The sequence below is a fragment of the Lontra canadensis genome, unplaced genomic scaffold (genome assembly GCF_010015895.1).
Source record: "Lontra canadensis isolate GAN:19392208 unplaced genomic scaffold, GSC_riverotter_1.0 scaffold2, whole genome shotgun sequence".
In the NCBI taxonomy this organism is placed as follows: Eukaryota; Metazoa; Chordata; class Mammalia; order Carnivora; family Mustelidae; genus Lontra; species Lontra canadensis.
Genome location: NW_022630996.1, coordinates 61,755,731 through 61,827,819, shown reverse-complemented (window position 1 = coordinate 61,827,819; position 72,089 = coordinate 61,755,731). Strand labels below are relative to the sequence as shown.

At 38.0% G+C, this 72,089-nt stretch overlaps 1 protein-coding gene across 1 annotated transcript; it reads right to left on the bottom strand.

Moving 5' to 3' along the window:
* Positions 1–43,824: 43,824 nt before the first annotated feature.
* Positions 43,825–53,475, bottom strand: BET1 (Bet1 golgi vesicular membrane trafficking protein). The gene is made up of 4 exons (XM_032874991.1): positions 53,303–53,475; positions 49,227–49,351; positions 46,507–46,563; positions 43,825–44,994 (listed from the first exon to the last, which is right to left on the bottom strand). Exons 1-4 carry the CDS (start codon positions 53,319–53,321, stop codon positions 44,839–44,841), a joined length of 357 nt encoding a protein of 118 aa, XP_032730882.1. The 5' UTR covers positions 53,322–53,475; the 3' UTR covers positions 43,825–44,838.
* Positions 53,476–72,089: the final 18,614 nt, after the last annotated feature.

Below are 72,089 nucleotides of genomic sequence, written 5' to 3'. Positions count from 1 at the left end.
CAGCCGGCCGTTTTCACACCATTCCTGTATCGCTCCAGCGTCAGATAATTTCACACCATCCTTTAAGAGTTTGACAGAGCTCACTCAGCTCTCACGTGGCAAGTCCTGCGGGAACCCATGGCCCATGGATGTGAATTCCTGAGGCTTACTTTCTCAGTGTCTCCTGTGGTCCGGAATCCCACCCCACTCACGCCCCCCGGGTCCCTCACATTTCACCTCCTGCCACTGTGCTCTGCTCTGAGTCTTTTCTTCATCTCCCCCAAGTGCTGTCCCAAGGCAGTTTCATGTGTAGCAAATACCATTGACGATTTCAATGAAGAGGAAGTTCCAAGATAAAATTCAACCTTAAGTTGAATTATCTTCCTGCCATCCTTCTTGGCAAGCCTCACTATCCAGTCGTCTTTCTACGTATCCCCTACCTTCTGCTCTCTCTCACCTCCAAATTCCAGTTAATTTCTAGTGAAAATCCATCTCTCCACCATCATCATCTGAAGTTTCTTCTGCGTTCAGGCTATTGACTAGGTATGGAAAAAACCTGGTGAACCGCGGCTAGCCCCTTGCTGACTGGGATTCTGTTACTTGTCATTTGAATTCTCCACCGTATCCGTCACCAACTCTCTCTCTTCTCTTCAAGAGTCCCGCCTTGCTTTAGCCCGCCATCTTGGGGGTACTTGTCCTACCCTCTTACTCAGGAGAAAAATTTGAGAACATCACATGACACTCTCCTACTTTTCCTCCTTCCTGTACGAAAATGTCTCAAATGTTCCTCTTTCTTTCTTGGTCCATTTCTTTTCTGATGGACAAGCAAGCATTTTCCTTTTCTGTTGCTAGGCCTATCCTTCTGAGCTCTTATATCCCTGGGTCTCCTGGAACTTATATAAGTTATGCTGTCTCCCTTAGATTTTTTTAATTCTTAACCTCAATGGGCTTCCTCTTTTCCACCTAAAAATGTAACTTGCTCCCTCCACCCCAATCAATGATAACCACAACAATTATAACAATAAAAGAAACAGTAAACTTTCCCTTGTTCTGCTTCCTGTGTGAGCAATACCTTCCATGCTTTCATTCAGTTTCGACTGTTGAGAGCATTTTCTGTACCATTTGCCTGACTCTGTCCCTTACTAATTACTCATTCTTCTGAAATCTTGCAGTCCCACTTCCATTCTTACTACTGACATTCTGCACGTGACTCTCTGTCAAATCCAGTGCCTTTAAATTCTCATTCACTGGTGACCTTCTTGATGCTGGAAGCTTCTCTCTTTTCAAAGCCCTTTCCTCCTTCCACTTCGGAATTTTCTACCATGCTTCTCTGCCTGCTTCTGCCTCTTGGAGCTTTTCCAGCCTGTTGATAGCCATTCTTTCCAGGCTCTTATACAAAGACATGCCATGACCTCTGCCCTTCACACTTTTCTCTTTACCCCTCTTCATGAAGAATCTCAATAGCAATCGTAATATATTTCCTTCAGAAACTTTTCATGGCCTTATTTTGCCTGCTTGAGGATGTAGGTATAAATGACTCAGCTTGACTTCAAAGTTCCACTCCAAACATTTTGAATCTGCCATTGTCTTCCCATTGTTTGTCTGAATATACCTGTCCAGGGGGCTGCTGGCTGATAGCTAAGTAAGCCTAAGAAAGCTTTTCTGCAACCCAATTTTTGCAGATGCCATTTACTCAGTGTGAAAACCTGTCTTCCTTTCCCACCTCACCCCCTGCCCACGTGGCATCAACACCAGCATGCCTGCTCAGCAAGGGAACTACAACTAGTTCTAGGTTATTCAAATAAGAATCTTGCTTAGATACTAGCCTTTCTTAATATATTATTCTTAAACAACAGGTTAACTTTTTCTCTGCCTAATCTCTTAAATAATGTCCTACTCTCAGAAGAGAAAAAAATAAATTCTATTCTATTTATGGAAGTGTTACATGATATTAGAAAGCAAGTTTATTCCTTTTTTGGATTAAGAATTCGAAGATGACTACAGCATTTTCTTCTGGTAAGAAAGGTAAAGTAATATTAGAATGATGATCCTCATTTTTTTTTTAAACTTTTAAAGCTGTACGTTTTTCTGGGAGCTAAAGCACTGGACTCTGTATTATAGGGTGGCTGTGGGTGATGTGATAGTTCACGACTGTGTCAGAGAAAGCGTGATCATACTGTTGACTGGTTTGGCTTAGACAGTAGGAAACATCTGGTAGTTTCCTGATATTTATCAAGACAGAGCTGTGTTTCCTTTAAAAACAGCTTCACATGAACAATGCACTACATAATAGCAGAGGAATTTTATAACACAAGTATAGCAACAAGAATGTAACCATTAAACATAGAAATTAGTTTTCAACAATGTTAATCAAAAAGTTAATTATACTCAAGAAACATTGCAATATATATATTCTTAGTAAAATGTCTTTAATGAAATGATGGACCTTCTCATTTGCTTTTCTATAGCCACTTTCTATATCCAGTTTAAATTGGGGTATTGAAGCAGATGAAGAGGACTGCTACCCGCCCCCCACCAACCACACTCGTCTTCCCAAGTCCCTAACCAACATTTACATCTTTGATAGATGACACTACAGAACGTGTTTTGCCACAGGGATCCCACCTACCCCATCATTTCTGTAGATACTTCTCTATGTATAGAGAGATACTGTCCCTCTCCTCCCTCCCTACCATCCTCTCTCTCTCTTCATCTCACTAAAAAGAGTACATATTGAAAGCAATTTGATTCAGAATAGTGTTTCCTTCCACTGGGGAAAAAAATTAGACAACCGATCTTGAATAGTGGTGCAAATTTCAGTCATACCTTCTTTAATGTAAAGTTCAAATGTGTTTCCACACCAGTCCCAGATGAACTTGGAAGGAAAGAGTGAACAAGAAATCAGAAAACAGTTTAGAGAAATGAGACGGGCCTGGTATTTCTGCTTCAACTCTGTAGTTTCAAAACTTGGGTTCCAAAATCCAAATCTTTCAGTTAAGGGATCTTAAAGTTGGGTGGCTTTGCCTGACATTTCTACTTTTACATAAACTTGTGATGAATATCTAAATGCTGTCTTGCTCCTGATCTGTATATCAGAAATTGGACTAAATAACTTACAGTTATGATTCCAGAGTTAGCAAATACATCAACCCTCTATGCTTGGCCCAAAGTAGACACGGCTGATCAATCACAAGGGGCTCTCCTGCCGAGCTAGAAAAGGTCTCATAGTCCTTTTCAATAGCACTGCAGGCTCACTAATCAATTGGAGTTGACATGACAGATTAAACCCATTTGCTTTCTCAGGTTTAGACTTTTCTAAATATAACAGATACAACAATTATTTGGGCAAAACTTACCATTAATCACTTTTCAAAAAAAAAAAAATGCTGGAAGACTATCTTGGCAGTCCCTCTTTTCTATTTTGTACATGGCCATTTTAGGAGATGAATGACTGTGGGTGATCCGATTCCTCCCTTATCTTTCTTTTCCAACAGTGCCTTAAAACTTGATCTCATCCATTTTGAATAGACTTCTGAACACATCATTCTCAGGTCCTCACAACTGATCTATTTTCAGCAATGGTTGGAAGGACAAGGCGTCCTTCCTTTTTTCTGGAACTTATCTTTCCCTGTTCCTTAAATTCCATTAGTTTCTCCCATCCTCTAAACCGTTTTTCACTTCATCATTTCCTTACCATGTTATGTCTCTTCTCTCCAGTAATTGTCCTTCCACACTGTATAAATATGCTGTCAGCTTTTCCTTTGCCTAAAATAAGCAAAAATACAAACTTTTCAGCAATCCCACTCCCTCCTTAAACTAACATAACTTTTTTCCCCTTTAACCACAACATTTCTTCAAAGGCTGGGCTGTTTTCATCAAACCCTTCCTAATCCTCTACAAGGATTAAAAACACTCAGAACTTGCCAAGTGCTTTTTCTCTCCCGCTCGGTGTCTCAGAACATTCCTGACATGCTTCTTTTCCTTGGCTTCTCTGGCCCTGCACAAATTAAATTTCTTCTTCCTTTGTCCTTTCTTCATTTCCTTCCTTAACATTTTCTGTACCTTCTAAAGTCCTATCCTCAACCTTCTTCTCTTCCCTTTTTTCTACATCCTCCTCTTTGGAAAACTCAACTTTGAATATTCTGCTATCATCTCTTTGAGTGTGACTTTTAAATAAATATGAATACCCCAGGTTTCTTTCCCAGAGGCTAGTTTCACATTTTGAAATCCCCTTCTGAATATTGAAGAGTGACTCTTTCTCCAATTACTTTCAACCTTCACAAGACTTTTAGCCTGAATTTTCATTTGCTATATATCCTGCACGTCAAAGTTAGTGTCTGTCTTTCACTATGTTTTTTAGCCCATTCTTTCTTCTAGTTCTCATTGCCGTCCTGATTAAGGTCTTTATTACCCCCAAAAGGAAGCCTAAAATAGTTATATTCTAACTTCGTGTTCTAGATTCTATTGTCTCTTTCCATAGAGCCACTTCTCATAAGGACCCGAGTTGAGTTTTGTCATCTTAAAGCACTGTTTTGATACCCTTTATCCCTTGTTGAAAACCATCATGGGATTACTATTATTGGTTGGGTGGGGCCTGAGCGCCTTATCTGCTTTATGACCCAGGCTCAACCTATTTGTAAAGCTTATATTCATATAAGCAGGTAACTTCCTGATTCCAAAATTCAACTGCATCTTTTCTTCTTATGAATTTTGCCTTTGTTTTGCCATTTTTGATATCTGGGATAATTTTCTCTACTTCTATACATCATCTCAGAAAAGTCTCCCCAATCTTTAATACCCAAATTAAACAATCCCAGTATTCACCATGCAAGAGAGGTATGCCCAGGTCTAGGTGGGGTGCTGAGCAAGAACATAAGAAGGAGGCAATTGAGGGACCTCTTAGGAGGTACACAAGATTTATGTCCAATAGGGACATTGATGCTGATTAAAACCATGAACTTGCTTTGGGAGAGAATTGAAAGCCGAAGGAAGCCTGGGCCTGGCCTAGAGGGCAGCTATCCATTACCTCCTGGGTAGAAGAGAATGAGCATGAGAAGGCCACCAAGAAGCTATGGCCAAATATAGGAGAAAAGCTAGGAGAGTATGATATGACACATCAATAGAAAAAAGTGTCTCAAGAAGGGGACAGTGTTCCACATTATAAAATGCTACTGAGAAATCAAATAAGATTAAAACTTAAATCATAAAAAAGATAATTTCACGTAGTGACATGGAGGCTGCTAGGGACCTTGCAAAAGCTGTTTTGGTGGAATGGTGGGGGTAAGCCACATAGAAGGTTGATGAGGAAATAAGCAACTAGAAACAATAAAATAGATACAATGTTTTTGACAAGTTTGTTGTTGCTAAAGGGCAATGAAGGATCAGGCAAACATTTTAATTTTTTTTTTTAGGACAGGCTTCAGAAAGCTTAAAAGCAATTGAAAATACTCAAGTTTAAAGAGAAAATTAGAAATATTGCAGAGAGAAAGAAATATTTGATTTTCTAAAGTTTCTGAGAAGTTGGGAGATGTTGGGCTACAGGTCACAGCTGGGAGATTTTGAATTTTAGAGGGAGGAGGACCACTTCCTCTCTTGCAAAGAGAGGGTGCAGATGGAGGAAGAGAAAGGGCATGTGTTTGGTGATTTTGGGGTTGAGGAAGTGCCCAGCTGATGGTTGTGTATTTTCTCTCTGAGATGGTAAGTAATGTCACATGCTGACACCAAGGAAGAAGTGGAAAGTAGCAGAGATGAAAATTTCAGGAGAATAGAAAAGGTTTAAAATTGTCACCGCTGATTAATGTGACAACAGAGTAATGAAAAAAAAAAAAAGTTATCAGAGTGCTAACAAGGAATACAAGGAAGAGACGGTCAGTCAGTGGGTTTGTCCAGGAATGGTATTTTACAAAACCAATGAGATCAAAATGTAGGGACATATGTATATTTAGAGTGAGACCAAGAGTGTTATGGAAATGTTGAATAATAGAATACATGTATTCTGGTTCAGAGGAAGGTAAAGAAAAACAGAAGACTAGTCTGTTTTGTTTTGTTTTTTAAAGATGTTGTAACTGGATTGGCGGTCCTGATGTAAGTTGAAAAGGGTCTCAGACGCCTTATCTCATTACCCCAGCTGGAAGTTCTGGATAAAGATCCAGCCTCTCTTACTACAGTTGTTTGAACTGCTTATCACTCCTTTTTTTTTTTTTTAAGATTTTTATCTATTTATTTGACAGAGAGAGAGAGCACAAGCAGGGGGAGTGCAGACAGAGGGAGAGAAAGAAGCAGACTCCCCACTAAGGAGCCCCCATAGCCCACATAGGTGGGGCTTGATCCCAGGACCCTGGAATCATGACCTGAGCCAAAGGCAGATACTTAACAACTGAGCCACCCAGGCACTCTGCTTATCCCTCCTTCTAATGTAATCCACCATATGCTGCATAATTTCCATATTATCCTGCTTTCTCAAGTGTGCTGGCTACACAGCATTCATGGCCACGCTCAGTGTTGCTCATATAGGTGCTCCAATCGTATTTGTTGAATGGATGAGTGAATAAGGGAAGTGAGGAAGGAAAGAAGGCATAAAAGTATGGACAGTATACTTCAGTTTGTTTTTTATTCACAGGTTGTTGTCAACCCATGTCTTACTGATGCCTTTGCCTTTTCTGGCTACTTTCAGAGTTAGTGGAAGGTATTTTAGTCGTTATTGATCAAAAGATTGAAGCATTAGATTAGGTCACTCAAACCAACAAAACAAATGTTTTATTTGTTCATTAAACATACACTTGTGCTTTCTTATTATTCACATCATGAGGCAGAAAATTGTGAAATTTTCCAGTAATTGCGATTCTATTCAGAGGGCAAGTCTGGGGATGACTCACTAGCTTGTCTGGACAGCAACAGACCATTATTTACGTGGAGAGACCCCGTAGCAATGCCTGCAGCTGACCCTGAATGGTAGCAAACTGCTTTTCCAATTCCTTTTTAGCTTCCTTCTTTAAGAAAACAATTGGATATAACAAGATAGAACCACACTGAACATCAGTGTTAGGATAATGGCTTTCTGACTTTGTTACTGTGGACAAGAAGTCTGCTCCTATTAAAACTAATAATTAGTTATCTGCTAAAAGTGAATTTTTCCATTTTTACCTCTGAATCTGTAGAGAATACAAGCAAATCTGATTTACTTCCTTTATATGTTTTATTATGATTGTATTGCTGTCTTTCAGTCCAGTCTGTCTAACTTTGCTTACATTCATTTTGCCATTTTCCTGTTTGAACACATTTTATATAGCGTCAAAGATACAGTTAAAAACTGAAAAGCTTAAAACAATTTTTTAAATAAATAACTGTGAACTGGATTGTGCAGTGTTATCTTAATGACAGTATTGAATCAATATCTGATGTTTATTACTGAATTGTGTGAATTTTTCACTTGCCCAGATAATGTCTGACCATTAAATAACAGATCTATCTGACAGAACACATCACAATTTTATGTTCTAGGAATAGAGTATTGACCTCCCCCCCCCCTTTTTTTCCTAATTATTCATCATTGTCATCATCATCAAGTACCTCAAGGCCATTGCCATCACCAGAAGGTGATGTTGAGTACCTCCTTTTATAAAGGCCTCATGCCCAAAGTGATTTCATATATAATCCCTAAAAGGGCCAAATTCTTTCCAGTGACTTTTTGCTGTCTATTAATTTGCCGGAGATGTCCAGATATCTAAAGAGGAGTTAGAATGGCACACGTTAAGAGGAATGAGAAAGATTCAGAGTCAGTGGTCAGGATTCAGTTTTGGATATACTATCTACTTGTTTGACTCTGTGTAGACTGCTTTGGCTTCTTTAATCTATGTTTCTCTATCGGTAGATTAGGGATAAGAATACCTACCCAATAAGGTTCATTCATTTAACATCTATCTATTTCTTAGATATTTACCATGTGCGAAGCCCTGTGAGCAAGGTAAGTAGTTGGTGGCTTTACGAATTCTACGGTTTAATGATGGCTTGAAGGAAATGGCTAATGTGAGTGGCAGTATATGCATTAAGAGCTGGAAGTCCAGAGCCAGTCTTCGTGGGTTCAAACTTAGCTCTGCCCCTTGCTAGTCACAGCGCTGTAAATTGTAAATTGTCTCCCTTTGGTTCAGTGTCCTTATCCATAGAATGAGGATAATATGAATACCATATCATGGGACTGCAGTGAGGATATGAATTATTATGGTTAAAGTTGGGGCTTTTTTTTCCTGAGGAGACAATGGAAATTCATAGAGCTTGAAATAAGGAGTTAGGAGTAGTTCATATCTCTAAAGGCAGCTTTTTAAGGAAGAAAACCTCTTATCCTTCAGAAACCTAAAGAGAAGTAGAGAAATAGTGTACTTCTATAAATGGGTTTCTGATTCTTAAGGTTTGTATTGGGAAACATTCCTGGGACACAGAGGTCCAGCTGGAACCACTGAACCACACCTAAATGTATGTGCTTTGGTGATGTGTGATGCTAAAAGCAGAGTCCAGGCCTCATGCAGATGGACATATAATGGAGATAAAAAGGGACCCTGATGGGGGTGCCTGGGTGGCTCAGATGGTTAAGCATCTGCCTTGGCTCAGGTCATGATCCTGGGGTCCTAGGATCCAGCTCCATGTCAGGTTCCTGGGTCATCAGGGAGTCTGCTTCCCCCTCTACTCCTGCTCATGCTCTCTTTCTCTGTATCTCTCTATATCAAATGAATAAATAAAATCTTAAAAATAAACTAACCAACCAACCAATAAATAAATAAAACCTCTATTAAATAAAAAAAAGGGGGGGCCCAATGAACAGACAGGTCAGATACTTACACTCAAGCTCTCTCAGAAACTCTCTCTCTTTCTCTCTCTCTCTCTCTCTCACACACACACACACACACACACACTATGAGAAACTTGTATTTTTGCTACAAAGCTTTTAGTCTATGAAAATAGGAAGGCATTACTCGTTCTTTGGAGAAGGAGAAAATAGTAAAAGTATTTAAAATTAATTTTATGAGTCAACATCTCTCTTTTCCTGTACTGAAGTATTCATAAGATCATTAAATTTCAAAACTAAGTATAAACACAATTTCTAAAAAAATGTAGAGATCCAAGGGAAAACATAAAAGAACATCTGTTGAACATCTACTTTCTGCCAGGATGAAAGTTAATATTGTATCATAAATTTTCACAACATGTAGTTACTTGTAGCATTTCTGAAAAGATAGATTAAAAATGTGTGAATTTTCTTGTTTTGCAAATACTTCTTAGTGTTTACTTTTGTACCAGGCACTATTCTGAAAGTTTTAATGCATAGTGTTTCACATGTAAGTAGGAAGTTAGCTGTCCTTTGATCAGATTGAGGATTTTTTCTTCTACTCCTACTTTGATGGGAAATTAATGGCTGTTGAGTTTTGTCAAATTGTTTGTCTGCATCTATTAAATGGGCCATAGGATATTTCTCTTTCATTTTGTTAGTATGAATTGCATGGTTGATTTTTTTCATTGTCAACCCAACTTGGCATTTCTGGAATAAATCTCATTGGTCATGATGTATTATCATTTTATATATTATTAGGTTAATTTATCTAAAAGTTTTAAGAAATATTTCATATATGAGTTCTTCAGGGATATTCATCTCTAGTGTTCTTCCCCTGTAATGTCTTCATCAGGTTGGTATCAGGGTTATGCTGGTTTCCTGCCATGAATTCAAAACTGTTCCACTTTCTGAGAACCTTTGTGTTGCACTGCTATTTTGAGTCTTGTGTTTATTGATGGTAGTGAATTCAATTTCTTTAGTAGAGTGGTTCATAAGTTTTAGAAGGGGTAACAGTCACCTGGCTGACTTCTTAAAACACAAATGGCTGGGCCCCCTCCCAGGATTCAGTAGTTATGGTGTAAGGTCCCAAATCTGCATTCCCAATAAGCTCCCAGGACATGCTCTTGGCGGTGGTCTTCCAGACACACACTTGAAGAAGCACTTTTGGCACAGCTTGAGAGCTATTGATGTTCTGTTGCTGCTGGTCTACAGTGAGAGTTATTTTAAAGTCTTGGTCTGATTGTTTTTACATCTGTGCTGTGCCTGGATTCTCGATTATTGACTCTTCATTCCTGATGATGTAACTTTTTTGTTTTTTTTCAGGTATATTGAATTTTTTAATTGAATGCAGGTCATTGTGTATAATAGGCGTACTTAGCAGAAGGTGGGGAGTGCTGAAGAGTCCTTGTAGGTTCTCCTCCAGCCCCAGACACAAAAGGGTCTCCATTTTGTGCACCTCATTTCAGTCCCTCCCTGCAGGGCTGGTCCTACCTCTGAGGTAGACCACCACTGCCCCGTACTTAGAGCAAGACCAGGCCAACAGAAAGTTGTTTCTTGGTTCTCCTGCTCTGCGTCGGTTGTAGGCAAACCCCCGACCTCCCATGGTGAGGGTGAGGGTGTCTCTGTCAGCAGTTCTTTATGTCCTGAATGTTGCCTTGGGTTGATCATGGCAGTGATTTGTGTGAGGACTAATGAGCAAAGCTTTTTTCACAGGAAGGAGCTAAGACAATACAAAGGAGTGCATATATGCCTGGGATTCATTTTAAATGCCCAAGTTATTGCAATATTGGGAAACAGCCCCCAATTAAGAGCACCCCCTTACAGGAAGCATGGGAGAGGGAAGAGGAAGAGATTTTCAGCTGTGTATAGAATTGAAAAAGTTAATTAGAGGAGGGAGTGTCTTCGGTGGGTTATGTAGGAGCCCAGCCTTGGGGCTATCCAAATGAGGTAAACTCTGGAGTCTCCCCCTGGGAGACAAATTGGAAATTGGATAGAGAGGGGAGGGCAAGTTCTTGGGGTGGAGTGTGTCTTTAGAAGGTACAGGGTTGCTGGACCAGGTAAAGTTTTTTGTTTAATTTAATACCGTGGGTCATGGCCCTGTTCACGAGAGGTCCCAGAGAGTACTATGATCCAATCTACTTGAGAGTTTTAAAAGAACAATAAGGAAGCTCTACGTCCCTGAAGGGCAGTGCCCACCATAACAGTGTATGACATGGTTTCCTGTTCAAAGGTGCTTCGAGAAGGTAACAAATACCTTACATTTGATCACTCTCGGGAGTTTCTAGAAAAGTTAGCATCCAGAACTTTAATTCTGTAACTGGTTGTAAAGTAGGAGTTACTGAGCACATTTTACACATTGAAACAAATACACTGAAGCAGAGATGGAGGGTGTGCAGATTACACGCTAGAGCCGAGCACACACATCCCGTAGGAGGCAAGGCAAACCGAAGACTTTCAATCAAAGCAAGTTGAACTTGCATCTCATGGCGTTGCTCCTTTGCCACCACAGTTTCTCTGTAGTCTTTAGATAGCCTAGATTAGACACTGCCGCTTTATAATGCATTTTATTTTTATGTTTTTCATTTCCTTTGTTTACTTTCGTGTTGCTTCTTAGAATAGTTTCTTTTGGAAATTACATCCTGGCTCAACTGCATTGAAGAGAAAAAGGAAAAGGAGCAGACTTGTCCATGTTGTGCCCACAGGGACCCCTAGTTTCCAAGGCTGCAGCCAAGCAGAGGTGGGAAGACCCCCAGGGCTAGGGCATTTATTATTAAATTCTCCCTGGAGAAAGGATGGGACAAAAAAAAGACTGTTCTTTTCTCACCTACCCAGGGCAATTTTCCTGCAAAAACACAGGTGAAAATGGTCGAAAAGGACAAAATACTATTTAAGTGTGCCAGATATGACATTTTTAGTGCAGTTGACTGTGGGTAGATTGAGTCTAAAAGAACATAATGGTGGTTTATACACAACAAAGAATCCCCTAAAAACAACACGATATTGGGACTATAGAAGAAAAAAACCTAAATGTTGTGCATTTAATGCAGTTTAGACTCTGGATGATGTACTTTTAGGCTCTCGGTGATGGAAATAATTTTATTTTTTTAAATTCTTTTATTTGAGCATAGTTGACACACAAGAAAAAAAATTTATTTTCATAGTTATAATATTTAAGTATATTGTTCTCTAAAAGAGAAAAAAAAAGTAGAAAGCTTTTTTCTGTTTCAAGTACATCCCTACTAAGCCATTCTTACTCCTAAACTTACAGTACATTTTTAACCCTTTGTGTAATTACAAACTTCAGTTCCCCCCTAAATTAAATATACCTCTTGAAAGACTGTTAGCGTTCATCTCAATTTTGCTGATTGCTTGACACCTTATAATTTCCTTGAGACTTACCTTTTTGGTTCTTAATTCAAATGAGTTTTGCCATCGCTCTTAGCTTACTGATAAGGTGATTATGTATTCTGCATCTAAGTGTGCTTTCTGGTGATAAATTATATTATAATTGTCCCTGCCAGATCTGCTTTAGTTAAGTGCCTGGTAGCATTTTCATGATACAAGTCATTTTCCCGCCAAAGGCTTTATAACTTTACGCTTCTAAACTATGTTTTTGTTATTCAGTTACTAATAGAATATGTATTTTGGAACAGGGCAAAAACAGATATCCCTAATATTTAAACTGACTCTCAAAGGAGAACTTCGATGATTAGAACTTTTACAATGGAAAAGAAGACATTCTCCTTCTCCTTGTTGAAAATAGAGTGATGGACTTTTAGTGCGCCATACCTGTAGCTGGCTGGAAAACCATGGAGCAGGGCAGAGTTTACGCTGAGCCTGAATGTTCTCTCCCTCTTACACATGTACAAATGTGTAACCAGGAGCCTGCTTTCAGCTGTTTTCACGATGGTTCCACAGAGTTACACAGAGCACAAAGAGAGCCCCCGAGATGTTAAAACGTGGCCTACTCATCAACACAACTTATTTTATGGACTGTCAGCATGGCATGATGAGGACATGGCACTTCTGTTGAAAACAAAATTGAGTGCACCCAAGGGGACTCAGAGGAGAGGAAGCAGTTCCTGGCAGGCTAGGTGGGAAATCACAAATATATACTGGCAGGAATGTTTACATACTTTATATAAAACATTGTAGCAAATACTTAAAAAGAGTTGCAGGTGGAGAATTTACAGAGACATACAGATGCTAATATCTAAATATAATACACATTTCCTTGCTCAAACTGTTTGGTCTAGAAAAATGGCATCATAAGTTGATATGTACATATTTACATATGTGTGTCTATGCATATAGACACACATATATATGTTTGCATATATATTATATATCCATTATTAATGGCCTGCAAATCCTACCTTCCTCCCTTCCCTCCTCCCTTTCTTCTCTCCCTCTACCTATCCATCTACTTAATCTATCTCTTTTTTTTTAGTCAAGGATTTCACAATCACAGCACTTGTGGAAGAAGATACTTCTAGTCTCAGAATAAGTAAATCATTCCTCTTTAAAGCATTAGCCTTTAGAGGCCTATTTAAAAAACAGCATGAGATCTTTAAGTGACAAACAAACAAATAACAAGCAGGTTGTACAAAACTCTATTTCCTTCAAATTCTTATTGCTATTTACTGGCATTATGTGATTATTCTTTGGTGACGCAAATACCATGGCGCATCAGAACAATTGTAGAATCTGAAATTAGGCAAACTTGTGTTTGAATCCTTATTTCCTGTGTGACACTGAACAATACTTCTCTCCTTGGAGTTTTAATTTTCTCATCCTTAAAATGAGAGTAATAATTTCTACCACGCAGGGTTGCTATAACAATTAAATGTCATGTAAAGTACCTAGCCCATTTTTACCACGTTGTAGGTGTATAATAAATACCAGATCCCCTCCCTGTGTCACCTAGGAAGGATTTTAAATGGGGTGGAGGTATTAGATTGAACCAATTATTTACAATGTCAAGATAGATGAAAAATATTATTTAAAAAGAGAAGAGCAACTGTGTTTTAGGTAATATTTGTAACATTTCTTGATATGAATGCCTAAGTTTTCTTGGGATCAAGATTAAAATGGCTTGATTTTATCTTTGTGCTATTGCAAGTTATCAGATTATCAGACTTATTTTTATTAAAATATTAAGTACAAGGATATATTTCAAGGTCATATGTAACAATTGGGACATCACTAACGCTACAATCAAGGAGTTCACAAGCTAGTAAGAAGACAAACATGTTAGCAAACAATACATTCTGAAAAGTGTGGTATTAGATATTTGGTTGAAACCCTGCTATCTGATGCAGATGGGACCCATAGTTGGTTAGGTAATCAAAAAAGTTGATTAAGGCTATGAGTCATAAAACTGCTACATATATCTTGTAAATATTTTATTTAAATTTAAAGCTTACAAAGGTATATTCATTTGATCTTTGGATGAATTTCTGCTGACTGGAGCGCCTACTTTTTTTTTTCTCTCATAAACAATAACCATATACAATGCCTAGTGCCCCATTCTAGCTTTTAAGAGAAATACAACAAGAGTTCAGAGACTTGAAAAGCAATTTAAATGCTGAATGAAATTTTAGAAATTTTATTAATGTCTTACCCATCCCTAATTTAATAGCAGTATAAGACAATTCATCTTCTTTGAAAGTATTTGTAAATATTTTCAATTTTGTTTTCCTTAAACAACAACCTCCTTTCTTTAACCCTCCTTTACCCTTGATTTACACCATGTTTATTTAAGTCATATCATTAAAATGGCATATACAAATGGCATAAACCACCTGGGGAAGACCCACAAACTGACTCTTGGTGACCCTATAGCTTTAGCTTGTGGGAGCAGAAGCGCAGGGACATCCTGGCCACGTGGTGCGGTGCACCTTGAGTATCAGTTAGCTTGCGCTGTTGAGGAGACAGAGAGCATCGGTCCACTTGTTAAGTGGAAGTTGGTTAAGAGAGCCCTTAGTAAGTGTCCAGTTCTGACGGTAGTCCAAAAGAGGGGATGTTCCTGTGGTCGTGGTGGTGGAGCCCTTGCGTTACATTGACCTGGGATGATGATCATTGCATTTAATAATTAATTACGTGACCTTGGGCAATTTATTCTAAACTTCTGTTTCTGCTTTTTAAGATGATCATAATTGAGTTGTTGTAAGGAGAAAAGGCACTTAGCACACATGATGTTCCAAAATATTGGGGAAGAGGAGGATGAATGGAAAACTTTAAAACATGAATGAAATGTTTAAATTAAAACATGAATGAAAACTTTAAAACAAAAAAGATGCAGTCATACTTGTTCAGATGGGTTATTTTATTCCCCATGTAGTGTCCTCTTCCATGTTTTCCTGCAGCATTTGCTGCGGTTGTTAGCTTGGAAAAATTCTCTAGCAAATACAGAACCACATTCTAACAGGTACTTTAGGGCTTGCTCGCCATCTGTAGGAACAATGACTGTTCTAAAAGACAGGACCACATACTTTGGGAATGCTGGCTTCTGTTGGAAGACAGAGAACTTCAAGTGTCATAGGCAGAGCCACCAGCAAAGATTTGGTGGCAGCAGAAGGGTAGGAGGGGGTGATTAAAAACTAGAGTGAGTTCATGAAGACACAGCTTCTGCTAGATTGATCTAATTTCCTTTTATGGTACAGCACTTTGTTTTGGGTACAAGATGAATATGGAGAAAGTTGCAGTATGTCTACATATTATTAAACATTTCACAGTATTTTATTTTATCCATTCTATGCATTTTATCTAAATAGGAAGCTTGAATCTCTTCCTTTGTTTGATTCTCAAATATTCATATCTTCAGGCTTCCGTCCTTCACCTCTTCTCACTTAAATGCGTTTAACAAAGAAACAGATTTACTTCCATGGGCCCAACTCCAACAAAAATACATGTCTTTGTCTTGCTTATGAGTCTGTACCAAAGGCCCATAGGCATCTTGCATACAACACACTCTAAAATGCAATAATTTTTGTCTCTCACTCCTTTTTTTAAGATTTTATTTATTATTTGACAGAGAGAGACACAGCAAGAGAGGGAACACAAGCAGGGGGAGTGGGAGAGGGAGAAGCAGTTCCCCCAATGAGCAGGGAGCCCAACACAGAGGCATGGTCCCAGGACCCTGGTATCCTGACCCGAGCCAAAGATAGACACTTAACGACTGAGCCACCCAAGTGCCCCCATATCTCTCACTCTTTTAACATGTTCCTTGTCAAAGGCCATTTGCTTAACCCAAATACTGGAAACCAACTTTGACCCTTATACTTTCTTTACTCCTCACATCCAAATAGTTCCCCCTAGACCTCTTGGTATTTCTTTATAAAATTTTTTAAAGTTTTATTGCAAAAAAATAGATATGTTTTGCTAAGATAGCATTTAAAAAAGCCTAAGATTATGAATTATAAAACGGGGGGAATTACTGTTAACAGTGGTAGAGGATAATTCTATGTTGTAAGAATTCAATGACATAAAAGTTTTATGGTTGGGGGAAAGATTGAAATGAGGGTTAAAGATGAGTGAGAATGTGGGGGAATGATCTGGGGAGGCAGACAGAACATGTTAACCGAAGGCCAGAGAGATAGATAGAGCAGAGCATCCTGAGGACTAAAAGAACCAGCACTTTCAAATGGTGAGGAAGCTGGGGTGGAATGAGGATGGAGGGAGGGCCTGGGATCTGGCCACCAAGGAGTCGCCAGTGGCCTTTGAACAATGCCACTGGAGCTGAACATGAAACCTAACTGAAACATCTGGAAAGATGGTAAAGAGAATGAACTGAGGTAATAAGGGAAAGAGAAGATTCCTTAATGAGAAGCTGTTGCAGGCAGTTTCTTTTTAGGTTCAGAAAAAATAGAAGTTAAAATGAGGAAGCGAAGTAACAATAAAGGAAATTAGTGTAATAGAGAGTAGATGGTGGGGTCAGGACACAGAGAGGCATGATCTTGGACAGGGCATGGGTAAGCTTCTCTAAGGTCTCAGAGAAGAAAGGATGTATGAGTGACGCTAGCTGAAGAAATTTGAGGCAAGACAACAACGACAATGACAATAAGAGTTCTTATCATGTGCTTTTTAAAAAAGATTTTATTTATTTATTTGACAGACGGAGATCACAAGTAGGCAGAGAGGCAGGCAGAGAGAGAGGAAGGGAAGCGGGTTCCCCGCTGAGCAGAGAGCCCGACGTATCATATGCTTCCGATCACAGGAAGTAGGAAGTGAGCAGTCTGGGCAGCTCTTCCTTAGTATCAATGCTGGATTACATTTCCAGAGATTCTGATATATGTGGTCTGATGTGGAGCCCAGGTATCAGTGTTTTTAAATATTTCCCAGGTGATTCTAATGTTCAGCCAGGGTCGAGAACCATGGACTAGAGAGAAGGTCTAGGGTGGCCATATATACAGAAGGTCGAGAAGGTAGAGAAGGTTTGAACACCTGCTAAGATTAGAGACTCATTAAAGAATAACATCTTTTCACTGAAAATCAGGAAAGTGAGAAAAAAAGGACAATGAATATGCAAATTACTGTCTATCTGATAGATGCGGTCATTTGCATTACTCTCTCCCCTTATTTATTTTACTCCCCTTTCTTATTATGTCCACCTGTTTTCCGTTATATCTAACCAAGCCCACTGTCTCTGGTTTTGACATTCCTTCCCTTTTGTTGTTTGTTTTCCTTTCGTCTCTATGCTCCACACTTTTCAACTTTTCCTAATTTTCTGCCCATTAGTTCCTTTCCACCTTCCTCTTGCCAAAGTTGAAAAAAAAAAAAAAAAAAAAAAAAAAACAACTTTGGCCAGGCAGGGAACAGAAAACCAGACAGTTTTGATAAATGAGCCAAGCCTGAGGTGACTGCAGAACAGAGCAGGCCCAGAGGATCTAGTATTGCCACAGCGACTCCTAAGAAAGTTGAAGCAGAAAGCAAATGACAGAACCCCCCTGTTGTTCATTTACTCACAGAGATATAATCTGGGGCTCTCTAGGGAAAACTACAGTTATGTATACCAGTCTCTGAGTAGGAGCGAAATACTGGCAACCAATCCATGTTATCTTGTGCCAGTGGGTATGACTGGGAGATTATACTAGTAGGGACTGTTTTAATTACAAGTGAGAGAAAGAAACTTGAAAAAGCTTGAGCTAAAAAGAAAATCATTAAACAGAAATGTCCTAAGAATGCCAAAGACACATAAGGACTAAAACTGAGAACTAAAATGGGCTCCAGGTAGTCTTGCCCACATTTTCCCCCTATTCTGCTGTTTTGTTGTTTGTCCCCCAGCCCACCCCCCACTTGCAGGCCAGTGTTCCCTGCTGCTTTTCCATCTAAGTGATGGAAATGGTTCCATGGATCACATTCCAGTTAGAGAAAAAGTGTGTGTGTGTGTGTGTGTGTGTGTGTGTGTGTGTGTGTGTAGGGGGGAGGTGAGGAGTGAGGAGGGAGGGATGAAGAGCGAGGGAGGGAGGGAGGGAGAAGGAGAGCCTGCCTTAATTTTGGCAAAATCCAATTGGTTTATTTGGGGTTACTTGTTAACTTTAGTCCTGGTCTTCAAGATAGCCTCAGACCAACATGGCCGCCAGGTGGCATGCTGCTAAATGACAGGTGAGGAACATGAATCTGAGCCACCATAGGCGGTCGATCAGGAACCCGGCTCTGTATCCTGTTTGTCAATGTTAGTTCTCTCAAAGTTTTTCTAAGATAATTAAGAATAAATATATCTTCACATTCCTTAGGTAGTTCAGTACATATAATTTCTCTATTTCAAAAAATAATAATAATAATAATATTTCATAAACCAAGTCAGGACTCACCCTAGAAAAAAGCTGTAAGTTTGCTTAAATGTAAAGAAAACCTTACCTGGGGGCGCCTGGGTGGCTCAGTGGGTTAAGCCTCTGTCTTCCGCTCAGGTCCTAGGGATGCCGGATCCCCAGGAGTCCTGGGATTGAGCTCCGCATCGGGCTCTCTGCTCAGTGGGGAGCCTGCTTCCCCCCCACTCTCCCTCTGCCTGCCTCTCTGCCTACTTGTGATCTCTCTCTGTGTCAAATAAATAAATAAAATTTAAAAAAAAAGAAAAAAGAAAACCTTACCTGAAAATGACAGATGTAGTAAATATAGACAAGTACCTAATTTCATTTATGCTAAGTGTGAAATGGAAGGCAGAGTAGTTCCTCCAGAAGTATGCTGCTCCTTGCACCTGACACTGAAGTGAAAAGGAGAGCGAGTTAGGAGGCAATCACAGGTGTGCAAGTTTACCCTTAATGTCACTCTTCCCATTCCATCTGCTGCTGACTTTCAACTTCTCCTGTCTTCACTTACATTTAAAACATGTACGTGTAAAAGTATTAGTAACGCTGGTAATAGTAGTAGCGATGGCAAGAGAAGTTTTGTTTGTTTGAAAATCATATACTTAGGAGAAACTGAAACTAGATTTTATATCTATTTTTAAAACCGGAATTGAATTTTGCATGAGAGAGTCTATTCATAACTCTGGGCGTCTGGGTGGCTCAGTCAGTTGAGCATCTTGGTTTCTGCTCAGCTCATGATCTCAGGGTTCTGACATCCAGCCCTGAGTTGGGCTGTATGCTGGGCATAGAGTCTTGAGATTCTCTCTCTCCCTCTCACGTGGCCTCACAGCCCTCCCCCGCCCCCCCATACTCTCTCTCTTTCACACATAAATAAATACATCTTTTTTAAAAGTCTATTCATAACTCAAAATTTCTGTTTCTTTACAAATCTTTAATAGTCTCTGCTGTATCCTCTCACATTAGAGAACCAAAAATGCTGTTATTCATAGATGATTAAGAGCTGCATTTTTTTAGTTTAAAATATTTCATTCCACAGAATTTATCACATATTTAGATCTACTTGTGAAACCTCTGCAAAATTATCACTGTATTCCATGAGTATTTGAAAAACCAGACTGCTGAGGAGCATTTCCACTGAGAATTCCTTTACCCATGAAGGACAACAAAATTTACTCCCGGGAGAAACTCATTTGACACATACTGACCAGAACATATTACTTGAGAGTAGTCTGCTTTACATGACACAGTAAAATGCCATTTTCTTTGATCTTTCTATTTTCTTAACTTAATAACGGACACATTCAATTTGTATCCATTTCAGTTTAGTCATAATCTATTTCCTCCATACTACTCCCACCACCTCCACTTCCCCTCTTGGTGGCTCATCAAATCTATAGATATTGGCTAACATAATTAAACAACTATAATTTTTTTAGCTTTACTGAGCTATAACTGACAAAATTTCATATATTGAATGTGTACAGTTTGATGTTTTGATAAGTATACACATTGTGAAATGACCACCAGAAAGAAGCTAATGTAGCCATAGCTACCAGGAGAGCACTTAAGATCTATCTGCTTAGCAAATTTCAAGGGTACAGTACAATATTCTTAACTATAGTCACCAGGTTGTACCTTAGATCTCTTGAATGTAGTCATCTTGTGTAACTGAAAATTTGTACCCTTGTAATAAGCCTTCAATTGTTCTTAGAAACAATTAACTGCAAATGTACTGGCATAGTTTCACAAAATATATCTGATTTGAAAAGCAGATTATTTCTAATTGACCAGACAAGAATACTCAAACACTAAAGATATACAAGTATTCCAAAGCCATACACAGGAAAATGGTATCTGTTCAGCACTGGCTCCCAGGCAGGGACAAGGGAGCTCACTATTCATTAAATCATTTGACACTTCTGACAGTGCACAGAATTCTAAAGAGATAGCTAACGCCTTCCGTGGGGGGAAAATACGAGTGTCAGTATGACTAATGCATATTCAGTAGATGTTTTATATGCATTACTGTTTGTATGCCCCATAACAGTCCTAGGAGCTAACCCATTTAATAGATGAGGAGATTTTGCCTCTGCAGAGTTACAGAACTCATCCAAGTTCACACACCTGGCAAATGGCAGAACTGGAATGTGCACCCAGTTCTCTGGGAACCTGAAGCCCAGATGCTTTTGCTGCACTATACTGTCTTCCTTTTGGAAATTATATATTTACAACCTATAATATATAAATTATGTATTTATAATATATAATCAGGGAAGGAAGACACACATGTGAAACATTTAATAATGAGAAACCAAATGTTTTGTACCAGAATTCAGTGTGTGTGTGTGTGTGTGTGTGTGTGTAGTCAGAATTTATATACATAGAGAAAGTACGACCTATTGAAGAGATTTTTTGTTTCTTACTGCATTTGGTTTAGAGGCTCTGCATTTTTTCCCTTAACCTCTATGTAAAGTTCACCATCCTTCCTTCTCATATTCTCCCCCACCCACTGACCAGGGACTTCAGCCCTCTGTAAAGTTTGAGGTAGGAACAGCTCCTTTTCTCTAAGCAGGTGATTTATCTAACCAGCAGGTCTTGTTAGGCAAAATTAAGGTGCAAAATGCCCAGCTCATGTGTCACTTATCTTTCTGTCTCTTGGCTCACTTTAGGAGCCTCACATGTCCCTCTTTCCTGATGAGAAGAAAGCCGGCCCTCCTGCCCAGTTTCTTTGCCCCCAACTGGGTGAGTAGCTGGGAGTGCAGAGGAGAAAGAATTAGAGGCATATTTTTGTTCTTGGGTCCAAGGGAATGCTCTAATCCAGCTTTAATGAAATTTCAGTAGATGGTTTGATCACTATCTGACTCTCGAGCCCACTTCTCAATTTGTTCAAAACTCAGACAGGAGAAGTGCGTGATTATTTGGTAACAAGGGACTCCCAACATCGAACAGCTTTAGGAAGGCTCTGTCTTCCCTGGAGAAAGTCCTAGCTCTGCTGAAGAATGCCCTCTCTCTTGTAAATTACCATCACTTGGTAGTCACTCTCCGACTGTCAATATAACAAGTCAGCTCATAGATTTGTCTCGTATAATGTTGATGGATATGAATGACCAGCAAGGAGACATGGATGCTGGGCCACTTTGCCCCTTGGATAAAGATCTATTTATGACCTGCTTTTGTCTGGGAAGCAGAAAAGTCCCAAGCCATAATATTCGAGACAATCTCCTAAGGGTATGCTATCTTCATGGAGATACTTTCTTGTTTCTGTCTGTTTATATCGGTTACTGAAATCTCATACAACCTATCTCTCTGTATTTTAGTTTTGGGGTTATTTAAATTATTTATGTGCTTATTTTTCATATTGTTTCTTTCTGACCTTGCCTCTTGATAATTTTGGAAATGTCAGTTTGTTCTTAAATTTCTGGCCAGCTTCTCAGAGTTGAGCTTTGAATTTCAACTTTGAACTACAGGAAATTTAATATACGATATTTTAAATCAACCTTGGGTAAGTCATATTTACCCAAATGTTTATTAATTTGATGAATTTTGGCCAGTCAGTCATTTTGTCTTCACAGGGAGAGTATAAATTACCAATTATGCTCAGTCAGTGGTTCTTTGTTAATAAAATATCTAAATTCACAACCCATCTCTTATACAAAATTGGAGTTATACAAGAACATTTGGATTAAAGATATTTTACTCTGAAATGAAATTTTGTATAATCTAACATTCATGAAGGAGGTAAATAGGTGGGTTTTGCAAAGACCATTTATCAAGACCTTTAACAGAGGAAAAAAAAAATAAAAGAAATAATTAAATATCAGTGAAAAATGGGATTTCTCCTTTAGGAAATGCATTCATTCAGCCTGACTGCCCCCAGAACATTCAGTACGTAGCTGCTCTTGTCTAAGGAGAGTGGCAGGATATGGAGAAGCTGATGAATACATGGTCGAATTGAAGCTCTTTGCTTGGCAGATATCCCTCCATCTCTATTAGCTCTGGAGGGGAAAACACTTTTTTTGACCTTTTAAATAGCTAGACTTCAAAAGTAGCTCAGAATTTGCATATTTTGCAGGTTTTTTTTTTTTTCTGAATCCTGAGCACATATGAAACACAGTCATATTCCTTACCCTGTTACCTTATTCTAAAGACCAGAAATGAGGTAGTGAGCCCCTTGACACTGGACCCATGTCTTATTTCCTTTGTCATCTCCCCCCGATAATCATGTTCAGGACATAGAAGGTAGTTCAGAAATATTACTTGGATTATAAAATGAGTGAATCATATAAAAAAGAAGGGAAACTTGAATTTAGAAATGCAACTGGGGATAAACAAGTATCCCCAGTTTTTTTTATATATATATCCCCAATATATATATATCCCCTATATATATATTCAATATATAGTATGTGGCTTTTGACCAAAAACTTATAAATCAAGGGTTTTAAAATGTGATCGTTTCTTTTTTTGTCTTTTTTTTTTTTTTAATATTTCAGTGTCTCCAATAATACAACTAATTAGAAGGTATAGCTAAGTGGTTAATTTTCAAAGTGAACATAGGAAGCTTGAATAGGCCTTTTCTGAATCCTGGAAAAGGGGACAGGCCATTAGAAGAATATTTTAAATAACTGTGAGTTACATATAATAAGAATTACTGAGGATATTTATGTTATGTTATTAAGCAAATTATTTGACAAAAGGAATACTGTACAATATCAAGACAAGTCCCACCGTATCTAACTGATAAATCTAACAGACTCAAATATATGCTGTATACACTGTAATATTTAAACAGAAATATCTATATAATATAATATATATAGGCACTCTGTTTCCCCTTACACATGATCTGAAAGCTCACATTTGTCTTTTAAACATGTACTCTCAGATCTTTTGAAAATAATGTGTCCCTTCCCAGGGGATGAGGGTGCCGTTATGATGAGGTTCAAATCTAATCATCACAAAATTGGCAGGCTGTCTCCAGTGCGTTAGCAAACAGTAAATCAAAGTGTAGGCCATCAGTATGAGAAATCTGCTCCTGCTTTGAAATCTAGGGACATCTTCGGTCTGAAGAGTTTTTCTTAGAATAACAGTTAGAAATTCCATGCAAATCTTCCAGTTCAAGGAGAAAAAGAATCACAGTGTGTTTCTGAACAGCCGCACTGCCTCTCACGGCACACTTGTGCAATCCTTTTAGACATTAGGGATCAGGCGAGTTGACCTTTCTGGAAAGTTAGAGTAGCCCTCTGTCCACGTTTTCCCAAAACCATCTCTAAATATGTTTTATGGTCCCAGCATAATTATTAATGAAACCCACTTTTCCTCCCCAAAGCACTTCAGTCTGGATAATAAATTATATAGTTATCCTATTTTAGTTAAGGCAACAAATAGGAAATTTTATTCATGATACAGGTTTGTTGCTAATGAGATTTAACTAAGAACATTTTAATTAAACAGTTGCCATGAAGTGAGCTAACTTTTAAAGGGGCAAGAAAATGTTCTCTTAAACAAAATTCCTTTTTATATTTTGCAGCTCTTTTCAACAGCTGCAATTTTTTTTAAAAAGTCCAATTGTAATTAAAAAAAAGTCTTGAGAAAGTTCCCTAAAGAGACTTTGGTTTTTTATTTATTTTATTTTTTAATTTTTTGGTCACATGTTTTAAATTTAACTTCAATTAACTAACATATAGGGTATTACTAGTTTCGGAAGTAAAGTCCAGGGATTGATTATATATATAAAACACCCAGGGCTCAGGCTTTGTTGTGGGTTTGTTTGTTTGTTTAATAGAGCTTAATCTGAGGCATCAGGCTATGGTTGTATTCTTTCCCACCCAGAGAATGACATTCTCTACATCCACTCTTTGGCCATAATTCTGCTGTAGAAATTAGTGTATCTTCCTATTCATATGCGATTGGCTGTAAAGTGTCAGCTCTAGGGCATGAGTTGACGTTCATGGGAGACAAATTTCCTTTCTCCTGAGTTATGATGTCCACCTTAGTGTCAAGTAGCCAGGAAACAAAAACCAACATGCATGAAGGGCAATCACGGGCATTGCCTTAAAGGCAAAGGATGTTGAATCACATATAACCGTTTATTTTCTGGTTCACTTAACATTTCTAGAAAACCTAGAACCAGGCACAAATGTTTTATTTGAACTTTATAACAACCCGTGAGGTCTGTGTTACTTTACAGGTAGGAAAATAGAGAGCTGGTGAGATTAGGTGACTTCCTTCAATTCACTTAGCTGGTCATGGAGGGAAGGCTGATTCAAATCCTGGCTGCCTGATTCAGCCTGTGTGCTCTCTCTGCCCCACCCCTGCTCACATCTCTAGCTCCAGTCTTTGATCTCTGGCTGAGAAGAGCGTTTTCACATGGGTAGAAAACCATTTCCTACTGGACTGAAATAAGATTCCCTGCATGGGGGGCACCTGGGTGGCTCAGTGGGTTAAGCCTCTGCCTTTGGCTCAGGTCATGATCTCAGGGTCCTGGGACTGAGCCCCGGGTTGGGCTCTCCACTCAGTGGGGAGCCTGTTCCACGCCCCCTCTCTCTGCCTGCCTCTCTGCCTATCTGTGATCTCTTTCTGTCAAATAAATAAATAAAATCTTAAAAAAAAAAAAGAATCCCTGTGTGGAGGTAAAATTGAATATTCTTATTTTACTTGGGAAATCTTCAGCACTTGCTTTAGGAAAAAAAAAAAGTGAGCAGATGGCATCATCCTTATCTTTTTTTTTTTATTCTTCCATCTGCCCTTAAGAATTTTTTAAAGGCAATTGTACATTTCAGTGCGAAGACACTCTATGACTGTACTGCCTCGAGATAGCCTTATCTTCTCCATTTCATTTATTTTTTTGAAGCTGCAAACTGGCTACGTTCTTCAGTCTTTTCAACTTCAAAACTGGAAAGTTGGCTCTAAAATTAAAGAGGATCAGGAAACCAAAGAAGAGCAGGAAAATTTGAGATTCTTTTCATTTAACTCTCGAGGATCAACGAACCATTTGGTTGTACAGAGATTTGAAGGAGCATTCACAGACATCCAAAAAGTCTTGGGTTCCTTGCAGTCACGGTTGCCACAGATGTCCAAACTTCTTCACATGTGGGATGAAACATGGTCCATCCTATGGGACAAGAGAATACAAGGTCCTTAAAGATGCCCCAATCTTACTACTGTCCCGAAGCCTGCCATTTCAGAAGGCCTCCTGGAGGATTCCGGAACAGGAGGACATTAATAGAAAAACTGGAAAAATTTGAGTACAGTCTGTAGTTTAGCTGATAGTATTGTACCAATGTCGACTTCTTAGTTTTGGTAATTGCACTGTGGTTATTAACCATATTCATAGCAAGGTATGGACATTAAGGGAAGCTACCTTAACATATAAGGTAGCCCTCCGTGCTATTTTTGCAACTTTTCCATAAGTCTAAAACTTTTTCAAAACAAAAACTTGAAACAAAATGTACCAGAATATGAAGAGCAGTTGTCTTTAGAAGGTGAAGGTATAGATTTTCATTTTCTCCTTCATACTTCTCTGTCTTCTAAACTCTCTATATAATAAGCATGTATATTCAGAAAAGATATGTTACCATTTTAATGTTCGGTCAGGAAATTCTCTATGTGTGGCTTTGGTTGTGAAAAAATTAACACATTTTTATTTTAAAAACAGAGAATGCAAAATTTTTATATCACGTGTTAGAAAGCATCTGAAAGCTTTAATAGCAAAGGGGATTCAGCTTTTGACAGGAGAAATTCCATGCCAGTTAATGCTGTTTCTGTATAGATACTTAAATTGTCATTCAGTCATCCTTTTGTTCTGATTACAAGCAGGCTCTTATCATTTTCCAAAGCTGAAATGATCCCAGATAGAATGAGCAAGTGTGGAAAATGCCACTTTCTTTTGAATAGTTGAAGAACGTCCTGATACTATCTTTTAATATTATGTTCAACCATAACACCATATATTGATTTTCAATTTTTAAAGTATTACTGGTCTACAAAATATACTTGTTTAAAAAAACAAACAAACAAACAAAAAAACCTGACATCTTTCTTGGAAGCTTTGGAAGGTATTGCAGCATTGCCTCCAAGTCATTATTTTGACATGTTATGTAATTCTGCGGCTGTGATAGATGGAACTGAAAGGAAGCCTGTTTCCTTTTAGGCTTCTGGACAAATGCCAGGGAACTGTTGAAATGAGCAGAAACAGATGTCTACTGGTATCAGTCCTTGGAACCTGAAGGATCTACTGTGAGAAAAGCCACATCGTAGTTTCTAAGCTATTCAAAAAATTTGTTTAAAGATGAAGGAAGACCTAGTTTGAGGATAGCTGCAGAAAGACTGAGCAGGTAATTAATGAATTAATGGAAAGCTTATGTGAGAGAAAACCTAAATCATTCTTTTATCCTTGCTGCTCTCCATCCTCCTCACATCCAGAATCATTTTCTACGTTGCAAAAAAAGGATGTTTAGCTTTCACTTTCAAAAGTGGAGCGAAGAAGGTCTGACAAGATGATTTTGAGAACTTTATGAAACAGGGTACATTGAAAGGTATCTACTCAATGCCATATGGACATACATAAGTATATATAAAGATATATAATATTCACATTGCGTGGTGGAATAACAATCCAAATGTAAGAATATTTTGATGCCTATGAGCTTTATTTATTCACTGGTCAAGCCAAATACAGGCAAGATCTCTGAACAATGGTTTTCTGGGGAACTGTAAAAGAAAACTTTCAATTTTTATCGTATTTGAAACAATAGGAATTAGCTTAGCATTGCAGTGCTTTTTGTTCCATATTTTATCTCATCTCAATCATTTGAGGTTAATGAAAGTGTCATGATTTAATGACAAACACTTGGATACTTCAGTCTGGTGTCCTATAGATCTTTGTCAAAGGGTCATAACATGGGGTACAGATCTGTCTGTACCCCAGATCTGTCTGTTTTCAGCCTCGAAAGTGATGGAGCATTGTTCCCTGACAATGGTTTAGAATCTGCTCTAACCTGTAAACCGGGATGGTGGTTGGGATATTTCTGGTCTTGAATACATGTTTGTCTTCGTACATTTGCACTTTATGGATGTTGAATCAGAAGGCGATTGCATAGCTCCTGACAGGAGTATTTGATCAAAATGGTGCATGGGGTATAGTGACGGGGCTTTGTTACTGCACCTCCTAAAGATGATTTTACTTGGATGGTCTATGAGTGTCTGTTTTCCGCAAAGCAATTTCTCTGTGAAGTTAACAACACATGTAAAATATGCAAACACCTGAAGGGGTATCAAGCTGCAAACTTTTGTAAGCAAGGTATCTGTTCAGCTCATACTGGACAATTTAGCAGCCTTGGCTATTCCTCTCTGAGATTCAGTAACTGAACCTGAATGTTATTTTGACTAAAAGGAATATTATTGTTAGAACATTTCTTTATAAAGTGGAAAGTTAATCCAGACAATTAACCTACTAATTAAATCGTAGAGAGGCAAGAGCCAGACTCCTTTTTATTTGAATGTTTTAGAATTGATGACCTGTTCCAAGATTATGTATTCCTAGGTAACTGTATTCAAGATGACTTTTTTCCTCCTTTTTGAAAATGTCTCGGGCACTTAGGCTTAAATGATTATATTAACATTAACGATGAATTTCCCCAAAGGCTCTTATTGGTTGCTATTTTGCTCACTGGATTTGCTGCCATTGAAACTCATTACAGCTGTTAGCACATGTCCAGTGAGGTGTTTCTGTGCAAAGCAGAATGACTACAGGAGTCTGAGTAGGCTGGGGCAGGGGTAGGATGAGGTCGGGGCAGGGTGGGGTGGGGCAAAAAGGGGAGGGGTCCTGTGCCATTCCCTGAGTCATCTTCTAGCACTGTGCACTTGGTATTTCCTCTGCTCCCCTGGCCTTTCCTCCAAGCTCTTGGCTAGGCTTGGCTCATCCGCATCCTCCTAATCTCAGCTTCTTAGAGAGACCTCTGATCATCCCATCCGAAGTGGACTCCTCAGTAACTCTCACAGTGATTACCCTACTTCTTTATCAAAATAGACTTCTTTGGGGAGTCTGTGGATTTAGCTTCTCTCTTCTCTGCCCTGTGCTTCATCCTGTCCCTCATATCTAGCAAAGCGCATGGCACTTGGAGAGGCTTATTAAATATCTCATTTGGTGAGTGAATGAATGATCCCCTCAACAGTCCTGTGATATGGATAAAAGTATCCCTAGTTCGTAGAAAAGGAAATGTGGCCAGAGAGATTACATGACTTGCCACCCAGCTAATAATAGAAAAGCTCAAATGTAAACCTAAGTATTTCTGACTCAAACTTTTCTTGCTCCAGGAAAACTTTAGTTGGGGGACGCCTGGGTGGCTCAGTTGGTTAAGCGGCTGCCTTCAGCTCAGGTCATGATCCTGGAGTCCCCAGATGGAGTCCTGCATCTGGCTCCCAGCTCCTTGGGGAGTCAGGTTCTCCCTCTGACCTTCTCCCCTCTCATGCTCAGTCTCACGTTCTCGTGCTTTCTCAAATAAATAAATAAAATCTTAAAAAAAAACACACTCAGTTCAGTTGGTTGGCTTTTTTTCCCATACATTTATTGACCATTTTTTATTAATTATTGTTATTAACTATAATGTATTATTTGCCCCAGGGGTACAGGTCTGTGAATCATCAGATTTACACATTTAACAGCCCTCATCATAGCACATACCTTCCCTAATGTCCATAACCCAACCACCCTCTCCATACCCCCAGTTGGTTGGATTTTTAAGACTTTGGGTAAATTACATTCTTAAAATTGTCAAAATATCCATAATATCATTAGTCTTTGTGTAAGCAGTTGTTTTCAGATATTAACATTGTATAAGCTGCACAGCCCCTGAAAAACAACAAACGTTTAAACAAGCTGACATAGCACATACGTTCTAAGCGATGAAGGTGCAATTTATTTCGCTTCTGGCATTTTTTCCCCTAAAAGCATTTGGTGTTTTTAGTGACAATCTTGATATTCCCCATTCAGATGGCTAGAGCTTCTCTACAGGTAGGGCATTTCATTGTTTCTCCAGTTACTTCCCTCAAACCATGATGGGTTTTCAATAAAACAGGGAAAAAAAAATACCTATAGCCTAGTGTTTCTGCACTGACTTCATTACTCAGTTGGGTAAAGCTGAATTGAGGGGAAAAGCAAGCATTACTTAGTAAACAAGTATATTTTTGAAGAAATTACGTCTTCCAATCAATATGGGATTTCAAAATCTGGTTTTAAATCCTAGGGTATTTTGTTTTGTTTTCCATGTTATCCATTTAAAAATCTGCTTAGTAATATATTTCATGAGGCAGATAGGTATACTCAGATACCAAATTTCATTAGCCTTCTGTCTTCTGGTAATAGTTTCACGGGTACATGAATATTCATTATTCAGTGAATGTATAATGAAGTGACTATTTCCCTGCGAAGCTCAAGGGAATAGCTGTTATATATATAATATAGTCATTAATGCTGCTCACCAAATCTCTCTCTCCTTCTAGGCACACAGGAAGATATCCCTTCCTGCCTTCTAAAGTTTGGGTGGCCATGAGATGGGCTTTGGCAGTGAAATAGGAATCAAATGCCACATGTTCCTTTCAATACTTTAAAACAAACAAACTTGCTATTAACTCTTACTTCCTTTCAGTAACATTCTCATGATATAAGTGATTTAGGAGCAAACATGGCTAAGGTGAAGTCTAGGTAGTGATGTGAACAAATGCCCTTGATTTATAGGTAACCAGACCTAGTTTGACTTTGCCCCAGCTACTTCTGTGATCCTAGGCAGTTCAATTCGTATGATGATTTCTTAGTTTCATCATTTTTTTAAATGATCACACTTAAATTTTCTTTTATAAATGGATCACATTGCCCCCAAATCTCTTTCACATCCATTAGTTTTTTTAATTATTATTTTGCTATTTCTTGTGATAATAGAAGCAAGTACATATCAGAAATAATAATTCTTTTAAGATTTATTTATCTGTGAAAGAGAGAGAGAGAACCCGAGAGGGGTGGGGGGAGAGGGAGAAGCAGGGTCCCCACTGAGCAGAGAGAGCCCCATGTGGGACTTGATGTGGGACTTGATCCTAGGACCCTGGGATCATGATCTGAGCCGACCAAATGTCTCAGAAATAATAATTTAAAATTAACTATGTTAATTCTTGTAGAAATTTATTGTGGCTTTAATTTTTCTTAATGTCATATCTTTTTATGCAAGTTTTATAGTAATAAAGTTACAAATTTTTAATGTTGATATTCAACTCATTAAATATTACTAATTATTAATATTTATCCTATGTGTTAAGTTATATCAATCTTCTCGATATTTTATAGTTCTCAACTTTTAAGCCACTTAACCAGATAATGAGCTTCACCAGATATAGTTGAACTTGAAAACATTCATCTGTACATTCAGAACATTTTGATAAAAGCTATCTTCCCCTTCTCTCCTAGATAGATCTTTACTAGTTATTTCTGTGTGCAAATTATTATTTATTTAAATTGTGATGGTAAAATAGTTACACATAAGTAACTTAAAATAGTTCCAAATAAGTAGATAAGGGCAGTTGGGTGACTAGGAATTGTGCAGAAGTTTAATAACCACTGAATGGTAATCAGGGAGAAGTCAAAGGAGAGAGCGCATCTGTTCTTTAGAGAGAGTATTAGGGCCAATGAACAGTTAATTCTTTCTTAATTAAGGAGGTGACATATCCCCTTCTTTTTTAGTACCCAGAATCACAAATTCATAAAGATGGACTAAGAATCCACAAGTAATAAAGCACTTTTTTCTTTAAAAAAAAAAAAAACAGCAGAAATCATCATTTAACATGATCCAGGTTTGTAGAAGACAACTGAAGGATGGCACCTTCTCTTGCTCCCTCCCCTCAAAAATAATCTATTAGACTTAATAGTGTGTGGTACAAAAAACCTTCTAAATGACAAGAATCCCCTTGTATTGCCAGTAGGAATCACGGTCAATATTTTTACATTTGGACCCTTTGGAGAATAAACATTTCTTTTGTTGTCTCTTCCTGCCACTTAAGATCAGGAATGTTTTATTCCTTTTTTTAATTATTAAAGTTTAAATTTCTCTTGAGATGACAAAGTCCCTGAATTAACGAGGGAAAGACAATTTAAGTACAATTATGGGTATACGTAGAATTAGAAAATTTTCTGCAGTAGAAGAGATACATCTATGTATATCATTTCTTTTTTATTTTTTCTCTCCTCCAACAAAGAGAAACCATTTGGAATAGCATCTAGTTTTCTTCCTCTAAAATTATGATGATGTGATGTAGCCCTTTAAATATATTTAGCATACACAAGTTGGCTGGTTTTATGTTTATGTATGACCCAGAAGGATGTTCAGATGATGAATTAGCATTGACATGTCCCTGCTCGGCTGCTACTTACAAGTCACAGGAAAGTAACATCAGTGTATAGATTAAAAACATCATCAACATCACACTCCCGAGAGGTGAGTTACCTGGTTAAAAAATGAAACATGCCTTTGTAGTAAGGATGCATGGTCTGATGCGGCATCGTCTGGAACTGTATGATGCAGCACAGTCGGATTTTGAGTGAAATATACAGAGTCATCTGCGGCTGTTACGGTCTGCACTGCTGTCTGCATAGATAGCAGCTTACATGGTGCCAAGACAAATTAGAATAACTTCTTCTTAACAAATTAATTAATTCACCCCATAATTCACAGAATTTTTTTTTTCTCCAAGTTCAAGTTAAGGGATCATGGGCCCATTTTATGTGTTTTCTCTGAATAATATTTAAATTATTGTGGGGGCTCCTGGGTGGCTCAGTTGGTTAAATGTCTGCCTTCGGCTCAGGTCATGATCCTGGGGTTCTGGGATGGAACCCCGAGTCTGGCTCCCTGGTCAGCGGGGAGTCTGCTTCTCCCTCTCCCTCGGACCCTCCCCAGGCATGTGTGCTCTCTCTCTCAAATACATAAGTTAAATTAAACTAAATTAAATTAAACTAGAGGACATGAACTTGTATCACAAATGGCAAGGTATAACAGTCAGGGTTTTATGTAAAGAAAATTGTTTTTTGGAGCACCTGGGTGGCTCAGTCCATAAATGACTACCTTCGGCTCAGGTCACGATCTCTGGGTTCTGGGATAGAGCCCCAAGTCAGCTCCCTGCTCAGCAGGGAGCCTGCTTCTCCCTCTTCCTCTTCCTCTCCTCCTTTTCTCATGTGCTCTCTCTCTCTCACTCTCAAATAAAAAAATAAAATAAAATAAAATAAAAAAAGAAAATGGTTTTGGCTAACTTGAAGAGAAAATGAATCTGTTTGAAAGTTGTCCACGTAATCATTCTGGAAGTTGGGGGATTAAGAAAAGAAAATTGATATGGGCAACTGGAGGTCAGCCCAAGAGCTAGAAGCACAGCCAGTCATGACTGTTGAGTACTCTTAATGGTTCCCACTGGCACTGCCACTAGTGGTCACCAAGGCTGGGGTTGTATTGTCTCTGCCAGACAGTTCATCATAGGACTCACAGCACTGCTGCCGCTGGACTCCACGTCTCTCTCTGGTGTGCAACTGCGGCTGCTGACTTTTGTCACTAGTAGTTTCTCAGCTCCCTGTGTCTTTTGAAGCCCTGGTTGGAAATACCCAATTGGTCAAGCCTGGACTGTAAGCCTCCACTCAGGTGTCTCCAGCCACTTTGACTTCTGAGGTGGGAAGCAACACTCAGAGGGGACTGTCCCATGATAGGCTGGGGTGCTGGGTACATTCAAACAACCCAATCTGCCACAGAAGCTTTGCTCTGTCACTTTTCTGCGGGATGGCAAGGATATGCAACCCACTGAAAGGTGCTTTATAAATATTTTCATTTAAAAATGTGTTCGGGGGCGCCTGGGTGGCTCAGTGGGTTAAAGCCTCTGCCTTCAGCACAGGTCATGATCCTGGGGTCCTGGGATCAAGCCCCACATCAGGCTCTCTGCTCAGCAGGGAGCCTGCTTCCTCCTCTCTCTCTGCCTGCTTCTCTGCCTACTTGTGATCTCTCTCTCTGTCAAATAAATAAATAAAATATTTTTTAAAAAATGTGTTTGCATTGCCTGAAAGCAGTAGAATTTTCCCTTAAACATTATGTCATATATTGGTAAACTGAATTTAACATTATCTAAAATGTTTATAGCCCTGTCCTCTTTTAAATATGATGGCACAGAAAATCAGTGTCTGGATTGTTTATTTTTTTAATTTATCTTGAGAGAGTATGACCTATTTCAGAGAGATTTAAGTTGCCTATTAACATTATACCTTCCTTTGTGTTGCAGATTAATTCATTCACCTAAATATTTCCTAAGCACTTAGACACTGGGGACAGACTAGGGCTGACAAAAAACAGCTCTGAGTCTTATGGAACTGATCATTTATTTTGCCGATCATTATGGCCAGTTCTAATCCTGTGCTCCTCCTTCGACCCCTCAGTTTCAGGGGTGGGAGCGAGGAACTTACACAGCAGTGCTTTGTTCCCTCTATTGCCAGAGGGTTCACCACTCCTCTGGGCATTACTGCACCTGGTGTAGGGTCTGATGTTATAAGTGTGTGAAATACGTTTACTTAAACTGCCATAATCCTATGTGTTTTCCCAGACTTGACTCTCCAACTTTGTTGATTACTGTTTACTATAAGGATCCTTTTCCTTGTACGAGTGGGAACAAGGCTTTGAAAAGGAACAGCACATTTGAGGCCATCCTATCTCCTCATGCAATAGCAGGTGTGATATAATTACATGAGTTCAGGGCATAAATTTAAGCTCAATTCCTCTCTGACCCCAGTTCCCATTAGTCCTAACTTGTATGTCTACAGTGATGCTGCTTTAGGCTCCATTATGGAGTTCCGTAGACTGGAGTGGTTTTATTTCATAAGCCGTCGTTCTCGCATTTTTCTTGGTTTCTAAGCCTTGAGAATACGGCAAGGGACAGTTCACATTTGTAAGAATATGACCAGATAAATCAAGTGCTCTTATTTCCTTTAAGTGTTGCTCTTATGTTCATCTTCTTGCTTCTATGTTCATTTTTCCTTGTACTGAAAAAATAGGTTTAAGATGGCCTTTCCTCATCTTTAGTGTTTGCATTTTTAATATGGTGTGCCTAGCTGTGGGGTTTCGCTTCCTGTCCTCCCTTGCCCTACCCTTCTTTCCCCTCCCCTCTTCTCTCTCCTTCCCTCCCCTTCCCTTTCCAACACGGCTACCATCGTATTATACCTGTAGGTAGTGTGGCATATTAATCTGAAAACTCACGTACTTCTTCAATTCTGGAGAATTTTCATCCATTATCTCTTCAAAACTTGTCTTGCTTCCCTTTTCTCCATTTTTTTTTCCCCTTTGGGATTATTAGAGATGTATTGGAGTTCTCATTTTACATATCTTTATTTTGCTTGAGTTTTCGACTTGTTTTCTCTCTCTGCTGCATTGTAAATAGTTTGTTCAGTCCTGTTTGGCCATCTGGAGATTTCCTAGCCATCGTCTTCTTTTTTTTTTTTTTCTTTCTTTCTTTTTTTTTTTTTTTCTTATATACTCAGGACCTAGAACATCTTAGAATTGGTGATTGTGTTATTGGCAATGAACCACAGTGGTCCTCCTGTGATGTGTGGATTTAAATGATGTTATCTTTTTTCTGTTTCCCTAACACTGGTCTTCTTTTCTTACCAATTCTGCTATTTCATCAGCAAAACTGAAGTTAGTGATTAGAAATTTGATAATGAGAAATAAGGTAGATAGACCAGCAAGATGAATCTGTTGGACATTGTTACTCTACCCTCATGTACACTCTTGACTCAACTGATCCTGTGTTTTCTCTCAGTTTGTCCAATGAAAATATGCAGGCCAGATCCTTGCATTTATAAAACAGTGTGTTGGAATTAAATAGTGTCTCATTTTCTATTCAAAATTATATAATACTGTGAGCATACCAGAAGTGTTGATTAGCTCTGGAAATCCTTGGTAGACCCAAAGAACTGAGTTTCTAAGCTGCTTTTCATCACCTGCCTTTCCTGAAGGAGAATGGATTCCCTTCTCTGAAAAATATAAAATAAAACTCCTATTTCGTCTGATTCCCCTTTTCAAAAGGTATCAAGATAACAGATGTGAAGAAAGGGGAGGACTGTATCTTCCGTGGCAGCAACATGTGGACCACAGGATGCTAGGCTGACTGTGTGAGCCTACCTGTCTACAGTGGAAATGCAATGCCCCGCTCCTTGACCCTAGCGAGTCCCTGGTCTGCATACCAGTGAAACTCCCTGGTAAGTGAGAAGCCACCACTTACACTGCTGACTACATGGGTCATACATTTGTTGCAGGACTTTGTGTGAAATGCAGACTTCTTTGCTGAGGACAGGAATCAGGTCTAATTACTTAGGAATAGAAGCAGAAAAAAAAACCCAAGTTTTTTTGGAATGGAATGCCTGCTTACCTGATCAGGTTGGGCCCAAGATGCTAATAAACCTCTGATGTTTTGCAATGTGAATGATGGTAGAGGAGGTGGAATAGGAAATGGCTGTCCTCAACTCTGCTGCTGCTTGCGTCTGCTTCAGTGGCATCTGACTCTAACCCATCTTGCCTCAGCTGGATAAAGGGAAAGCCATGGAAAGCAATTAGCAACATTTTTGGCCCTTCGATAACTTCATGATTATAGTATTGTGCCTCCAATATCCACGGAAGCTCAGCTAGTAACTGAATTTGGTATGTTATTAATCAAGCCACACGTTTTTATGGAGAATTTTCTATGGTCTCAACACTGGGATTTTAGTGAAAGATGGTAAAAAAAAAAAAAAGAAAAGAAAGAAAGATATGTTCTCTAGTAGGGCACATTAACTGATTAATCAAATGATTCTTGGGATTTACCGTTGTGCCAAGTGCTCTAGGGAAAACACGGGTGTTTAAATAAGATCTCTTATACTGGCAGATACCTAAGACTTTTCTGAATGAAACAAAAATATTTTATTTTTGATAGTTAAAATTTTCTTTTCTATGAATAATTTTCATGTTCTTTCATTATGAGGAATTCATATCTCTAAAGAGGTAGTAAAACTGAGTACATGGGATATGTGTTCATCTCAGGCCACACAGATCAGGTTTGAAGATGTAACAGTCTTTTAAAGGATTCTCATTGGTAAGGAAGAAATGAGTTTTAAATACCAGATGGTACAGCACCAAGAGGAATGTATTTATAATAGCTTTAAGTAAGTACTAGAGCAAAAATTGAACAGTCATGAGTAAATGTATATATATATATAAATTTATATAAATGTATTTATACTATTATATGTAAATTTATATAAATTTATTTCTTTATTATATATTTATATATATAAATTTATATACATAAGAGAAATATATATAGAGAGAAAATAAATATTCTTCCTTATCACTTGCTCACAAATATTTACTTATATTAAACCTTACTACATGAGAACTTCCTGGTGATTAATTCTTGGGAGTATAAAGGTACAAAGAACTTCAGCAAGTATATTAAAATCATAGTAGCCTTTAATTTGAATATGACAATGGTGTTGTTTTATGAAATGGTTTCATAGCTTACATTAAAAAAAAAATAAGCTTGAAGTTGGAAAAGTTTGGAAAGAGAATTCTGAGTGGCTACCCAAAGGCAGTTGGCTAACCATGACCAACAGGTAGATTGAGATATGCTATGTGTACGGAAGCAGATGAATTAAACTTTGCTTTAAACAATTTTTCATTAAGCATTTGGCTTATCTCACCTGTGAAGAAGTTCACAGTAAGAAACCTGGCATTGCCACTTGTCCTATGCAACTCTGGTTGGGAGTGCAAAGACAATTTTCGTGCTTATCTAGTTTTCTGCTAGAGTCGTAAATATGCCATGTCCTTGGTGCTGTTTTTGCTGAGCCTTCAAAGAGGAGGTGATGTTGTGGCAGTTTTGAAGATGAAACTGTGTATAATCAATAAAAAAATGTTCTCTATCCCCATTGATCTCACTTAAAAAACTCTCTATATAAATTCTAGAAACTATTTTAGAAATAGCTTAAAATTAAATTTAAATTATTTAATCATGAAAAATAAATGCAGACAAAGTAAAGAGCATCTGAGGAAGCAGACCAGTATTCACCATTCAGAAATTTTCTTGTCTTTCAAGCAATAACCTAGAAGATAATCCATTAATTATTGAAGGACTTTTTAATCTGATAGTATGGATATCTTTAACAAAACTCACTACAACAGGGGCACCTGGGTGGCTCAGTCAGTTAAGCCTCTGCCTTCAGCTCAGATCATGATCCCAGGGTCCTGGGATGGAGCCCCACACGGGGCTCCCAGGGAGCCGGCTTTTCCCTCTCCTCCCTGTTTGTGCTCTCTTGCTGTCTCTGTCTCTCTTTCAAATAAATAGATAAAATCTTAAAAGAAAAAAATCACCATATTTAGTCTCCAAGGAAAATTGGTGTGTGTATGTGTGCATGCAAAAACATAACAAACTTAACTTGTCTTGAAATTTTAAAAAATGTTTAAATAATGTAAATATAAATATACATAATGCGAACTTAAAATATTTTTAATTTTTTAAATTTTTAATTTAATTTTTAAAAAGATTTTATTTATTTGAGAGAGAAAGAGCAGAGTGAAAGCACAAGCTGGGAGGAGAGGCAGAGGGAGAGGGAGAAGCAGACTTCCTACTGAGCAGGGAGCCCGATGCAGGGTTCAATCCCAGGACCCTGGGATCATGACCTGAGCTGAAGGCAGAGGCTTAACCAACTAAGCCACCCAGGCACCGATGTAGGGCTTGAACTCATGATCCTAAGATCGAGACCTGAGCTGAGATCAGAGTTGGATGCTTAACTGACTGAACCACCCAGGTGCCTTAGAAATTAAAATACTTTCTTTTCAAAAGGAGACTTTAAAAACTTTGAGCATTAAATCTGTCTATAAGCAGACTAAAGCATTTCATTCCGATAATTTTTCTGCATGCAGGTTATCTCATATAACACTTATGCTCCAGTTTCCTTGAAAGCAAAGATATATATTAACAATGGATTATTAAATAATGCAGAAAGCTTAATTATCATTTTCTTGGACTATTCACTAATAAAATAAAGTTGAGATGGGAATAATTATAAATATTTTAAAATATAAATTGATGATCTAACAAAGTTTTTTGCTGTTTATTAAAATCTGTTTTATCAGACTTCTTTTTTTCCCAGTTATGCTGGGGTTTTTTGCTCATTTCCAAATTCACCGTAGTCATGAGAGCAGCTATATGTACTGGGAAAGTCCGATTCAGCTGCCTTCTTTCATGCGAATCACACCATGATTGTGGATCTTTGAAAAAGCATAATAGGAACAATTTTTTTATATAATTGTATTAATATTAGACCCTTGTTGAAGTTAGTGAAGTTGACTTAACTTTAAAAAGGAAACATTAAACATTCATTTTTTTCTTTATAAACTTCATAGCAGCTTTGTAGAATACTTACATTTATAACGGATAATGTGGTTATATTTGTGAATTTTAGAATCTTACCTGTAGTATGTGGATAATATTTTTGTGAAAAACACATATCGTGTATTTCTATCTTTCTGTTCATTTTGAAGAGTAAGGAAAGATTATTCTAAGACCTGGTCTTGACACTTTGCAAATCTCTTCAGTTTATATGTAGTCCTTCAGAGGCTTGTGAAAAATTGTTCTAAAAAGTGCATAGAGGTGAGACCCAGTCAGTTGGAGTCCTCAGCCAAGATAAACTTTAGAAGCCAATATACTTTTTTTTTTTAAGATTTGTTTATTTAAGACAGAGAGGGAAAGAGAAAATCTGAAGCAGACTCCACACTGAGCGAGGACTCAATCTCAAGACCCCAAGATCATGACTTGAGTTGGAACCAAGAGTCGGGCACTTAATTGCCTGTGCCACCCAGGTGCCCCCTAGAAGCCAATACAATTTTAAGGAGAAAATCTTTATAAAATATACAGAACAATCCTCACACACTGAACATCTAACTGTAGGGAAAAGCATGGAGAATAACAATCATCACCTACCCTCTTTGTATATGATTGATATGGGTTATTTAACTATCAGAAGATGGAAGGTCAATAAATGTCACATGAATTTACTCATACAGATTGGAAAATAGGTTGACATATGCAAAATGCACAAATGATCTTCTAAGAGTCCACTCTCATTGAAAAATACTATTCTCAAGTTAATTTACCAATTTTACTCCATATTGCCTAATTTTTCTCCATTAAAATTTAAGTGAGAGGTTCTCATTTAAAAAACAAATACCTTCTCCACGACCCCCCTCCTTTTTTTTAGAGATAGAGAGGGAGTGAGAGGGAGGAGGAGACAGAGAATCTTAAGCAGGCTCCACTTCTGGTATGGAGCCCATTTGGGGCTCGATCTCACAACCCTGAGATCATGATCTGAGCTGAAATCTAGAATTGGATGCTTAGCTGACTGAGACACCCAAGTGCCCCAAACTACTACTTCTTTCTTTTTTTAAGATTTATTTATTTATTTATTTGACAGAGAGAGAGAGAGAGACCACAAGTAGGCAGAGCAGCAGGGAGAGAGAGATGCTGAAGCAGGCTCCCCCCCTGAGAAGAGAGCCGGATGTGGGACTTGATCCCAGGACCCTGAGCCAAAGGCAGAGGCTTAACTGGCTGAGCCACTCAGGCGTCCCCTACTACTTCTTTTATTTTTTTTTTTATTTTTTTATTTTTTAAAGATTTTATTTATTTGACAGACAGAGATCACAAGTAGACAGAGAGGCAGGCACAGGGAGAGAGGAGGAAGCAGGCTCCCTGCTGAGCAGAGAGCCCAACGTGGGGCTCGATCCCAGGGTCCTGGAATCATGACCTGAGCCGAAAGCAGAGGCTTTAACCCACTGAGCCACCCAGGCACCCCCTTACTACTTCTTTTAAAAGAATATTTATCATCAATATAGCTGGTACACTAGTGCTAGCTTGTACCAGCTCATGAGAGCCAACTGTATGTATATTTTCACAACTCTGTGTCCAGAGATGTCCCAAAGGTAGCTTGAAATCAAGTGTGGTGGGAATATTTACATCAAAGAGAAAGAAATTACTATAAATCATTCTCCTAGCCCCAGAAAGCTGGTTTACCACTATACCATTAAACATTAACATATAACGAAAGGAAAAGAGAAATTTGCTTGGTGTCAAAACCCAACCTTCCAATTAGGGAAACATTTTAGAGATTTTTTCCAGAGGATATTGTAAAAGATTTATTAATTATCAAAATCCACTATGCTTTATTAACATATTATTGAAGTATAATGAAGTTCATCAGAAAGAATGAACAGGTATCTGTTAGCTATTAAAACACTACAAAAGTCCAAGAATTAAAAAGCATGATACCAGTGCAAGGACAAAAAAATTGGATAGAACAAAATACATACTCCAGAAAAAGACCCTATCATATACTATAACAATACTTACCTTGAGAACGACTGGTTGGTACTTTGTAAGTTAAAAGCAAAATTATTTGTGCCCCATGCCTCATCCAGTAATTCAGTAAGTTTCAAACTAGAATTTTAAAATATTAACTGTAGAAAAAGTAAAAGGAAACAGAATGTTTACCAACTGTTTCTCAAACCTCTATAGGTAGAAAACTTTCTAAGTTTCTCTCTTCAGATTTCTGCTTCCCAAGTTGATGTCTGTTGCTTTCATTCTAAGAACTCAAATAAGCTAGATACACTGGGAAAATCACAGGGTTTTTGTTGTTTTTTTTAAATACCATCAAATTGCTGAGGCTGCAAAGAAACCTAATGAAATAAATTCCAGAAACTGGGGACCTCTGGCTAGCAGAGGGAAGACAAAGAGCTCCCCTCAGCCCTAGCAGGATGGTGGTGTTGGGGGAGGGGGGATAGGCTGCACAGAGAAAGTGGCCAAAACAGTTTCAGCAACATGTGGGGGAGGGGCACCGATTAGGTTCCTAAGTGTCCTGCCTGACCCCAGAACTGCCACTGAGTCCCAGGAACCCACTCTAACTTCTTTACAAGGAATGGCACTTCAGTAGCACGGTAACGCTGTGTTACCACTACCCACTCACTACTGTTACTGCTGTTTTACAAATACAGTAACTGAGGTGGAGAGGCCATTAGCCCAGGCTCACAGGGTGAGTGGGAACCAGGATTTATGCTCAGGCAGGGTGACCCCCTAGGTTTCAGTCTTAGCTATGATGCTATTCTGCTTCCCAGTAAATATTTAGTCAAAGATTATTCATCACTATAGCCTGATGAAGTTATTTACTGACTGAATGTACCCAAATTATCGAGCACTTTTCTCACACTCTCTACAAGGAAGCAAATTCAATACATATAATTTGAAATTTGAGAGCATTGAAAAATTAGGACAACTAGTTTATTTTTTAGAACCAGCAGCTCTCTATGGGTGCAGGTGCTGGGGTTTTCTCTTCCAGAATTCTGATGTTTAAGATGATGCATATTTGTTTTAGGTTTAATAGCTATTCTCTAATCAGGGAGTATCCATGAATTAATTTCCATGCTAATTTAAATTCTACAGTAATGTGTATAATTCTCCCTTTGCTCATTGTAGAGACCTACACCTTGTGTCCATAGGGGGTGATGCAGGTAAAGTTACACTTCCTATCAATTTGCAAGTGTGTCAGCACTTCTAAGGACTAACTCATGGTAAATGGAGTAGATACTTTGCAGAAAAATCTGGACATTTGGGAGTTTCATAAATTGTTTCCTGAATTTTCTTCACCGATGTATCACCCATCACCCAAATATATGCCAGTCTTTTGTTGTTTGAATAAAAACTATAATGTGGGTATGTTGCCTGTTCAACTATTATAATCAACTTCCCAAGCCCCTATAGCAATAAGGTACTTTTCAGAATTAGCGATGGGTTTGTAAAGGATTATAAAGGGTTAGAGCTTTTCCATATTTGATATTTCCCCCAAATTTTGTTTCTGGGAGCACTTTTTACTAGGGGTCCCCCAAGCGGGAGGAGGAAAGATGCTGCCAGAAGACTCTAATGGGGCAGGGACAGGCCCTTCCAGAGGAGCAGTCTGCCTGCCAGGAATCTCAGCCAAGGCAGTGATGAGGGAGTAATAGGAAATGCTGGTTAGCAATCTTAGGCAGTTCTAAAAAAAGAATAATAATATAAGAAATGCTGGACAGTGCAGTGATGAGAATCACTCTCGCAGCACCTCAAACCCCTTTCCCTGAAAGTCTCACCTCCTTGATAATATCCAACACTGAAACAGTGTTTTAATACTTTACACAGATTGTCATCTAACAGCCAAAACTTGACCTTGAGATCTATCCTTCGCTTGCCATGGCTGGTTTTCCCAAGGCTTTGATCTCATTAACCATTGTTGATTCTCTTGTTTCCATCTTCTAGTCATTTTTTCTTTGGCTTTCTGCTCTTACTTTTGCAATTTTTATTATTGACAATGAGTCTTCCCAAGCTCTGACGTCACATAATTGGCACAGCATACACAGTTAAATAATTCTTGAAAACTGAACCAATCTCTAATGGAGAGGCATTTCTGCCTGGAAGTCACAGCATCACCCCGAAGCCTGAAACACCATACTGTCTTGCTTTAAAATAAGTCCCTTTTCTGATGTGTATGTTAACGATAGGGAGAACTAATATTTATTAAGTGATTACATGTCACGTATTTTCAATAAATTACCTACCTCTGACAACAATCCTATGAAATAGGTGATTTACTGGAGAAACAGGCCCAAAAACATTGAGCAAGGGAAGGAATGGAGACTTGAACTCAGGTCATCTAACTCAAATCAGTGTCTCTCACATCATATCACAGGACCTTTGGCCTGTTTCTTTGTTTTTTTGGGGGGGAGAGGCTGTTTCTTATATGTGAAGTCACTTAACCCTTCTTAGTTCTGGTGTTTCTGTCAAACAGAGGCCCAAGTGATGATGACAAACACAGCTAAAGACAGGACCCGAACTGATAGGTAATTAGGGATGAGCAAAAGAGCATTCACTCTCTGAAAAATCAAAGATAAGAGACTACAACTAAAAGTATAGGGAATTAAAGAGATTTTTTTGAAACTGCAGTCATTATTTATCTCATTTGTTTGAAACAAGTTCTGAAATAATACAAATATATTATCTTTCCCAGATTTTGATTGGGACCTGTTTTCAGGACCATTTCTTAGAGTCTATGTTTGAAAAAAAGAAAGAGAGACTTGAACAAAGAGGCAACAAAGACAATACATTTCATTAAAAATTTTATTTTTTGAGCCCATAAATAGGCAAATTCCAAATAGTAGCAATACAGAGCATTTAAGAACATCTTAATATTTCTTTTTATTCATCTTTGTTTTTCTTTCCATAAACAAATATACTGGATTAAAGCAACAACAGTTAACCCCAAGTTCAATGCCCGAGTACTTTCAATATCTATTTTGAACACATAATAAAGTAGAGGCAGTTAATTTTATTTCCATTCAGAGCTTAGCAATTACTTTAGCTTCACATTATTGTGTCACAAATGATAACCAAAGGGCCTACCTAAGTAGCTGAAATCACCGAACTATTATAAGCCAAGTCAACAGTATGTATAAAGTTAATATAAAACAACAACTAGACTGGTATACATTTGTTTTGGGCCCTAGAAGAAATGTGCCAAAATAACAAGCTTTGGTTAAAGATGAGGTCAATGGGCAGAGGGGAAAGAGGAGTCATGTCATCAAAATTTTTGAGGAAACCTGTAGGTAAAAGGAAATCAGCCTACAATTTTAACCAAATAGAGGAAGAAAGGGCAGTACATTATCAGGGTTAATGGTAATTCGGGAAAACACATACACCATTCCCTCACAAACTAGTTCACTACCTCAAGAGTTCAGCAACAGGCTCTCCAGGAATTCTGTTATTCTCCCACTAAGTTTATTCACATGGAACATAAACCTACATTTACGCTAACAGCACAGTATCATATGGCTATTTAATCTGACAACGAACAACAGGAAAAAAAATGGTTAGGGCTAGAGTGACTTCGGGCCATATCAATACCCCTGAAAATAGGGGCAAAAAATGAATTATTAAGCAACAGTATCAAAGAGCACTGTTTATGTAATGTGATTTATAAACAAATACAATTCAGTAATCCTCCATGGAAAAAGTCGTAATATTTGAAAATTAGAAATGTTCTGATGCTGATTTTTTACCGAAGTGGCATTCCGAAGCGTTAAGTTGGAACAAATTCCAAACTCACACTTACTTGCATCACCTCAGTTTAATAATCCAATAAATGACAAAAAAGACAAACAATGAAAATAGCATCATATAGCACAGCAGCTTTGTTTGGCTCCCTCTAGATAAAATCTTCAGTTTTCCCATAGTTTTACCTAGAAATCCAGTTGTAGAATCAAATTGTGAATCCTGTGAGGAGAAAAGGAAAACGAAATAGTTAGATTCTAATATTCTACATATGCACATTTAAATAATTGAATATACTGTTATTAGAATACATTTTTAATGATACTTTTAGTGTTTAATCAACTCAGGAACCTGTTTGTAACTTGGGTAATCAAGTCTGATTACTTTGTGCAAAACAGAGTAATTCTCTCAATGAATAAAAAGCTCTTTCATTACCCAGTAAACATTTCTTTCAGGACCAGAATAATTCAAAATCCCAAACTATTTAGGTCTTTTCCCAATCATGTGAATTAAAAAAACATTAACAATAAAGGTATGTAGTTTGTCTATTATCACACAGGTGTTTTCTGTTTTTGTTGGGGCACTGCTCTCCAAGGTCAAATGGTTGGCTGCTTTCAGTATTTAATATGGTTAGCAGTTAAACGTACTTTATTTTTAAGATCTTTTTATTTAGATGGCTGACCTTGAAGTACAGTAGAGTCTATGAAAAGTTAAGAGAAATCATGTAGAAGTGGTAAAATGTGGTTAAGAGTACAAATATGAATGGGGAAAACTACCATATTAAGTCCTAAAGATGAGAGGTCTAGGTGGGGATTAGAAATACTCCACTTTCACAGAAATCTCAATATCCTAAGATGTAAAGGTATATGATAGCCTTTGTACAGCTCAAGTTTTATGGAGTTCAAGCACTTTAGATCTATAGTTCTTCACCAGGGTTATGTATCACAATGACCTGGGACACTCCCTTTTTTCATAATAAGTATGTGTAAATCCCTCGCCCCTGAAATTCTCTTATCAGTATATTTAAATTGGGAACCAGGCATAAATATTTCCAGAAAGGTCCCCCGGTGATTTTAATGTACAACCTCCATACAAACATTGCTCTCAATGCCACATTTATTTTTTAATGCCATCCTCATTTTTTAATAATATAATTTTAAAAGCAAGTGGATAGACTAGGGAAGGTCCAGAGAATTAACATCCAAAATAAGCATTCAAGAATGGAAAGAGATGCTACAAGAAAAGGTGTATGTTGCTGAGCTCACTGAGACTTGAGATGAAAGGCTCTGGGATGTTACTATGTTCAAATCTTATTTGTTCAGGAGTGATCCTGAGGAGATTAAGCAAAAGAAATAGGCTCACATTAAGTCAAAGACATTCAGCTGATGGAATATGAGGAGCTTTTTGATTACTCGGTAGTCTGTATTCATTGAGACTTCTAAGAACACTCAAAATAGTCATTTGTCCTGAGTCTTCAACAGTGTTTCTAAATACAAGATGAAAGTTACAATGGCTTCTACCTCCTCCTTCCATTTGTGTTAGGCAAGGTGAAAAATGAGAAAATAAATAAACTTATTAGTTATTTCAAAGCAATGAGATACAAAAGGGCAGGAATCCAGGACTTACGATCTCTAATTTCAAAATGGATAAAAGTTAAAATGGTATTATTCCTGATTAAGAGACTAAAATTGAGAATATTAGATCAAATTTCAATTTAAAGTCAGAACTACTTACCATTTCAGCTAATAATTTATTTTGATGTTTAACCTCATGGCCTATTTCAATGGAGAGCTATTTAAAAAAAGCACATATGTTATTACTCATAAAAAGGTATTTGAGTGTTATAAAGTAAAAATAATACCACTCTAAACATACTTTTTCTCAAATAAAACTGTCTTCTGAAAATATAAAATACATAAACTTTCTTCTGATATTTTTTTCCACTGACATGAAAAGGAAATTTAGAATTTCTACTCCTTCTCAACTATGGCTATTGTCTCCCTGTTCTTCATTTTGATTTCATCTTAATACTTAATTCTATCTTTTAATTTTGATACATACTTCTAATTCTCTTGGCCTTGCATGCTTTTTTCTTCCTCTCTTTATATTTAAACAAAAGCACTTATCTGTGTATTTTCTTCTTTACGTTTTAAAAGACATATACAAGTACCCATATTACCAATTCAAATCTACATTAAGTATTTAATATTTTTTAAATGAAATGGGACATTACTTTAAATATATACCTAAACTGGTTATTTATTTAGATTCTAAAGGTTATTTTTCTTTAAAATATGATAATACAGGCACCTGGGTGGCTCAGTTGATTAAGCTCAAGTCATGATCCAAGGGTCCTATAATTGAGCCCCACATCAGGCTCTCTGCTCAGAGGGGAGTCTGCTTCTCCCTCTCCTTCTGCATGCCACTCCCCCTGCTTGTACGTGCATGCACTTGTGCTCTCTCTCTCTTTGTCAAATAAATAAATAAAAATCTTCAAAAATAAAATATGGTAATAAATTGGGGGAAAAAAATGACAAGTTTTGTTACCTCCACTCTGAGCTATGCCGAAAGAGGCTGAACCTAAGAGAAATACTATTTATGTGGTTATGGCTGCTATTCAGGCCAAAACGTATTTAATACTTTATATGAAAATTCATCAAAGGCTTCACTTCTAAGATATTTGGATAAATTACAAGCAACAAATGAAAATCTTGGCAAACTGCTGCAAATATTATTCTCAACTTATCTTGTTTGGAAAGCATATGGGGTGATTCTGATATAAAACCATACTAGAATTCTATAGATCAGAACATGAGCTTTTTTCCAAATTTAGCAATTCAGAGGTAAAAAAACAACTATAAAGCTAAATATCCCAAATCACGTAACAACTTTCTACAACTGTCATTCATGCCAAAGAAAGAAATTTCCAGGAGGGAAAAAACTTTCTTCTAACAAGGAGCCTAAATTATCAACTGGAGTTTAAAAAACAAAACAAAACAAAACAAAAAACCCAAAAAACATTTAATTCTTAATTCCCTCTAAATATTGATTTTCTAAATTGTAACATTATACAATATTACTTAGTTCATTGATCAACTCCTTTTGATTTAATACGACTTTGAAAACAATACTCATTTCAGATGTAATAGTCTTCAGGCTGAATACAATTCTGTCTTCCAAAGACTAATGAAATACCAATTAAGTTTTGGCAACATGAGCTTCTACTGAATGCTCTATTAGTGTAGAGCACGTTTAACGTAATACGGAATCAATCACATACGCTGTTAAGATCACCTTTTTGCAATTCCTTTATTTAATACATATTAAGCTCAGTACCACTAATAAGAAATTATGCTTAGGTGGTATGTAAAAGATAAAAGTAAGTACAATAGAAAAACCCTACATTCTGGTAAATTTCTTCTACGTACCAATAATTCCAATGCAGATCCCTATGTTAGAGAAATGGTACAAATGGTCTTATGATCACAGGGGAAAAAAGTGACTTTTGATGTGGTCATCAGGTAAAGCTTTCAAGAAGGAAGGAGTGCAGTGAAGAGGAGCCTTTACTATGGGCAAATTTAGTGAAGATAAGGAGGGATGGGACATCGCTAAGGCAAAGGAATAGCAGGATCAAAGGTATGGGAGTGCAAGTGACAGCCAGCACACACACACACAGAGTACTCTAGTTGTCTTGCAGAAAACATATACACATTCGAAAAGTGTGGGGCATAAGGTCTGAAAAGCTATGGACAATCTCTGAAGGACCTATTTGATCAAGCTACAGAGCGTGAATTCCATTCTTACATATGGAGACACTGGAGACTTCCGGGAGCATATGATGCATTTTTTTTTTAATTAACATATACTGTATTCATACAATTTTAAAAACAGCCCAAAAAGATAAGGTGGCTGTGGCGACAGTACATAGCTCAGAACAGACAGTGCAATAAATGAGAAACAAACAGGTTAAAAGGCTCTCTCAGTAGTTCAGCCAAGAAAACCAGGGGATAGTATCAGAAACAAAAAAGAAGAGACAGAAAGAAAGAAGTACTAAACTCAGTTGACTGACCTGGGGTACAAAGGTAGAAACATGAAACACTGAGATGTGTAGCTTAGAATACAAGAAGAAAAGTCAGGAAAAGAGCTGCGTGGGGCCAGAAGATAGACTGCTCTGAGACATTACTACAGACAACATACAGTACTGTAGATGTACCCACACACCAAAAAGGTGGAAGTTTAAAAAATATAAACAAATGTACCATGTGTTTTGATTGGCCACGTTTTCTAATCTTCTACTTAAATCATGTTTATATTTTGAGTGCATTTGACCTTTCTGAATAATACACATCTTGGGTAACTGAATTCCTTAGTATGATGCCAATAATAATAGTTTATAATATGTACGTACATAAATACATAAATTTGAAAGTATATAACATCTGTTAAATACTTACAGATTTTATAGCAGTTACTTTGCTTCTCAGACTTTCAGTGAGTCTCTCGTTTTCTTCTTCACAGGCACTATAGCCACTGTTAGCATAGCCATAGTTCCCATAGTTGCCAGGAGGTACTCCTTCACCTGCAAGGATCAGAATCACAGTCTAGTTGTAGCAAAAACAAGCCACTTTTGAAACCTTGATAGGAAAGAACCAAAAAAGACCCCTGGAGGGCGTTGCAGACCACGTATGTCTATAATATTCACACTTCAAAGAAATTTTTAAGATTAATAACCAAAGAGAGATCAGAACAATTCTAACGCCCTCTTTTAAGCCAAGAATGTTCAATTCATTCTTACACTTATTTATTGATTGTTTATTGATTGTCCACAAGACGTTAATAGGCACTGATATACAAGGATATTCAGGATACATTCCCTGCTCCACAGAACTACAAATTTTAAAAAGGATCTAAAAGTAGTAGTATCAACTGTCCATTGAAGAAGCCTGGCGATGAAGGAAAAGGGAGAAAGAGGATAAACATAGCAGGAGGGAGCCCATGGCAGGGCAGGGCAGGGGTGGTGGTGGGGGGAATCCTTTACTGGCATCTCTTCCTTTTAAATAGAAGAGACCTGGAATTACTTATGGATAACATTAGCTGAGAGCTAAGAGGGACACACATTCAACAAATATTTCCAAAACTCCTACGCATCAGATCCATTTTTCTTCCTGGGTACTACTGTTGGGAGCCTATCTTCTAGGGAACTGTACTGAGAATACACAGTCCCAGCGACTGCCTGATAAAGTACTTGGTGTTCATCAGGCAATCAAACAGGTGGCATGAGCCTTGGAGAGTGAATCTGTATACAAATGTGCTAGAGGACTGCGACAGGAAAGCAGGGTGTTGTTTAACCACTTTTTTTTTTTTTTAAACAATTGATACCGTCAATTTTCTCAGTAAAGGAAGAAATAAGACTGTCTTTAAGGAAGGGTATCATTTGGAAAAATCAGTAAAGAGAATAATGGGGGAAAACGACTAGGACTACACAAGTCCTAGGGGGATAAAATGATCCTGGCTGAGGCAACATACTGTGGTGGTTCAATCCTCCCGGATGTGTGATTTTTCTGAAGAAGTGCTCATCAACCAGTTAGCCTGGGAGAATGTGGATGGTTGGATTGATCAAGAGTTTGATCAAGAGGTTTACAGCGTCAGGGCTGAAGAAAAGAGCCCCAAGAGGCTGAGCTTGCTTGCCAAAAGAGAAGCTGAATATATGGAATGTGGGGACTACACTGGACAGGGATAGAAGCAGTTTCAATGGAGAAATGAAGGAAAGGGGTGATAGAGAGACTAGGTCTCTGTAAACTCAAAGAATAGATGAAGCCAGAGACACAGTGAAAGATGGAAGGACAGCAAGTAACAGTGCTGGTAGCTGAAGGATGGTTGGGGTGTAAATAGGAAGCTCTTTCAAGATATGGCACAAACCTCACTTTCTTTCAAAGGCAAAACTGCCTCTGAATTCTTACAACTCTTAACTACACACAACACTAGTATCATACTCTAGAGGATACTATAAGGGTAGAAACTAAATCTGTTTCACTCATGGCTGTATATCCCCCACAAAGTGTACTCTCACACACACACACACACACACACACAATGCACTGTAAGGCACACTAAAAAAACACTCATATATGAATTTGAATTAATACAATCTGACTTCACTGTTAGTCAACTTTGAATGCGCCTGCCTTTGCCAAGAAGGAAATCATAAACTTCTTTGAGGGCAGAGACAATGTCTCATACTTCTATATTCCCTGTACCTAATGACTAAATGCAGCAGACACTTACACAATTCCCACCACTACAAAAACCACAACAAAATGTTAAACAAGTATGTTCCGGGAGAAAGAGGTGCAGTCCTCAAATTCTCCCTCCATTGCTGATACACTATCCATAAAACTCTAAATATAGCATGAGAAGTTGTAGGAAAGCTAGTGAGTGCCAGAAATCATCCTCAGCCTTTGTCTATTTAGACAAATGCTACTTCTTTAGTTTCTACCCTGAGCCAAATCATTTAGAGATTCATGGGAAGTGTGCCACATGAATACCTATCAGCTTCATTATTTATCCCAAGTTTAAAATTCCAGGTCAATTCAATCTGATACTTAAAAGAAAAAATCCAGAATAAAAAGAATCACATCATACCTATGTAAATGATAATAGACACTTAAGTAAGCATCCTTCCACTCAACTACAAGGGAGCTTCAGGGAGTAGGGGGATGGGAAAACATTCTATCCTAGAGATTCTAATATAATTAGTCTGGGCTGCAGTCCAGGTATCAGGGCCTTAAAAGCTCTCTGGGCGATTCTAATGTACAGTCAGGGCTGAGAACCACAACTTCTCAAGTCCCTTTTCTGCAATTTATCGTGGCACACTGCTGCACAAAAACATTCAAGGGAGTCAAAGGACCTATTGATGAGATCGAAACTCCTTGGCCTGGCACTCAAAGTTATCTCCTCAGTGGGGTTCTGGTTCCATGTTTCCTATCTCAATCACACTGGCTTAATAATAATCCCATATACACACCATGCTTAATCCTATCCTACAATTTTTCGGGGGTACGAGGAAGGGTAGGAGAGTCTTGCTTCCAACTGGAACGTGCCTCTCTTACCCTCCATTGATCAAGCTCTAGTTCAAGTTCTTATGTTTCTACAAAGTAAGCAGTGCTCTATCTCTGGAATCCCTGAGACACTAGCTCTATAACTCATCTCCTTTTTGGAAGTACAGTTGTCACCTTGTACTATATCTTCGTACATGTTCCTACTTACCAACCAGACTGCAAGCTGTGGGAGCACAAACAGGGCCATAATCAACTGTATACCTAGAACTTACTCAAATACACAATAAATGTCTGTTATCATTAATAATGATAAAAATAACATTTAGGCATATAAAATTAAACTGCTCAATATTAGCTATTTTTTTTTCTCTACAATTTACCTGGCCAACTTTCTAGGATCCAAGTATTCATAAAAAGCTGTATTTTTCAAAAGCTCTTTCTCACAGGGGCACCTGGGTGGCTCAGGGGGTTGAAGCCTCTGCCTTCAGCTCAGGTCATGATCTCAGGGTCCTGGGATCAAGCCCCGCATCCGGCTCTCTGCTCAGCGGGGAGCCTGCCTCCACCTCTCTCTCTGCCTGCCTCTCTGCCTACTTGTGATCTCTGTCAAATAAATAAATAAAATCTTTACAAAATAAATAAATAAATAAATAAATAAATAAATAACTACCTGACACTTCTGAAAAATATTTTTTATTCCTTTTTCATTTTATTGTAACCACTGAAAAAGGTAACATTACATTTTTTTTCAAATATTCTACATATTTTCAGGTATGCTGCACGCTGATTTAACGGTTTTTTTTTTTAATACTCTCTTAATAGAGAGGTTCAAAACCCAGAATATGCTGTTTTTATTAGCTGTCCATTATAATGGCCCCTTAAAAGTCCTTGTGCTTGGTGAAACTGTTTCCTAAGTTTTCATACTGGAACAAGACTCAGATAAAAAAATGTTCTGGGTTTTAATGGACTTTGACCCTGATGTTACATACTACGGCCTTTAACAATAACGACAGGTACATTTACCTTTGTAACTCACTGTTACCAGATTAATATGATTGTTAATAGTGTGCTTCGCATGCAACATTCATTCTTCAAATTTCGCTTCTGAAAAATCTAACATCCCAGGACGAGTGGAGTACAAGAAACCGAAGCCAGACTTGAGGAACTCAGCAGGTTTCGTAATCACTCTCTGGTTCAGCTGGCACCTGTACATACCCCACCCCCAATCCTCCACTACTCTCTTTCTATAAATGTACCATTCAAACTTGGGCTGAACCAAACTAAAGCAAACCCCTAGGATCTGATACAAATGGTGTGTGTCTACTTGGCTCCGCCTCCAAAGACCCCTCCATACATCCTGCTTTCTAGCCCAGGTTCCAGTGACATAAGAACTGGTCTGATTTCCTTCCGCGTCCCCGCGCCCAGCACGGCCGCTTCTGGAGCCCCCGAACTTCGAACCTCAGCCCTCTTCTTACCCAGGCCTGCACGCCTCATCCTGCCAGAGTAGGGAAGAAAAAAGCAGATGGAGGGATGGGTAGGAAGGGGCCAGGGGTCCCCCGGACGGCGTCTTCAGTACCAGGGCCCAGAGAAACACCAAGCTCTTTCCCCAAAGCGCCACGACATCACTGGAGTCTAAACATCGCGCCGGTTGATGGCGTCACCCAGACTTCGCTGCCTTGCGGGGCGGCTTGAATGACATTCTGGGAAATGTAGTTCACCGTCGACGCAGTTAGTGAGGCAGGGGCGTGGCGTGAACTAGGCTCCCGGAGCGGGCGGGGCTTCCGGAGAGGGCCGGGCGTTGTGCGGTCTCTGACTCAGGGTCTTAGAGTCAGAGGAGACGCCGGTACGTGGCCGGGAGTCTCCCTGTACCTTACTCTAAGCTTGTCGCCTACCCACCCCCTCCCCACCCCCTCCCCATCCTCTCCCTACCCGACCCTGTGCACCTCCTACACCCCCACCCCCGAATTAAACGCCGTAGGTCTGCCTTTCTCAGGCCTTGGGAGGATAGTTGACTCATTTTTCCTGATTCCTCCTCTTACTTCCTCTGACCTCTAGAGTCAGTTCAGGGATAGTCCAGGAAAACTTTATCCAAGTTTCTGATCTCACACATAGATAATCTGAGACCCACAGAAGGGAAGGAAGAGGGTAACAAATATGTGCTGGGTGCAGTAGAGGAAACCAGGTCCCGTGGCTTAAGACTGCTGCAGGGAATGCGGCGGTCAATATAATGAACAGGGTTTCCGGAGGCACTAAAAGAATTAGTTCCCTGTTAGTGGGTTGGCTGCGTTTCTGGAAATAACCCGGCATGGCTATTAGCTGTTGAGAACCCAAGGAACCCTAAACTCTCTCCCACTTAGACTTTTTAATGTACAAAAAGAATATGGAAATAATATTTACACATGTTAATTTGCCAACGTAAGCGTTTAAAAGCCCTTTGGCAAAGGTGGGATGGTACTGGAATTACCAGTTAGCCCTAGAATTGTATCTCACAGGATTATCCTGAAGTGTAAAGGAAATAACAATTGTTATTTTTAATCTGATACACAGTAGACGTTTTAAAACCACAGGGTGTTTGCGGTTGTTGTTGCTGCTGTATGACAGTGGAATAATCTCCAAACTGGAGATTTCTGAGAATGCAATCTCTGATAATTTCAGTGGTCCCTCATCGTTTCCCAATATGAACATTGACTGTAGTACTGGCATGTAAGTCTGTCTAAGGTTGCACACAAAAACAATTTATTTTAAAGATTTTATTTATTTATTTGACAGAGAGAGTTCATAAGTAGGCAGAGCAGTACACAGAGAGACAGGGGGAAGAAGACTCCACGCTGAGTAGAGAGCCTGATATGGGGCTTGATCCCAGGACCCTGAGATCATGACCTGAGCTGAAGGCAGAGGCTTAACCACTGAGCCACCCAGGCGCCCCACAAAAACAATTTTTAATAAAAGTAATTAACCTGGGAAATAAACTTAACCCAAGAACGTCTTGAGAGAACAGTCTTCATAAAAATAAAATAAGCCACCATTCTTTAAAAGCTATGGAATTAAATGAAGACTGCATCAGGGACACATTTTGCAAACAAACACTAGAGGTTCAATAAGAGAAATGATGGCAAGACTTCCCTTTTTAATTTACAATCTGTGACGGTCCCTTCTTTTGTAAAAAGTATACATGTTCTATAAACAAAACATGTCAGAAAAATCATCTTACTGAAAGAAGGCTTTCTCATATAAATGTACTTTTTTAAAACATAATGTTAAGTTTACCTAAACAGACCAATTAAATTACATGTGTACTTGTCCTTTTATAAACTACTTCCCCTACATGGTAGGGAAATCTTAGAATATAGCCAAGGGGCGGAGGGGTAATGAAATACAGCAAGAATAGAACTCAAGACGGGAAAAATTGGTTTATATTGAGCTTATGACCTAAAAGTCCAAATACACGCAATTGTTTATGGCTACTGTTGCCAGTTTCAAATTACCATGGTAGCAATTGAGAAGATTAGGCATTCAAAAGATGAATTGGAAAAGATGGATTTTAATACACAGAAGAATAACTATTAAACGTGACCACAACTGACATAAAGACTACAGGGAATTTTTTCTATTTTATCATTTATCGTTTATTTTTATTATTTTCTTTTTCTTTTCAAGTTAAAATGCCTGACTCTTCATACTGAATGAAGATGAACAAAATTCTTGGAGAAAAATAGCCGTTTGAAATTTTTCTCTATTCTCATAGGAAAATTTCATAGAGAACGCCTAATCTCTGAGGGTTTGAATGACTGAATGACTAAAGAAAGGAGTGATTAAAAATGACTTAAAATAAGTATCCCTAGTAGTCATTACAGAAGCAAGAAAATGAGTAGGAAATGTCTGAATATTGGTACAAAATTTGAGACCTTTTCCCCCTCTGTATTCTGCTTCCTGTTCATATGTCCTGCCTCTTCCTGACCGGCTAATCCAAAGGACAATAACTCTCCAAGCTCTAAAATAAACATTAACAAATTTTCCAATCTTTAAGCAAATTTAGTATATCAATCTAGCATCATCTTTGAACCATAGGAAAATGTAAACCAAAAGGAGATAGCTCTTGATTTGCAAACAGGCTATAGGAAAAAAGTTTGTAAGTTAGTTATTTGGCATTTAAAACACATTTCTCCTAGAGACAGGTGATGGTAAGTTATACAACCCAGCCCTAGAAAATATGTGGTTATTGTGGCTCCTATGTTGGCCAAAGTCTATGTAGCCCATAGTACAGCTGAAATACTAGATCTTTTCCATGAAAATGAGTAGGAAAAAAAAATGTAATCCTCATGATAAAATAAGGCAATATCAATCATTAAAGAAGAAATAGAATTTTTTAAAAAACTATTTTGGTTATTGTGTTTGAGAAGGTATTAGTTTTACTCAAAACTTCTTGGAAGAGCCAAGAAAATTTTTAAGGAATTTTCAAAGAGCCACAAACTTGATCTTCCCTTTCCATAACTCAGGAATATGGTGCTTGTACTGACGTAATCCTCTCAGCCATAATTAGTAAAAATAAGGCACACAATTGCAACTGAAAAGTCTTCAGCAGAGCCAGCTGCATGATTTGGGGGCCCAGTGCCAAACAAAAGTGCTGTACCCTTCATTCAACGAGCAGGAAAAATGTGCAGATAAAGGTACTAAAAAATAAAGCTTTTCTCTTTTGTCCCAGTGTCTACCACTTACCAACTTATCATCATTTTTTCATTATTTAATGCCCTTCTATTTAAAAAAAAATGAAAATTTAAAATAATTCATCCTTCATCTTTACATTGTGCAATGACAGCGTTTTAAACTCAAACATAATAAGTTTTAAATTCAAACCTTTAGCTCGTGTGAAATCACAAAAATCACACAATTTGGATATCATAGCTGGTATACAAATAGCTATTTTGTAGAAGTACTGCACAAAACTAACTCAACTGATTTTTTAAAAAATATTTTTAATTTACTTATTTGACAGAGAGAGAGAGAGATCACAAGTAGGCAGAGAGGCAGGCAGAGAGATAGGGGGAAGCAGGCTCCCCCTATCGAGGGGGTTCGAGAAGGGTGGGGGGTGGGGCTCGATCCCAGGACCCCAAGATCATGACCTGAGCCAAAGGCAGAGGCTTAACCCTCTGAGCCACCCAGGTGCCCAAACTCAACTGTTTTTATTCTATATCTTGATATGCACTGTGTCTTGATACTCTACCAACACATTACCTTCAGCTTACTGATGAGTTAGGAGGGACTGAAAAGAAAACGAATGAATGGGTTGCTCTACCTTTTCCTTTCCTTTCATGTTATGATTTTCAGTATAACTGGCTAATACAAGGGACTCAGATGAATAAGGAAGAATATGATAGAGCTCCTTGGATATTTTTTCTTTCTGCAGAAGAAGTGCTGGTTCAAGAAGAACATGTGGCCCTTTGGGGCTGTCAGTACCCACACTCACTCAGTCACAGACTTGACACACTTATCTTATATTCACTTGGAGTTTTCTGAACTCCCATGCATTTTGGGTCCGCTGGAATTCTGTGTTCCTGAGGTATGACAAATGTTACACATGAATGGGGTGGTAAGAAACAATAAATATGTGTATTTCACATATCTCTTTTGCTCATATGCAAGCTCCATTGTTCCGTTAGACTTCATTTACAAAGAAAGAAAGTGAGCAAATACAGAATATATATATCCACAGAGAGAGATTGATCAAGGTGAAATAACTATGCAGTAGAATTCACTGAGAAGCAAGAAAATGGAGGATTTATGTAATGCTCCAAGCAAAAGGGGGGCGGCAGCAAAAGGAAAGAAGGAGGGGAAGAAGTTATAAGTTGCATAGTTCTCCCCAAACACCCACCAAGTTGGTTTCTTTCTGCAGTAAGTGGTTAATGAGCCATAGATGAGTGAAATTCTTGTGACTTGGCGTGTACAGGCAGTAGAAAAAAATTCCTCAAGGTGGGCACAATCCCAACAACCTGAGTGATGAGGTGTGATCCCAGAGATGAGGCTCTCTAGCATTTCACTCCAAGATTTTCACTCTTCCAGCAACTCTGTTGTGTTATTAAGACCTCATTCTGGGAAATGATTCCTTCCTGAATGTCAGCTAATCAGTAACTTTGCGTTGTTGTTGTTTTCTTTGAATATCTGAACCTACAGTAGAGCTAAGTTTCCAAATGGGCACTTTGCATAGGCTGCCCTTTTAATATTCCAATTTTCAAGATATCTTTGACATTTCTAAAACATCATTTTAGATTAAAGACGATAGGTTTAATTTTCATTGCTTAGAAAATATTGGTGTTGTACATTTTAAAAGGCTCTGTGCTGCCTATATTCAAGGCGAATTTAGTCAAGTTGATAGTCATTTTATTTTAATAGCATTTTTCCTCAAGAACTGTATTGAATTATCATACTGATACATTCAAAGTACAAAAGGCAAAATGAAGTACACAATGTAGTTTTATTTGTGCAGCACTGTTAGACACTTTGACAGACATAATATTTAATTACTTTGCTTGCTGACTTGTTTTTTCCCCATAGTGCAGATTAGTTATATATATCTGTGAGAGAAAACATTTTCAATAAATTGTTCAGTGGTAGAAAATGTTATCAGTTGTTATGTAGGAGGCAATCACCTAATATTTTTGTTTTACTGCACACAAATGCACACAATGGGCTCACTACTCTTGATTTCTAAAATTGGGCCAAGACTGTGTCACAAATGTACCCAAGTTGTCTTATTTCAGTTTGCCTTAGTTTATTGACTCAGGAGGACTTTGTAGCCAGAGTCTAAAAAAACAAGTTTATCACCTTGTCTATTATTAACCATAATCCCGTGGTCAGCTGACAGGTCAAATGTTTATATCTTCAATATTTGGTTCCTTTTATTCTTACAGACTGAATGTAATGGTTTCAGAGCCCTACATAACATTAAAGTGATTTAAATCATGAACCAAGAATCACATTATTTGACACCCAAATTCCAGGACAATCAAGTCTGGTGGTTCCCTTAAAATTCATTTGTGCTTTCAGTATTTTTTTTTCCCTGCAACTGACTTAAGACCTCTTAATTTGCTTTATGGTACTTCTATATCAACAGACCCCAACTTCGTACATTATATATTGTCACTTCACTTATGCAAAGGTGACCCTCTAGCACAATGGAGGAATTTTTCAATATTTCAATTATTTTTTCAATAAATGGCACTCTTTCAATTTATATTCATATGATAAAAACAACTACCCATACCTCCTTCTTACCCAAAATCAGTTTGAGGCCTAAAATGAAAGGTGAAATAAAACCTTAAGACAAATATATGCATCTTTGGGTTAGAAAGGATTTCCTAAATAGGACATAAAAAAGAATCAGCCAAAAAAGGAAAATTTGATAATTACACTACATTAAAACTAAAAGACTCCTGTCCATTAAGCAACATCATTAGTAAAGCGTAAAGACAAGTCATTAACGGAATATGATAATTGCAAAACATGTATCTGACAAAGGACTAATATGGGGAATACATAAAGAATTCCTACAAATTAAAAAGGAAAAGATAGTTAACTCAATTAAAAAATGGGCAAAAAACTTGAAAAGCTCTTCACGAAAGAGGATATCCAAATGCCCAATACCTATTTGAAATGTTGCTCAACATCATTTGATATCAGAATTATGCAAATAAAAACCATAGTGAGATACTACTATGCCTCCTTCAAAATGGCTATGTACATACGCATACAATGCCAAGTGTTGATAGAGATTTTGGTGTGAAGCAGTGAGAACTATGAAATGCTACTGATGGATGTGTACATTAGTATAACCACCTTGGATAATGATTTTACAGTATCTACTAAAGCTGAAATGTACATATGCTTCTGTTCCTAGGCATATACTAACAATAGGTGAACATACACACATATACAACTGTCCCATGAAAATTTTAGCCCTAGGTCTCTCTGACCGCTTGGCTTGAGCCCTATAATAATGTGTCTCCGGCAGTTTCCCAATCCTAGTTTCCTGGAAGAGAAAATCTTGGTCAAAGATTGGTCAAAAGTGAGTAAGGTGCCCATTTCTGGTTAGTTCAATCAGCTGATGATGAGTGTTAGAATTTCCAGAAGTTTGGGCAGAGAAGATGCTTTAAGAACTGGTTGCAAGGGTAGAAATAAATATTATTTATTAGTACATTAAAGCATATATGCAGCTGATCATTGGCATAAAATTTCTCGATCTCTGTTCTGAACAATAAATAGATTTCATGGAATAGCTTAGAAAAGTAAAGGCTATGTGCTCACTCACATCACTGAGACCTTTATCACTATCATAAACTGGCCATAAAAGTTATGGTTTGTTGGTAAAAACAATGATTTGTATTCCTAAGCCAGGTGAGTTTTGCCATCTACATTCACTGCTGTTTATTTTATTGAAAGTTCTTTATTGGGGTCAGAAGACCATCTTCTCTGCAGAGGCAAAGTAAAGGCCTAATTTTATTTGAAACACACTGAGTTCTCTGCCACTCCTGTGGTGGAGGTGAAATCTTAAGCTGTGGTTTCCACACAGACTGTCTACAGAAAGATAGTCTGAATTCCCTCATATCTGTTTAGAACCAATTCATTGTTGACAGGGATTCTGAAAATCCAATCCAATCCCTACACTTTAGTGAAATAGAGGAGTGCATTAATTTTAAATTCTTCTGTAGTAAGTTTTGTTTTTCTTTTCTATAAGAAGATCATTCTGGCATTAAAATGGAGTCAAAATTTATACTGTTGGGGAGGAGGAAAGTTTCTTCTGTCCAAGGTTCTTCTAGCTCAACTAAGAATTACATTTACATGAGAGAGATTAAGGAGAAAATAAAATTTAATATTGTACATGGGGGAATCCACACAGATGTGAAATTCCAAAGACAGGCAATAAGAGGCTTATATGATATTCTGAGCAAGGAGAGGGTTAGGGATCTAGGGATACAAATAGGAGAAAAGCAGTAGCAGGAAGGTGAGAGAAAATGTTTGGAAAACAAAGGTTACCCTATTATGGAGATAAGTTTATCAGGTAAAAAGGCAATTCTGTTAATAACTCTTTGTGGTATAGGCTCTCCTTCCCAACGTAAATTTAGGAAGTGGGGATGGGGAGTTAAAGAGCTTTTCCTAAATCTGCTGGGTTCTGATGGCTAGAACTCAAAATAATTTTGCTAATGTAATTTAGAATTAATGAATGGTGGTCTGCCCTTGTTCCCTACAATAGTTGTTGCTGTAATAAAGTAAATATTTGCTTCATTGTTTACCTGCCCATAAAAGTTGCTTATGGCTAGATGGGAGACATTATGAATTTGATTTCTTCAAATCCTAAGTACTTCCCCCCTCCAAATTCTTTTAAATATGGCCCCAAAGTTAAAAGGTAGTTTGTGACTATTAGCAAGGAATTATGTGGAAATAAGAATACTTACAAAAAGAATTAGAAAATTGATTTCTTAGGAGTAGGGGAGAGAAAATTTGCCACCTCAGTCCTAGCTCCCAAACTTGATTAAAGTGTTAATATGGCACTTCTGGGCACTTAACATGGATGCCTAATTCTAGGCTAGCATGAATTTTTATAGCTCAATTAGGAAGCTTTGAAAGGAGAAAAAACTGTTTTTAAATGGTAATGTGTTACATAAATATTCATGCTTATGCACTCCTCTGAAATTTCGATCATTTAGAACTTTATTCCATTAAAGAATAACTTTTTTTTTTCATCCAGGTGCCATCCATTAGAGGAATGGTGGCCAATGACATCCATCATGCACGGCCATGAATATTTATATATTGCCTTATCCCTATACTAGAAAGAATAGGAAAAGAGGAGTCATGAAGAGGTTTTCTTCCCTATCAGATGACTGGTATCCTCCCTTAGCCCCCCTGAAGAAATTAAGTGGAGTGGTCCTCAGATGTAGCATCATCCCCTAATCATATTCTACCGGGTGAGGTTCAATCGATGAAAGAAGGTGCCTGACAGATTCTAATGCTAGTGTAATAATGGAGTGGCTTGCCAGAGCCTACTGAACATCTCTTTACCCAGAAGGGGTTAAGACAAGGCTAGTTTAACATTTCAATCAATGTTTTGTGTGACTTAAGAGTTACTCAAAGGCCACTCTCAGCAGAAGTTGTCGGTCTCTGTTAATATCAGCACTTGTCCTCTCCCCTCCATTCCAAAACCAGGCTAGTGGTCTGTGTATGCAGATGATGTTGTAATTGTAACTCAAGGAACAGATGAGAGAGAATTGAGACAGACAGTGACTAGCCATGTGTCATTTGTCTGCAGACACTACTGAATATCCTATTCTATCACTGTAGGACTTGCCCCCTTTTTTACTGCCAATAACTTATTTATTTGGGCATTTCCATTTGCATATGTCTATGTCATTTCAAACTCCAATAATTTTCTCTCCCAAACCAGCTTGCCTTCCTGATTTTCTATCCTTAATTAAAAGTTAAGTCTCAAAGTCTCTGGGTCATTTAGACTCTTTCCCACTTTTCCCCTCGTATCAATCCAGCTGCTAAGTCCTACGGAAATGTCTTTTTGATTTGCCCCTTCCTTTTCATTTACCCCTTTTTTTCCATTCCCAAACTAACAATATTATTATAAGTTTCAAATACCTTAAATCTTGCTTCTTAAATTCCTTGCTTTTGGGTCCACTCCCCTCACACACACCAGAACTCTAACCTTGTCTCATCACTATTTAATGACATTTAATGAATTCTCCGTGATTTATTGGGGGAATGGATGAATAGTTATGTTTTAGTTTCCCAGAAGTCATCTGGAGATACCACAAAGGTGGGGGCTGTGTGTGATTTTTGCTATTAACACTTCTGAGGAACAATGCAGTAGATATCTGAAGCTCTCTAGCACTCTAAACTATTAGTATTTTGTTATTCACATTTATATCTATACTTAACCTATAATTGACTCTGTTTATGTTATGAGATAGGAATCAAGTTGCATTTTTTTTCTGTATAAATACCCAATTTTCTTATTTTCATTATTGTTGAAAATATTGTTTTTTTTTCTTTCTGTCCCCTGATCCATCCTCGTAAACTAAATACCTCTATATCTATGGCCTTTTTATAAGCTATCTTATTCCACTTGTCTATTCTTATATCCTTTATTTATTTTTTTAAAGATCTTATTTATTTATTTGACAGAGAGAGAAAGAGATCACAAGTTAGCAGAGAGGCAGACAGAGAAATAGGGAGAAGCAGGTTCCCTGCTGAGCAGAGACTCCATCACTGGGCTCCATCCCAGGACCCTGAGAACATGACCTGAGCCGAAGGCAGAGGCTTAATGCACTGAGCCACCCAGGTGCCCCTATCTTACACCCTTTAAAAATTTTTTTCACAGTTTTTATTCTGTATCCTTTCATCAGCAACTTACTATCTTATATAGCTTTACAACAAGAGTAAATATTCAGTAGTACAAGTCTTCCTACCCTGTTCTTCTTCTTGAACAATGTCTTAACTCTGCCCTCTTTCCAGTATTTTTTTAAAGACTTTATTTATTTATTTTAGAGAGAGAGAGAGAGCATGAGTTCGGATGAGGGGCAGAGGGAAGGGGAGAAACAGATTCTCTGCCGGGCTTGATCCTGGGATGCCAGGGTCATGACCTGAGCTGAAGGCAGAAGTTCAACCGACTGAGCCACAAAGGTACCCCCCTGCTTTAGTATTTTCTAAATACTTTCTAAGTATTTAGAAAAAATACTTATTAGGTTTTCCTTTAGAAAATCCTCTTGGTATTTTGACTGGGATTATATTGCATTAGGAGAGCAACGATATCTTTGTTTATGTTGGTTTCCTCAGTTTCCCCACAGTAATGTTCTATAGTCTTCTGTGTAGAAATCTTGCATAGTTTTTGCTGTTTCCCTATGTATTGATATTTTTTATGTTACTATAAATAGTACCTTTCTTAAGAATTTTATTTCTGTTACTGGTATATAAAAGTGAAATAAAACTGACTTCTTATAGATTTAAGCCAATTTTTTCTAAAAAGTAGACTATTTTATTTCTTCATTATAATCCCTGGTCCTATTATCTTTTCTATGTTTTTCTTTATTATACTGACCAGGACTTCTAATACAGTGGTAACAGTGGTGAACTTACTTCCAAATTCAGGGTGAAAACTTTCAGCCCTTATAACATTAAGTAAATAGATACTTCTCAAAAATAGTTTGCCAGATTAAAGAAATTTATATTCCCAGTTTGCCAAGAGGGTTTTTAAAAAATCATTAATAGTTATAGAATGTTATCTTTTTCTGAACCTACTGAGATGATCAGCTTTTAAAATCTATTTTAAATGTGGTGAATTAAATTCATTTCTAAAAGTTAAACCAATTCTCAGAATCAACTCAATTTGGCCATGATATAGTATTCTTTTCTTGTATACTATTTACCTTGATTTGATAATATCTGTTAAAGATTGATGTATCTTTATTTGTAGGAGAAATTTACCTGTAATTTTCCTTTCTTATAATGACTTCTCAGATTTTAGAATCAAGGTTATGCCAGCCTAATTCCTTACATATTTGGAAGAATTAATTGGTGAAGGCTTCAGGTTCTGATGATTTTTCACTTATTTTCTTGAAAATATGCATTATATGTTCTTAATGTATGGGTTTAACATCTGATTCACCTGTGGGTTGGTTTATAGTGCCTTTTACCTCTTTAAGTTATTGGTCTTGTTTCTTAGCATCTCTATTAACTCTTAATTGAATTGTAGAGTATATGTAATGCTACTTCATAAAATTTGAAATGTTTTTCTTAAAAAAAAACAAATTCAGCATTTGTTATCTCAGTATATAGTATGTTGCATTCTCTGTTTTGTTCAATGCTTTTAAAACACAGAATGAGCCTGTTTTAAAATATACATGAACTACACAGGGGGCTGAGCATGAAGATTTAAGCAAACGAATGAGAGTCAGTAAAAAATGAAAATAGAACAAGTTAGTATAAATGGAGAGCATATCTATTATACATATGAGAAGTACAATACCCATAAAATTGAAATTTCTACAGGTAAAATGAAACTATTCTGGAACTGATCCACCACAAGATTTTGAACTTGTTCTTTCTTTCTTTTTTTTTTTTTTTTTGAACTGCTTCTTTATAAAGAAAATGGAGGAGAACTAGCAAACTACACCTAAACTTTTAAAAATTTAAATACAACAGAAAGCCAGAGGCTACAAATTTATTTATTTTCTCTACTTTATGCTGAATCTAATATAACTTTTAGGAACTAATGATGAAATGTTTCAAATAGCTACAAAATAAAAACCTCTTTCATGAATGCTGGAAGGGCAAAGGGTAGGCAGTCCCAAAATGGGCCACTTTAGCATATTGATTCTTTTAAATAAAAATTACAGGGGCGCCCGGGGGGACTCAGCGTCTTGAGCAGCAGACTCTTGATTTCAGCTGAGGTCACGATCTCAGGGTCCTGGGATCTAGCCCCATGCTCCACGCTCAGCAGAAAGCTGGTCACAGGGCTCCATCCCAGGATCCTGAGATCATGACCCGAGCTGAAAGCAGGTGCTTAACTAACTGGGCTACCACATCCCAATAAATAAATCTTAAAAAAAAAAAAAAGTTACATAAGAGACTGCCTGTGCAAGAAGGGCACTTAGACCTTCCTCTGTCAGCCTGAAAGCAGAAAATAGTTCTCTCCTGTGAAAAGTATGCCCCCGTACCAGGAGGTAAAGAGACACCCTTATCACCAGAGATGGATGAGAAGGCTGTATAAACAACACTGGTTACTTCTTAGTAATTTACTACCCCTTTCCAAATTCTGTTTAATATTCCTTACTAATTGAAACTCCCAAAGTTGAATTTTCTTTGTCCTGTCAATTCCTCAAAGATTGTCTCTATACCTACAAAGTATGAAACTGCCTTGGTAACTTGTTTAGGTCCCAATTTTCTAATTGGGTCTCTGTGCACATGGAATAAAACTTTGATCTTTTTTCTCCTGTTAATCTGTCTCACGTAAATTTGATTTTTTAGTTTAGCTAGAAGATCTTGAAGGGTAGGAAAGAATTTTCCCTTCTCTTCAATATCCTTACAGCCAAAGTATAGAACAAAAATAGATATTTTCTCCCCACATGCCCCATAGGATTTAGTCCACTTTTAAAAAAACATATTTTTCATGTTTCTATTTTAAGCTGTATGTGTGTACGTGCGCGTGTGTGTGTGTGTGTGTGTGTGTATGTTTGTCAGGGGAGGTGGGATTCTATTTCAGACCCAAGTACTTGTTTTGATGGCAGTGATAAACCTAAATTTTAACACATGGGCAGTCCTAATATTCTGTACACGAGCTGAAATGTAAAAGGACGGCAATATAAAGGTAGAAGAGATTTCTGCTTTTTTTGCTTCACCCTCCATTTCTAGAATCTCACATTATATTCCTTAAAAACCCATTTTGCGTGAGAAATAGTGTTTACTAAAGTATAACTAGAAATTATTTCTCCCCCCGCCCAAAACACCTTCAACACACAGGCTGATTTCCTTCTTATTTGTTAGAATCATTAAATATTTAGTTTCTATTGCTATTTCCTCCTTTAGGTTTTTCCTTTAAAAAAAATGAAAGCAGGGGGGTGGTGCCTGGGTGGTGGTGGCTCAGTTGGTCGGGCGACTGCCTTTGGCTTGGGTCATGATCCTGGAGTCCTGAGATCCAGTCCTGCATCAAGCTCCCTGCTCAGTGGGGAGTCTGCTTCTCCCTCTGACCCTCCCCCTTCTCCTGCGCTCTCTCTGTCATTCTCTCTCTCTCAAATAAATAAATAAAATCTTAAAAAAAAAAAAAATGAAAGGGGGGGCGCCAGGTGACTCAGTCTTAAGCATCTGCCTTCGGCTGGGGTCATGATTCCAGGGTCCTGGGATTGAGCCCCACATTTGGGATCCCTGCTCTGCGGGAGGCCTGCTTCTCTCTCTCCCACTCCCCCTGCTTGTGTTCCCTCTCTTGCTGTGTCTATCAAATAAATAAATAAAATCTTCATTTAAAAAAAAAAAAGAAAGGGAAGGTATTTGCACAAAGTAACAAAAATAAGGTGTTTTTTTTAATTAAAAAAATGTGATTTAAAAACAAGGAAACAAGCGCATTCAGTGTTAATGAAGAGAACAAGCAGGGAGCATATGTCGTTGGCAGTAGAATGAATTTTTGCCCCCAGTTATACAGTCACATTAAAATAAAGGAATGGAATTATATTTTCATATTAAACACATAAACCAATTGCTTTTTCTACAATTTATATTTAAGTGGCAATAGTAAATTCTTCCATTGTAAAAAGTCCAATTCATAACCAAAGCCAGGTCAAACATGAACCTCCTATTCCAGAATTATCAGATTTTCATGGCCCACAAAAGATAAAAAGAAAGAAAGAAAAATATTTTTTTAACATTAAGCAGACGCTGCTTAAGTCATGGCAGTACAAGAAAATCATATTCTCTGGGGGAAAATGATTAATTAATTAATTAAAAACAACCTCAGGACCCTCAGGCAGTTAGCCAGCATTCTTTCAATGTTCTAAGTAAAACCCAAAGTTGAGGGGAAAAGAGAGGAAAATATTGAATCATTCTGGGTTTCCTGTAACTAGTTTATCACTCTAGTCATAACAGATACAGAGAGCTTTTAAGTGGAATTGCCAGATATGATTTTTTTTCAAGAGATTCAGTTCTATTCTGGCAGGTGGTTATATCCAGTTGAACTTTTCTATTTTTCTTTTCTTTTCTTTTTTTTTTTTTTTTAAAGATTTTACTTGTTCATTTGACAGAGAGAGCGATCACAAGTAGGCAGAGGGGCAGGCAGAGAGAGAGGAGGAAGCAGGCTCCCCGCTGAGCAGAAAACCTGATGTGGGGCTTGATCCCAGGACCCTGAGACCATGACACAAGCCGAAGGCAGAGGCGTAACCCACTGAGCCCCCCAGGTGCCCCTGAACTGTCCTATTTCATCTGCCCTTCATCCTACAGCATAGCCCCTCAAGCTCTGGTTCCTCCTGGGCCTCACCATTCCTCTTTGGTGAATTCAAAATTCTGTCTTCCTGACAGCACCTGTTCACTGCGTTCTCTGCTTAAAGTTCATCCCTTTAGAAGCTGTTTTCTGCGTGGTTTCTCAGAGCCTCTCACCGCACTTGCACTGGTTAGGGCCAGCAAATGCATTGAGGGCAGATTATATAGAGAAGGTTGGACTCTGCAGGCCCCTTTTTTCCAGGATCTTTGTCCTTCATGTTCTGGTTGTTTTGGAAGCTCTGAACTCCAATTTCTGTCTCCAATGAGAAGATTGTTGGAAGTTCTAGGCTGTGAATTTCTGCTCAGACTCCACACCCCAGCAGTGAATGGGAAAATAATTTAGAAGAAGAAACAGTGATTCATTTACCCTTTATAAAATTAAAGAAAATCAACCCCTGCTTGCCAAAACATCTCAATGAAGTTATATCATAGATTGTACCTGTCTCCTAGATCTCGTTCATCCTTTCTATATTATGCACTTGTAGATGGGAAGTAACAGCCCAGCCAAGGAAATTTCCCCATCCCACTTGCCACTAGGTGTAGCCACTGAAATCTGAGGGAAGTAAAGTATGCTAACTTCTGGGTTAAAAAATTATAAACTGAAAATACATATTGACAAATATATAAATACATTATTATAATCTGGCATAAGTTTTAAAATTCAATACATAAAAGAGAAGTATTTCGGTAAATACTAGGGTAAAGGCAATTCTCTAAAGAAGGTAATATTAAGTTTACAATAATGTTCAAATCAATTACTGGTGTTCAAAGTGACTACTGATGTTAATACTATGTATTAACAGCAGGATAGGGCATACAGCCTATGAGCTTAGCAAAAAAATTTTGAATCAGTGTCTAGTGCTGACTGATGAGAGAAATGTACAGTCAATGAAGATGTAAATCAATAAAACCTGTATAACAGTTTGTCACTATGTAGCAAAATTTTAGATGATTGTATATTTCAAGGCAGGAATAACAACAATACTTTTCCTAAGACGAAAATGAGCATGAAAGCATGTAAGCACCATAATGTTCATCATTATTAAAAACTACCTAAAGAAAAAGAACTTCAGAGGCACCTGGGTGGCTCAGTGGATTAAGCCTCTGCCTTCCGCTCAGGTCATGATCTCAGGGTCCTGGGATTGAGCCCTGAATTGGGCTTTCTGCTCAGTGGGGACCCTGCTTTCTCCTCTCCCTCTGCCTGTCTCTCTGCCTGCTTGTGATCTCTCTGTCAAATAAACAAATAAAATCTTTTTAAAAAGTTAAAAAAATAAAGTTAAAAAGAAAAGAAAAAGAACTTCAGTGAGATAACCATTATATATATTGTGCTAGTATCATAAAATTATATGACATATTTTGATTATTATTCTCTTTATGAAAATTATTTATTCAAATGTTAAATGTACACATTTCACTTATATGTACTTGTATTGTGTGTGCATGTGCACACACACGGGTGGTTTAGTGAGAGACAGAAAAGAATCTGGAAAGATATTTGCCAAAATGTGAACAGTGATTATCAGTTATAATGGTATTCCTGCTTTCATATTTATGTCCTTTTGAACCTACACTGACACATCATTATCACCCAGAGTCTATCCTTTGCAATGAAGTTCACTGTTGGTGGTGTACATTCTATGGGTTGAACAAATGTGTGACGATGTGTATCCATTCATACAGTATCACACGGAACATTTTTATTGCCCTAAAAATTTTATGCTCTTTGAAGTCACATAACTTTTCTTTTAAAGATTTTTATTTATTTATTTGAGAGAGGGTGTGCACGTGTGTAGGGGGAGGGGTGGAGAGAAAGAGAGAGCTCAAAGGGAGAAGCAGACTCCCTGCTGAGCAGAGATCCCGAGGCAAGACTCCATCCCAGAATCTTGAGATCATGACCTGAGGGGCAGACGCTTAACCATCTGAGCCACCCAGGCGACCTGAAGTCAGATAACTCTTTGGCTAAAACCACAGTCTCCTTTTCCCTTCAAAAATGAACATGAAATATGGACCTACATAGATAAACTTGCAGGAGTTTCAGGCTCTGAGAGCCCCTACTTTGGCGCAGAGAATTCCATTTACACTCAGAACAGTTAGTCCCTTTGAGGTTCTTCCCGTGGGCAAAATAGACTAATTATCTTATATACCAATGATCTTTCTGAGTGTCTCTGAGGATATTTTGATATGAGAAAGAAAATAATATTTTTACATTGCAAGTTCTGCATTGCCAGTAACATTGGCTGATAATGATAACTTATCCTTTATGAATTATCATATCAAATAGATAAAAACTGGTTTGCCTGGGTAAGAAAGATAACATGGAAAACTTTCCTTCTCCTACTAGGAGCTTTCCATCTATTATGTAGATTTCAAGAACAGGGACCTTTCTTTTATTGATGTGTCTGGCAAAAAGTTAGGAAACTTGAGCATAACATTAAGCATTCCCAGAAATACATGAATCATTATTGCAAAGCAAAACATGCACTTTAAAACTGAAGGTTGGGTATCTGCACATTACTTGGATAAAAGTTTTGGGATATATTTGCTTTGATATGAATCCTGCATATTTCCAGTGACTTCTTTTTAATTTTGTTCATGTCCTTTGCCAAAATTATAACCTTAATTGATTTGTTTGCAAATTTATTTCTCTGAAGATCCTACCTCCTAATCACTATCTTCCTTTTTTCACCATATTCCCCCTCACTTTCTTACTCAGGATACACTGGAGTTTGTTCACCTTTATAAATGTCATGCTCCTGTCACTCGCTGGGTCTCCACAGGTGTTGTTGATGGAACAACACGTGTTTAGAATGTTCTTTCCCTTCTTTTAACTCTGATAAATTCATATCGTCTATAGTAAGTAGAATGCTATCATCAAAAACATCAGTGTCCTCATCTCCAGAAACTGTCACAGCATCTGTGCATATGCTACAGGGAAATTAAGTTTCAGATAGAATCACAGTTGCTAATCAGCTGACCTTAATTAGCCTGGATTATTCAGGGGGGTTCTGTGTAATCAGAAGAGCCCTTAAAAATGGAGTGGAAGAGGGAGGAGGAGGAGGAAATTTGGTTAGCAGACAATGAGACTTTGAAGAGAGGCACAGAGAGATAAAGTGTTGCTGGTGTTGACAAGAAAAAGGGGACTGTGAGGCAACGATGAGAGCAGCCTCTAGAAGCTGGAAAGGACAAGATAACAGATTCTCCTGTAGAGCCTCCAGGAAAACAGAGCCCTGCTGAGGCTTTGCCTTTCTCCGGTGAGATCCATGCTAGAATTCTACACTACGACGTCGAAATGGTAAGATAAAACATTTGCATTATTTAAGCCATGACGTTTGCATAATTTGTTACAGCGGCAATAGAAAACTAATACATCTTCCTTCAGACTGCAAGAGAACATCACTTCTTGATTTCCCCTGATAGTCAGATTCCCCTCTCAGACACTTTATTGGCATAGCACTTGTTTCTTTTAGCATTTTAAAGCATGTAAAACAACCACAAACTATGATTGGGCTTATTGTTTATTGTTGTCTCCCCACACTCGCTGGTCTGTAAACTCCAGGGTTATGGTCCTTGTCTTTCTTGTGCCTGCCACAGGGTAAGTGTTAATGCCTGTGTGTTCAGGGATTGACTCTCCCCTTCTCTTCCTTGCATACATGTATGTCCACGAAAGGAGCTCCGATAGACTCCCCGCCCCCCCAAAAATCACAGGACAAAGATAGTCACCTTCCATCTAGTGGAAGATGGACATGCTATTTTAATGGACATGCTATTTTATTTTCCTAGGTAATTAGTTATCCAGATGTAATCCCTGACTAGCAGCATCAGCATCACCTGGGAACTGCTGGATGATAGTTGATCCCAGCAATGGGTATCCATGCAGTTCTGAGGCAGACTACCTGCTGTTGGCCAGATTGTTTTAGTGAATTTCTGATTTAGTAGGTCTGGCGTATAGCCCAAGAATTTGCACTTCTGACATACTCTTAAGTTATTCTAATGCTCTGGTGCTGAAACCTCACTTTGGGTATCACCGACCTAGCCAGCAAGTAGGCTGGGCAATTTCTGTCAGTGGAATTTGACAGCAGACGTCTAGAAACTTCGAAGGCCTTTATCACTTGATGTTTTGTGGTCCATGTGCCATCCTTGAGCAAAGGCTGTCATTGTCTTTAGAGCAAGATAACATACAATCTGGCTTAGAACTGTATTACAGCAAGTGGCAATTAAATTGAACAACCCAATTAATACCTT

What these genes read in the sequence shown, in the direction of transcription:
- BET1 (XM_032874991.1), bottom strand. An exon ending in AAGTAACTGCTATAAAATCT is followed by an intron (nt 46,564 to 49,226) that starts GTAAGTATTTAA and finishes TTTTTTAAATAG; the next exon opens with CTCTCCATTGAAATAGGCCA. An exon ending in ATAAATTATTAGCTGAAATG is followed by an intron (nt 44,995 to 46,506) that starts GTAAGTAGTTCT and finishes TTCTCCTCACAG; the next exon opens with GATTCACAATTTGATTCTAC.